A 71,194-nucleotide genomic window follows, 5' to 3' on the forward strand; every position below is an offset into this window, starting at 1 on the left:
AACAATTTCAGCTGTGGTTCTGCTTTTTTTTCCTGTTCTGTTCTGCCCAGTTTCTGACTCCACCTTCTCTGTCTGCCCACCCTCCTCGGTAGACAATGTTTTTCCATTTAATTTTATGAGACAAACGTAAGGCATTCTCATCCCCTCCCCCAGGCCTGGAGAAGAAAAGCCCACATCTGGAGGCCATTCACAGCTGGAAGATCTCTTCTGACATTCCTTGCTTTGAAATCCAACCCATGTAACCTTCTGTCTAAATACTCTGTGCAGGCATGGCAGAAAGGGTCTTTGTGAGGGCAGTCCATGAAGAAGCCTGTGACCCCTACATCCTTCTGCAAGTGCGAGACTTCAAAGTTACTTTCTTCCCCACAAGGCAATTGTTATTTGGGTTTAGGCTTTCCTATTTTTGAGGTGTCCAAATACCCACTTTGAAAGCTATTGAAAAAGGGGACTTTATTCTTCTGAGGTGTTAAACATACCCAGCAACAGTTAAATGAAGCATATGTTCCAACATCCACAACTAATTTTGTCCGAACAGTCCAGCCAGCGGCCTGTGGGCTGCATTTTGTCCGTAGAGCTGTTCACCCAGGCTCTACAGACATTTCTACTACCGAAGAATAAAACTTTAGGCTGCTTGCATCCTCCCTGCCCGCTTAGAGCAAATTGCTGTAATCTGACACCTGCTTACCAGAAAGGTGGATAATTTGCAATTCCATTTTAAGTATCTTGGAACAGAGACTTACTTGTTACCTCTGTGTTTGCTTAGTGTGTATATGCTTTCATCTATGACTGCATTATTCAGTGCTTTACAATCCTAGCAACCACACTCATCACTGTCATAAATGCCCCTGCCATGACAAACAGGGCAAAGATCATGGAGCTGCTGGTCTGGTATTTAAGGCCTGGCACAGAGGAAGTAGGTGTGTCTTTTCCCTAAAAAAAAAATAAAAATGAAGGAGTTGTCTTGTTCGTTTCCCAAAGGGATTCTGTCTGCTTTTATGTTCTGATAACGGCCAGCAGCTCCCTGCACCCCGTAAGATGTCTCTTTGCTGGGGCAGCTCATTGGTCTGGCTATGCAGTAGCCTTGGGTGTTTCACGCTGTACTGAGTCTCTAGGATCCAAATGGGTCCAACTACCTTCACTTCTGGCATCACACCAAGGTGCTTTTGCACTCATACTGCTTGCCTGGAAACATCCACCTCGGTGTTCCTTCTTGTACTGCAAGTCTGAGCAGACTAGAGAGGCTATATTATTCTACATTAGTATAATTTGGGAACCGCTTGTGGTTAGTTGCTGAATTTTTACTCTCAAAGTAAGTGAGCCTTATTCTGAGAAGAATAGGTGCATGTGTATGTACATGCACTCAAGAGGTGGAGGAATATATTACAAAAGAGCTGTATCAATTTTCTGGTTCTCAACCCATGAGAAATTAGGGGCATCCATACCTTTTTTAAAGTTAACCAGTGCAGAACATGATTTATGCTGTCCTATTTCACTTCATACTACTACAGGCACTGTTCAGCTTGTGCATCTTAGCTGTGAGGATAGTAATAAACTGCTGAACAAGAGTGACTTAAACCGTGATACATTTTATAGCGACTTGTCTGACTCAATTTAGCTTTCTAGGCTGCCCTGTATAATGTAATGTAATATAATTGTCTGCACGTACCTGGGCCATATTCAGCCTGCAATGCTACCTCAGTTTGACTCACATTGTGACTGTTTCCCTGAGAAGACTGCTGAGGGAACAAAGGGTTGATAGCTCTGGGAAATAAGTGACTTTTTTTTTCTTTTATCAAGCTAGAATTGTTCTTTGTGCGGTGCACTCACCAAAACTTCTGGAATAAACATGTATTTTGGGGAATATGTCTGCTTGTGCCTAGAGCTAAAGTATCTCTAAGGCTTCATATACGCAAAGGAATATCTTTGTAGCACTGGGATTAAATTTGCATTGGTATGAAAGACAAACACAATGCTTAATACTCTTACTGACACCTTATTCTAACAGTTAAGGAAACAAACCAAATCATATTATTACTAATTATTACTACTGTTATCTGCTCTATGGCAATGCTGAGAAGATAAAGCTCCAATGTGCTAGGTGCCGGTCAGGAATATAATGAGCCACCGCTGTCCTTAGAGGTAAATATGATGTTGAAATGCAATCACTAGTGTGCCCATCACGGAGATCTGAGTCCTTGCTTCAGAGTGCAAGGGTTGGCCTGAAAGGAAGCCATTTTCTATTCATTGCTCTTTACTTTGATACTTTGGGGAATATTTCTAGGCATGTGATGCTGACCTCCCCACCGCGGTTATTCTGTTGCTGATGACCACATGGCTGCCATTAGGAACAGTGAGACTTGCCTCTTGAGGCAACCAACCCTGTCACAACGGGATTGTAGGCTCTTCACCTGCTGTGTGCAGCTGGATGTGGTCACAGCTGGTGCTCCCACAGACTGCTCTGGAATTTGGTTTTTTATCATTTCCGAAAATCTGTCTCTTGCTCCCAGCATTGCAAGTGGTGTGCTTCCTTTTGACAGATGGGTGGAACCAGAGCAGGGCAGGTCTGGGACAGGCAGTTCTTCCGAAAAACTGGGATTGCACACACAGGGATGAAACTTTGCCTTGGAAGGATAGAGGTAAGTGGAATATGCTGCTTAAGGGAGAAGATCCAAAAGAAAATAGCTGGAGTAATGGAAAGAGTTTGATTGAAATGAAATTTTCAGTCGAATATCAGGAAATCTTTGCTAGCAACTGACTTTTGTTGGTGTGTGGAATAGCTTCCCAAGGGAAACCCAGTAATGGAAGCCTAGCCTAACAGTTCTGGTCTCCAAAACTGGACTGGACATAGGAGAACACACTGCAGGACAGGAAATGAACTTACTTGGGCTGGTACAAAGACTATGGGTGTGACCCTGCACCATAAAAAAACCCATGCACGTTGCCAGTGACCTCAGGGAACACAGGCTCCTTCTAAACAGTAATCCAGTGCTGATTTTCCATCTCTCTTCCACACTCGAAGGCGTTTCTTGTCAGTGCAGTGATGGTGGCATAGTCACCAGGATATCCAAAACCATGCCTTTCCATTCAGTTCTGCTGCTTGTTCTCTTCACGCAGCTGTTAAGGAACAGTGCAAGAGTCTCTGAGATGCACAGAGCGTTAAGAGGAGAGAGACAGATCTACTTCTCACCAGCAGGGATGGGAGGGAGCACATTCATACTGTGCATGAAGCTTGTAAAGCTGCATTTATTTGATTAATTGAAACTCACCCTGGCCTTTTATCTAGTGGAGGCAGGGAAAGGGGAAGGAATAACTCCCTTTCTACCTGGCTTAGTCTTACTTCACTTGTGCCAGGGACTGTCTGCTTCCCTGGGACTCCTCTGCCCAGTAGCCCTTACAGCAGAGGCAGGCGACACTTTTTTGTGCTGTCATGCTGATGACTGGTCCCCATGGACATCTGTGTCTCTTGCCAGGTGTATCCGCGAGGAGCCATCCTCCTAGCGCTCTTTACAGTCCTTCTCAGTGTTTCCCAGTTATGCTCAGGTGTGTTAGTGCTGGGATGCACAGGGGAGTGTGAGAAGGGTGGAGGCAAATAACTGTGGTTTTAAAGGTAAATAATTTAAGCAACAATAACTTCTCCACCCAGGTAATCACGGTGAACAAATGTTCTGCATGTCAAAGGTGTTTCTAGAGATAAGGCCTAGCACAGTAAGTCTCCTGCTTTCTTAGCTTTATCTAGTGCTCAGCACTTAATGCCACCTGGTTCTCTGCTGAAGGCAAAGTTTTGTCCCTCTAAGCAGCAGTGCCACAGTAGAGGTTACCAGCCATTTTTCAAGGGGAAGTCTTTGTTCTGACAAGAAGCTCCCAGTGTGGCAGGTATGATGTTTTCCAGCGGGGCTGGATTTAACCCCTAAAACTTTGCCCTTGACTCAGAGAGCACAGTATTTGTCTGGGGGAGGAGAGAAAAGGGACAAACACAGAATAAAACTCGTTCTGATGGCTGGGAAATTCAGCTTCATAGTTGCAAACTGCACTTGCGCTTGCAAAGCAGGCTGAGGTTTTTATTTTACCTTTTTTCTTTTTTAATTACTCATACAAGTACCGCTTGCTGGAGAAAATCTCTTCAGCTATCCAGCCAAGGGGAGCTCTATAAAAGAAGTCCTGGAGATCGCTGCTGAAGATTTGGCCTTGTGACCTTCCTACCATGTATTGACAGGCCATTACCACGTTGTGATGGTTGCCTAGCAAGTTGGTGACAGTTGTGCTGAGGCACAGTGACGGCTGTGTCACATCAGAGGGCTGGTGAGGCTGAAACTCTGTAATATTTGTTTTGCAACAGTGCAGTGCTTGCATCAGTGCATCCCGAAGTCATGAGTACAGGCGTAGCAACAGGGTGACATTGTCTACGTGCTCACCTAACTTCTATCACCAAGAGCCCTGCAGAGGTTCCCTGGTTTGGTGTTACCGACATCCCTGCAAACAGAGACGACTGAGCCTTGCTGTGCTCACCAAGACGAGAAGTAGAGTGGCTGAGTGGCAGTTCTGTAGATCTGTGCATCTGAGGTTAGAACTGTGTTCAAGAGCAATGCTTTGCATACAAACCCATCCTTTCCTTTGTAGTACAGTTATTTTTGCGTTATGACGCAATGATTAAGACAGTAGCAGGTAAAAGTTCATAGGCTGTGATACAGAAACCTTCTTGTGAATGTCAGGGTTAGAGGCAAAGATAACCAACACCACTTCTGTTTTGTGGCTTGAAAGCTTATCAATGGATAGACTTCAGAAAGTACCTGCCAGGGGGATCCTGTTATCAGCAAGTGCTTCTGGTAGGGTTCCTACGGAGGTAGACTTTTAGCCTGATGGTACTGAACTCATTCATCATGAAAATTTAGTTGCTGACATATTTGCATATCACTCAGATAATAACAAGGAGGGTAACAACAGCAAGGTCAGCTCAAATTGCACAGCCAGAGATGGATCTCTTGAGTCCATTTCAACAACAAAATGCCACGGCTACTTTCCTGTAGCAGACTCTGTATGTGGGATGTGCCAGGGAGATTTGAGACAGTATCCTGGAACATAGTGCCATTATAGAGGATATGGGTATCACGGTAAATAATCTGTAGGCTAAAAACTTCAATGGTTTAGGAAAGACATCACTCCTGAATGTATGAGGGGAACAGCAAACAGGACATTTTCATTTTTTCAGTCCCACTAACCTGTATCCAAGCTGAGCAGCAGAAGTGTAACTTGACACTCTTTAAACTCTTGGTCCCCTGAGAGCTCATGTCAGAGGCCAGATTAGTGTTCAGTTGGCCCACACATGTAGGATTCCTGACCCTGGAAATGAGGTATACAGGTGAGGACAGGAGGACTTGTGCCTTGTGCTATGCTCATAAGAGGAAGGGAAGCTGGGAAGGACCTGGAGTACAGGCATGGCTGATGACATCAGACTGGAGTACTATCTTCTGTTTTCCTGTTTGTATTTCTCAAAGGATGCTGAAAACTGGAAAGGATTCAAAATGTAGTTTATATAAGAGAAAGTTAAGAATTGACTTAATCACAGTCTACAAATACTTCACCTGGACGGGAGATTTCTAATAGTAAACAATGCTGGCAGAAAAGGTCTCGTCGAAAACTGAGTTACACCTACACTGGTAAATAAAGCGATCCAGGGCCAGTTTTCTGAACCTGAGGGTGAGTGGCACAGCATCCCTCTGAATAAAATTCCTTCTCCCCCAAAAGAAGGTAGCCTTGCCCAAATAACCTGTTGGGAATGATGCCCTGACCTGTGGTGGCAGACTCAGCCCAGCTGTTGTTAGGAGAGTACTAGCTGCCATAAGCCAAACTTGACACTACGCATGCTAACAGTTTAACAATGCAGAAAATTGCATGTCAGGGTTTGAGTGCATGGCCTGAACTGCATGGCTTACTAATACAGAAGTTGCCTCAATGGCTGGCAGTTGAAGGCCGTCTAGAAACAGGGTGTGCACTCTGAACTGTGAGGCTAGTTAGCCAGTGGGACAGTTTAGGGACAGTAAATTCCTTGTCTTTTGAAGTCTTCCAGTCCAGCTTGGATGTCATCCTAAAAAGATAGAAATGTAAGAGAAACCATGGCTGTAGTGTGTGTATCAGGTTTGTGTGGCAAAGTTTTGGTAGCAGGGCCTCTACAGAGGTGGCTTCTGTCAGAAGCTGCTAGACGTTTCCCCTATGTCCGACAGAGCCAATGTCAGCTGGCTCCAAGATGGACCCACCGCTGGCCAAGGCTGAGCCAGTCAGCAATAGTGGTAGCACCTCTGTGGTAACATATTTAAGGAGGGCAAGAAAACTGCTGCAGAACAGCAGCCGGAAGAGAGGAGTGAGAATATGAGAGAAACAACTCTGCAGACACAAAGGTCTGTGAAAAAGCAGGGGGAGGAGGTGCTCCAGGTGCCAGAGCAGCAATTCCCCTGCAACCTGTGTTGAAGACCATTGTGAGGCAGGCTGTTCTCTTGCAGCCAATGAAGGTTAACAGTGGTGTAGGTGTCTGCCTGCATGCTGTGGAGGACCCCACACCAGAGCAGGTCGATGCCGAAGGAGGCTGTGACTCCATGGGAGGTCCATGCTGGAGCAGGCTCCTGGCAGTTCCTGTGGACCTGTGGGGGACCTACACTGGAGTAGTCTGTTCCTGAAGGACTGCACCCTCTGGAAGGGACCCACACTGGCATGAACAAGTGTAGCCCATGGGAAAGATTCATGCTGGAGAAGTTCGTGGAGGACTGTCTCCTGTGGGAGAGACACCACACTAGAGCAGGGGAAGAGTATGAGGAGTCCTCCCCTTGAGGAGGAAGGAGCAGTAGAAACAATGTACGATGAACTGACCCCAACCCCCATTCCCCATCCTGCTGCGCTGCTCGGGCAGAGGAGGTAGAGAAATCAGGAATAAAGTTAAGCCCAGGAAGAAGGGAGGGGTGTGGGGAAGGTGTTTTTAAGATTTGTTGTTTTTTTTTTTTCTCATTATCTTTCTCTGTTTTGATTGGTAATGAATTAAACTAATTTCCCCAAGTTGAGTCTATTTTGCCCATGATGGTAATCGGTGAACGAGATCCCTGTCCTTATCTCAACCCACAAGCCGTTGTATTTTCTCTCCCCTGTCCAGCTGAGGAAGGGAGTGATGGTGCAGCTTTGGTGGGCACCTGGCATCCAGCCAGGGTCAACCCACCACAGTGTGGGCAGGAGAGAGCCCAAAGGTGAATACTGTGCACAGAGTCGGTGCAGGTATGTGCAGTGTCCAGCAGATGCACCTCTATCCCTGAAGGGTGTGATCACTACAGGGAAAGCCTGTGTGAGAACCTCCTAATGATCTGAAAGAGACTCATTCTCTATCATCACTGCTAGGAGCCCTAAGCTCTGTGGAAAGCGCTTGATTAAATCTCTCTGCCTTTGGGTTAGGAGGTTGAAGCGGCACACCCTGCACTCTCTTCTGGAGGAAGTCTCGGTGCCTACACATAACCTAGTAGTCAAAAGGGGCTGTGGGGGCTCAGAAAAAGAGAGAGAAGATTTTTTGGGGTGGACACAGGCATTCCAAGCCATGGCTGTTTTCACAGCAGAGATGGAATAAGCTGGACGAGATCCTGCAGGCATCAAGTCACTTTCCCTGGATGTACGTTTTGGTTATATGCGTGAGCCAGATGTCTGAGTCAGGGCCCCAGTGAAAGCCTGGAAGTGAGGAGGTGGAGAAGGAATGGTACAGGAATCTTCCCATTAGGGAACACAGTAAAGAAGGACAGATTGGAGGTACGGCTCCTCTGATATCCCTGCCTCCGCTCACCAGGATACATCCTCAAGACAGCAATTGGTGCTGTGTGGGACACCTTGTGCCTTACCAGATTTGATCTGCGACCCACAGTTCTTTTCTTTAGCAACAACAAAAAGATTTCAGTAGCTCTTCTGTCCTAGAGGATCTCAAAGCCTCTTAAGGACCACATTTGAGCTTTTAAAAGAACAGTCTCCAGATGTTCAGTGCAGAGGTTAAGCCATATGTAAAAAATGGCTATGAAGGATTGTAGGAAAGTTAAATCACTCTAGATTTTAACTTTTATTTAATAATAATTAAATGCATTTTAATCTATGAAGAGAGGGGAGAGGCAGATCTGCTCCAGCAAAGTTGTGAAGCACACATTTAAGGTCTGTAACAGACTGTGGGTGGAAAGAAACACCAGTAAATTCCAGAATGGTTTTGTTGAGAATCTTAGCAATATTGCACTTCAAACATCACTGTCATCCCAAACCCGGAGCATGATGATTGCAGAGGGAGGTGTTATCCCGGACTGCTGTGGTAGCCCAAACCAGGAGATGTTCCAAGGCTGGCATAGTAAAACATGTGGTACAGTAGGAGAGACAGACTTTCCTAGGGCTGATGGAGGATTGCTCAATACAGGTTGGACTTCAGGTGCCCATTAGCAGAGCCCTAGGGCATCCTTAGGACTACAGCACAGACAGACTTACCAGGAGTGGTAAAGGGCTGTAGTACAGGCCAGTGACCTGCTTTGAGGCTCATGAAAGGGGAGTGGCTGACCTGTGGCTGCATTCAGTCATGAACTGAAATGCAAGGGATTTTGAAAGTCAGGATTGTTGTGCATTGGTAAAGCTGCATGTGAGGCTTCAGGACTGATGGAAGTAATTATGGATGTTTGTGGTGTCCAGCACTAGATTAACGAAGGAGTGAAAGACCAGATCTGCAATTTCTGTTTTAATCTAACCCTTTGAAAGCCGATTTCAAATCAAAGCAAAATAGAAAACTCTTCCTTTAAAAGGAAGAAGGGTGGGAGAGAAGTCCCTAGGCAAATGTTCTGCTAACTCAAAAATCCTTTGGTGAAAACTAACACAGGAGAGTCATGCACAGAGATAGAGCTGAGCCTTCCCACTACTTGCCCAGTGCTGAAGACTGACCATGAGTGACTACAGTATGCTTAAGTAGGGGCACAGCTCTCAAAGCTGCCTTCTTTACCATTGACCTAACCCCTAATCCTCACCCACAGTGTCCTCAGTGTGGCTCACCTGCACATGCATCAGCCTGGTTGAAGCAGCCCCTCCAAGCTGTGTTCCCTCCAGTTCTCTCCAGCCAGTCTTTCTAGTTTCACAGCCTCTGTGGGGCTGTAGGCTTCTTTTTTTGTGTGTGTGTATCATCCAGGAAGCACATCCACTTCTCCCACCAGTCTCAACTTCTGCCTCGCTCAGAGATTCTGTAACTCATGTGAAGGAATTTCAAGCAATGCTAACTACAGCCAATTAAAAAAAAAAAAAAAAATCACAGGAATTAGAGATGGGAAAATCTTGCTAGGTCATCCAGTCCATCTTCTCATTCTAGCCCATCCCAGTTTCTGCAAGATTCTTGCCTGCAGTATATTTTCCGGTGCTTTATCCAGTGTGGTTGTGTATGATTTAAGCAATGGGCAATCTTTACTTCCCATGAAAGACTGTTCCACAGACAACTACTTTTCACTGTTTGGAAGAGGTTTCTGAAATTTTCTTTCCATTCTGCCTGACCTAATTTCTCTAAGATCTGCCTGTGCTAATACACTAGCCAAATGTTCTCCTTCTTTCATGCTTACCCTATTCAGGTGATGGCAAATAATTCTTGTTCAGTCAAGCTGTTTAGCCACAACACTTAATACTTAGTTGTAAAGCTCAGCAATTATAATCCTTGGCTACCTGGGAAAGACTAATGTTGAGATTAGCATGTTAATGGGTGCATAGAACATAGAAGACATTGCTAGTAGCATTGCTTCATATTGTAATAGTCGCTTGACACATCCCATCACAAGGTTTGGCTTTGGTTGCTTTTGCCTTTGCCAAATTTGGAGCCACCGTCTTCTAGTTCATGTCTGCTTCAGCTGTTTTATGGGGTTCTTTTTGGTTTTGTGTTTACTTTCAGTCAAAACCATTCAGCTGTTTCTGAGAACAAGGCTGGCAGGGGAATATTATGTTTTATCCACATTTTTTAAAAATCTTGATGTATTATTATTTTAAAAAAAACACCCTCTGAGCAATGTCTTTCTTTAAAATATATCACAGTTTTTCTGTCAGGAACATGCCTTTTGGCATCTATGACAAAGTCCCTCCAGATTTGGCTAAATAATGATCCTTGAGTAACAGCAGCATGAGCCTCCTCAGAGAAAAAAATGGAGGCCAGGAAGGACGGTTATTTATTATTAACTGTGGGCCTGATGGAAATAATAGCACATGGTTTAAGGCCCAGGTTACAGTGCACTTGCACGAAGGGCCCTGGCTGTGGCTGCAGGATCACCTCACTCTCGCCTCCCATGTTCCAGGATGGTGTCACTGCTCCTGGACCTTTCCTGCCCACAGCCAGGGACACCCCAGGGAAGTGATGTCCCCACTCCGCGTGCAGGACTGGGCCTGCCCAGGCAAGCGGAAACCTGGCTGTGAGGAAACAGGGAAGTACAGAGAGAGAAAAGGAAAAAAAAACCCACAACGAATATGAAAAACAACAACAAAAAACAGCAGAAGACAGGGAGACGCCCAAGTTTTCTGCCAGCCGTGTCCAAAATATTTCTCGTTTCCGTTTCCACGACCAGGGCCCTCCCTTCCCCCAGGACATGTAGGGAAGCCTGGGCTCACCGCAGCTCCCTGGCCGTGGCACATGTTTGCGACAGCAACACCGCCTGCTCCCGGCACCCGCTGCTCCCTCCAGGCCTCCAAGGTACAGGGCCGGGGGCTCAAACTTGTGTCACCACTGCCCTGTCCTTGACCTGTCCCCTCCCCAGTGCACAGGCAGCCCCACCATGCTGCCCACTGCAGCGTGCAAGGGCACAGGAGGCATGAGCACTGGGAATGGCACTGGACAGCAGAACCATCCGTGAAGCCACAGATCCAAAATGCCATGAAGGAATGGAAAGGGCTCTGAAATCCTCATTAAATCTGGGAAAAAAGGAGATGCCCTCAATCCTGGATAATTACCAGGACATCCAGAAAGATAAAAGGTGCAATTATAATATCTAACACTGCTGTTTTCAAAGCACCCGCTGTAACATAACGCCTCTGCTCAGCACTGTAAAGAAAGCTGGTTTTATGATTCTGTTTAGACCAGTGTGTTAGACCTTGGCTCCTCTCACATGTGCTCGCTACCGTCTCTTCTCCATCAGGGAAGCCAGCTTGAGAAACTCACTTGTGCCTTCTGGCCACCCTGGTTGTTGTACCTCTTGCCATGCTGCCTCTTTATTCAGGAATCCTTCCCCTCCCAATTTTCTCTCCCTCTTTTTATTTTCTTGCCAAAGCAAGGAGTTTTTAATAGCTAAAGAACGAAAACACCTCCCACGCCTCACCTCAAAAAAGCTAACTCTCTGTCTTACTCACTCCTTTTGATTTCCAAACCTCTCCTGCTAGCTTAGTCTTCCTTTGAAGCACTGGTTCCTCAAATACTAGCGCGTGAGTATAACTTTAGTAAACTGTGTAGATCCAATGGCCTCAAGGGGACAATCCACGTGAGTAAATAATTCAAATGTGGGATGGAGACCATGGCATTTAGCAGAGATGGAAAAGTTTTCTGTTGGATATCGTGATTTGGTTGGAATCAAGATATTACAAGGGAATATACTGACTTCAATCCAGGATGGAGTAGTATCTGCCTTGCAGAAAAGTTAACAGTAGGCTTGAAGGTCTTCAGGGTGCCTAGGTTGTATTGATGCAGGTGGATTAACTAAATATTCTTTGGAGGCTTCCTCTAGCTCTGCTTATACCGATTCATCACAGTGAAATGAAGGAAAAGATAAACTGAAGCAAAGAACAATTGCTTTGTCTTACTCATTTCCATACATGAAACCAAAATGCAGTATGGTTCAACTGTACAGTTTCAGATTTTTTTTTTTTTGCTTTAAAACTGGTATTAAACGTTTCTTTGACTCCCAGATCACCTGCATATGTGGTGTACTCTTTGCACAGATTAATTTTAGATCCTCGAGTTTTGTCAGTATCAAAACAGTGTCTCTTTCCCACTGGCTTTGTGCTGATTCCAACATCAACAAGGATCATCTGGGCTGTAGATTTGTGTCTGTGGGAATGCCTGTGAAGACCCATCTTTATAGTGTAGGGAAACAAGAATTACTTTTGAACTATCAGTCCAGCCATGGTAATGTGGAGTTCAACTAGCTTACTCTACTCCATTTCTGGACTGAGGTTTGTACCCTGCATTGTGCTCCATATGGCTGGAGCGAAATTGCTAGCAACACCCAATTAAAACGAGCACTGAATGTTTACTCCCCATCACTGCCACTGCTTTGACTGCAGTGTAAACTCACCACTAATGACTTGGCTGATGGGAGGGGAAAATACGTGTCAGAGCCAAGTACAGAACCAGGAATTTGTGCTGTCAGCCAGCTTGTTAGATCACACTGTGTGCCTCTAATGAAATGCGTTGATTTGTGACTCTTACAATAACATTTTTAGGAAATCATTTCACTGACTATTTATTTGTGTGTTGGAGCAGCCTGATGAGGTTTGAACACTAAAGCAGGCACTGTGCTTATGAATCAAGAGCAAAATTGTAAGAATGAGGTTAATTAACCATTGGAATAACTTTTCTAAAGATGTGATGTGTTTTCCATCATATTCTATTGCATAGTTGATACTAGTTAGTTGTATAAAATATGTGCTAAATCTTCAGCAGGAGCTCTGTCTGAAATTCTTTGGATTCTGTTACACCCGAGATGAGACTATGTTGTTGTAATGGTCCCTCTTGATGATAAAAACCCCATGAGCCTGTGACAGTCATTGAATCTGGGTGTTTGTGATTCTGTGGAGTAACAAACTGAGATCCCATAAGTGGTAGATTTAAAACTGGCAACAATTTTCATAAAGGGGACTACCAAATTACAAAGACACGTTCTGCAGAAGTGGACAACCTGCCAATCCTGCGGAAGATATAATGTACTGTGCTGAATTAGCGAGCTCAGAAAGAATTAATCAATCAATAAAATGACAGACTTGGTACATTTCAAAGCATCTGGTCAGATCTCATGGAATTTCTTGGCTGCTACATGTTCAGTCAGAGAGAAAGAAATAGTGGTGAGAGTCTGTGATCACCTTGTAGCATTTCACTGGATGCCTCAGAAGAGCAGATGGGGATAGTGAGCAGTGGATAAGGTAAGCATTTATCTACTTGGGGGTTTGTACGGACCCTTTCCTGGACTCACTGCTTTTTAATATCCTTATAAATCTATATAAAAGTTGTCTTTTTCTTGTCTGCTTACAGTTTATGATCAGCTAAATTTCATAAATATTTTTTTCTGTGTGCTCAAGTGAATACATCTTAGAGTTGCCAGAGTTTAAGTACTCTGTGAAAAGAAACCCCTTTTTAATACTCTTATGTTGCCTATCTAGAAATAGAGGCATCTAGAATCTCTAGTGAGTCCTCAAAGTCTGTGTTACTGCATTTGATTTTTTTTTCTTTTTGTGTCTACTTTCTATGTGTTTTTTTGAATGGTCGATAACCATAAAGATTAGAAAAAATTCCAGCCAAGTAAGACTTTTGAGAAAAAAAAAAGAAAGAAAGAAAGAAAGAAAAACCTAGGGGAAAAAAAAAAAGTAGTTAGGTCCAAACTGATGGCAAGCTTGTTTGTTCATCTTTAAGATGCATTTACTTATTCCAATTCAATCTTTATTTCTGTTCTGTCACAGACTTGATGTCTAGCAATGTAAGCTGTTCATGTTTAAAAACAGAGTTCACCTTTAAATGTGCTTAGACTAGAAAAAATATGCCTGGTGAGGTCATTTGCAGAGCAAGAGTTAATGCATCATGCAAACAGCTAAATAAAGGTTACAATCTGAGTGGAATTATTCAGAGCTCAGGCAGAAATCTGGCATTTGCAGTCTGTCACTGGGTTTGAGAAGTCTGGCTCTCTCAGTGTCACTGCCACCCGGAGACATCTTGCTTTCTGTGTGGCACTAAGGGAGGGGACTGCAGCGCTGGACAGTCTTCCTGTAAAAGCAGCAAAAACAGGAGCGGTGGGAAGTGTCATGTGCGAGGAATGTGTGGAATGAGGGGTGAGTATGAGCCTGTCTTTGTCCAGGTTTCACAGAGCAATTAGGGGTGTAAATAGCCGCTCTTCCTCCTCTCTTTTCCTCTTCAGGACAGCTGAAGAGCCAATGTCAGGACAGCATATGATCCCTGATATCCCTGGGGAGGATTGCTGAATGGAAGGCTATGAAGAGCAGTGTGCCTCTTGAGACCTGCCAGTTAAGTATTGCAATTTTGGGGCCCTATCTGGTAAAGGCTCTTCACCCTTCTTTTCCACCAACATTCTTGGGAGTTGAGGGTGTCACTTTGGAGCAGGATACACCGAAAGTATGTGTGTAATACAGCCAAGATAAAAATTCATCACTTGTAAACGCCCGGGCTTTTTTAGAGTTGGCAATCTCCATGGAGGTGTTGTGCTAAGATTGTGTTTTGCATTTCGTTTCCTTGTTTTGTTTCTATAAGCCAAGCTCTTGGCTGATTGCACAGGAAATCAACTGCTATGGGCATTCACTTCAGTGGGTGAACTTTAAACGAGTCACTAGGGACTGGCTGCTGCTGAGTTCAAAGAGAAAGAGACATCCAAAACCTCTAGCCAAGCCAAGTTATGGTGGGAAATACCAGATACAAAAAGGAGAAAACTGGAAGGCACAGTAGGGTGAAAGACAGATACAGCTTGATTTTCCTGTCCATAATTGGTCAGATTAAGGCAAGGTCGGAATGGAGATTAAAAAAAAACCAAACAAACAAACAAAAAAAACCACCATAAAATTTTGGTAAGGGAAGTTTGTTGAACATCAGGAAATGTGTTCTCATGTTGATGTTCTACGAGCTCTGTGCAATAATTTGGGGATGAAAACACACTGAGAAAGTTAATATGGTGCTTGACAAAATATTGGAAAATGTATTAGAAAGAATAGTTCGGTGCAGGGGAGAAGGTGGACCAAATGCCTTGCTAAGCTCCTGCATTCATTCCTCTTTCTCTCTTTCCCCAATGCCTTCAGAAGACTCCCCAGGCTCAGATAACTCAAAGAGAAGGACCCACCCCCCAAATTGCAGGCAAGGTAAGGAGGTTGTGTTCATAAAAATGGTAAAAAAGAGGAAGATAGAGTGGGGAAAAAAAATAAAGGGAAGGAATAGAAGTCAAAGCTTGGGTGTTGCTTCCGCCCAGCACACACATGAGCAGCAGAGAATCCCAAAAGACAACTAGAGAAAGATTGCCATCTTCTGGAAGGATAAATATCAGACATTATTCAGAATACTAAGCCTGATATATGCATATTTTTGAAAGCCTAACATATCTCTGATAAATTTATTTTTCAACCTGAATTCTTATCTGTATAAAACTAATTCAGTCTCACTTCATCAATATATATGCTGCGATCCCATCTTTAGAAACTGACGTAGCATCCTGGATTTTAATGAGACTCTTGTCAAGCTTAAAATTAGGAACGTGTTAACATTAAGGATTATCAGTAGGGAGATGGACTTTTTCTATTCTTGAGCCTGAAAACAAGGCTTTTTTTATACTGAGCATTGAGAAGACAAACTTAAGGTATCCAGATGCGGAGAGACTGAACAATGAAAACAAATAATTACCATTCTCCTTTTAAACATCATCAGCTGTTATTCTTCCGACTTCAGTAAATTAGGCACATCTGTGTCAAACAGAACATTTTAATCAATCAAAAAACCTACAGGCAGTCCATGAAGCATGGAAACATTTAGCATTGCTTTCAGTTAGCCCGTCTTAGAAATGATTATCTATATTAGAGGAGTTTATGCAGTGACTAGGATTAGAATAGCTGCAGAGCTACTGACTGTTCTGCTCAGGGCAGGAAGGGTCAGGAGCCTGTGACAGCACAGACGGTGTATGCGACCATGAACCTGTCTGCTCCGTCTGCTGCCTGCACTATACAGGGGCTGTCACAGACTGTGCTGTCACTCAGAGCTATTCCTACACCTGCCTCCGAGCCTCTGGGCTGGTGTTGGAAGTGAGAGACGAGAGCAGGTGGACCACTGGTTTCCCCTGTCCCAGCACAGCAGCAGGGCAGGCATGCAGTGAATCTGCCTTGCTTCATCCCAGGGGTAGTGGGAGCCTCACCTGCTTGGCACTGGGCAAAGCCTTTGTGGGGAATACGGTGTGCGTACCTTTGGCATGCTCCTCTCCCTTGCAGTTTGATTCAGTGTGGCATTCGTCCATGCCCTCTAGTGACATTTTGTTCTTGTGAGAGGTGATGCCATTCTTACTTTTTACTGTTCTGATACCAAGCAAGGTGTACCAACACCCTCAGGTATTGTGGGAGCCTTTGAACTTTCAGGACAAGATCTCAGAGCGGACTTTGGGTGAGTGTGAATCTTGCCATCTCTCCTTACTAGCTTCCCAATTTCATCCAATGTGAAGCTGTTGGGAGCTGGGATTCCTGGTGAACTTTGCTCCTTGGTAAAAGCTGCCACTACGAGGGACACTGACAGTCTTCCCCATGCTCCCATCCTTTGAGTATAGAACTTCTTTGGCTCATCACTGTTTCACATACCTCTGTCATGGGGTGATGCCATGGTGCCAGTCTGCCACTCAGCAGCGCTTCTGCTAAGGAGCTCCTTTTGTCATTAATATCTCCAGTGGTGATGGGGAGAGCTGGATTGGCATGTCTTCAGGGTCTGAAATCTTCAGTCCTCAGAGCAGATGCAGTCATATAAACTTTCCTCTCCCCATTTTTAAATTCTCTTCTGCGACTGGTAGCTCTGGCCAGGAAGGTACTCCAGGGCTGGGGGGCTTGTGGCCTTTGCCATTCTGCTGAGGCAGTGCACAGGGCAAGGGGTGACCTGACCCCAAGGGTGCTGGTAGTTTCTGAGCTAAGGTCACTCATCCCCTGAAGCAATGGCCAGAGAGCCACCAGCTTGCTCCATACAAGCTCCCAAACAGCAACTGCATGGAGATGGCTGGGATCTTCCTGTGTTTTACAGAAACTTTCTACTCAGTCAATACAGGTCACTCTTCTGCACTTAATCCCAGCGTGCAGCACCAATCGCTTCCTATCTAATCTTCCGGAACAGCTGTGCTGTGATTGCATTGTGGATTACAAAATGACCATTTTCCACAAAACAGCTTCTGGCTGGAGGGATAGCATCTAATAATCACTGCGGGGTGGGGGGAGCAGGGGGTGGCAAGGGAGAAGGGGTGGAGACAAAGGAGAAAGGGGTTTTGAAGCAATTTGGTTTCTTGGAGGATCTAGAGATGAGCAAAACAGCCGACGAAGTGTGAGTCCCATTTCTGTATTGCTCCTCCAAATTAACAGGACTTCGGGGACTTGCTGCCAAGGTAAATTCAACTCTCTTTCCTTTTGGGGCTATCTAGATACTACAGTCAGTTATTGTCAGTAAGTGCTTGGCTTTTATGGAGGGAAACTTTTCTGACGATGTTCTCGTGAAGGAGTAGTTCAGATTTGCTTCTCATTCCCTATGGCCTCTCCATCCTTGATCCAGTTCCTTCTGACTCATTTGTTTCTTATAATTTTTTGCCTTCTTCCTTATCAGTTGTTCTGAAATTATATAGCCTTTCAACTACTATCGTAAATCAACTAGAGAGAATATTTTTCCCACTATTGAAAATTTAAATTGGAAAAATTGTTTTTGTCAATACGAGTGGAAAGATTTTTTTAAAAATAAAAGGATAAGCAAACCGAAACCTGTTGACAGAAAACCTTATAATCAAGCTTTGATGAAAAACTGAAAAACTTTGTGTGCTGAAGGTTTCTATTTTCAGATGAAAAATCATGTTTTTGAGGAGAGTAATTTTATCTATAATTTCCTTTTCAGTCATAAGCCAAATCTTCCACTGACAAAACTTTCAGTGAGGAATTTACCACCAACCTTAGCCAGAAACCTTCACATAATTAACTGTGCCTAGTAGGCATGTGCTCTGTGAAACTAATAATACGCAACATGCCTTCAGATCATGGAAGTCATTACTTATGGCATCACTAAGATGTTACCATCTCCAGGATGCAGCTTCTCCATTGCTGAAAGAAATAAATGCTCTGGTGAAGAGACAAAAGAAGCCAGAGCATAAGACAATACAGTAATTTTTCAGGAGTTGGGTATTTTCTTGCATTCAGTGAGGGTGTGCTGGATCAGGCACTGTTTTCTCAGTGTGAAGAGATGCTAATGAAGTCCGGCTTTCCAAGAGGAGTTTCATCACCGTCTTTATTGACCACATTTCTGAGCTTGCTGGTTGACAGAACAAAAGCTTCTAGCTGCACCACTTTTAGCTGTGGTGCAGTCACAAACAATGCAAAGCTCAGTTTCGTATCATTTATTTATAATAGTGTCCACAGGACACTGGGCCTTTCTCATATGTTCAATGTTGGGTGAGTCAACCAAAGTTACGTGAAGAGGGCCGGCAGCAGGCGATGTCTGTACAAACTGAATCTATTCATGGGCAAATAGATTTTGAGAGTCATAAATAGGAAAGGGTGGGAGTATCTGGATGAAGTTGTGCCAAACATAGGGAGTGCCATGTGGGAAGAGGCATGCGTTGATTACATGAAAGTTGATGTGTGGGTAGATGACATCTAATCAATCCATGGAGTGATAAGTTGGGGTTCTCAGAAGTCAGTGCAGGGCTTTGCAGGAACCGTAAAATCTTAAGCTTCTCTCTGAGTGAGAAAGACCACAGGGCCCTGGTACACAAACTGCTTTCTGAATTACTTTTTCTAATGAGATAAAACCAGGAAGAGTGTGGTAATGCTTGCTCTTAAAAAAAAATCCCTTTGGCACTTTGTGTGAGAGCAGAAACAATGTCATCCCACCACCCTACCAAATTTCAGAGGTGCAGAGCAGTGGGATGTGCTGCTCTGGGGCTTGAACTTGAGCTGCCAGATCTGGATAGCTGAGTGTCGCTCCTGAGCAGATCACTGCTTTGATATGTGACCTTCAGTGATCTGGGAACATTTTCCTGTCTTTCCCCACTGTGAAATCAATACACTCCCTACCTCCCTAGGTACAGTAATAAACTGCTTGAAAAAGTGTTCTGGGACACTTGGCAGGAAGAATTCTCATTTAGTTGGACAGAGCATTCATCATGCCCCATCTAAAGGCCACACATGGTATTTGGGAAGTTGATGAACAGTTTTTCCCCACCTTCTCTGAGATGGAGTGAATATGATGTCCCTTTCATTTTGCTCATGTGCTTACACAACCCGATGCACTCAGCTCTGATATGTCTACTGGGTGACCCTCTCTTCCCCAGTACAGATATTCAGTGTAATGGTTGAAATAGTTGAAGCTGACCTATTGTTCCACCACCCAGGCTTTCAAGAAATGGTTCTTGCATGCTGGGTGAGCTGTTGGGATGTTATGAGGAAGGCAGAGTGCTCATATTCCCTGCCCTGCAGGTGTGCAGTGGGAAGAGCTGATATTCATAAGGCTGGGTGGGACAAGTGGCTGATGTGACAGTCCCTCCCATTTGTGTGTTGTAGATGGAGCTGCTAAAGGGATTGCCATGGCGCCGTGCTTTCCTGGCTGTCATCTTGAACCTGCTGGCTCTCAGCCTCTCCACCACTGCCTTGCTCGGCAGCTACTGGTGCACCGGGACCCAGAAAGTGCCCAAGCCTTTGTGTGGGAAGAGCAAAGACACCAAGTGCATCGGTGTCCCCATGCCACCTGATGCAGGTGCTAGCAATGTTTCATCTGAGGATGTGGTGCACTACAGCTGGGAGACCGGGGATGACCGCTTTGCCTTCAGATACTTCCACACAGGGATGTGGCTTTCCTGTGAAGAGAGCATGGAAGGGCCAGGTAGCGTTTTGCCCAGGCAGCCACAACTTCTTCCCTTGTATTTACTCCACAGGAGTTTGGAAATGAAAGGTGGGAGGCTGACAACGTTTGGGAGAAAAGCCTTCTTCATCTTCCTAGATGTCATTGGCCCTGTGCACTGCTGTGGTCATTAATTTCTGTCCTTCATTGGGATGTTTATGGAGGAAGGCAAGGGAGAATTGTTGTCTCTGGTGTGCCCTTTGGTCTGGAATAGGGGATGTGAAGTACAAGTGGTGGTGGCAGTGATGTTGTGATGACATTGTTCATCCTGATGTGAACTGGCGTGAGCCTTCTTTCCCTTCCCCTTTCCCCATATCTCCATTCCTACACACAGCTTACTTCATGCTTTGCAGGGCACATTTGTGTGTCCCCTCAGAAATCTAAGCAGGGTGATTTTATGCAGTATTGTCAATTTATAGTTTTCACGGTGAGGACTGCAAAAGTTGGTGTTCTCCTTAAATCACCAGACTGAGAGGTGAATTAAACAGGGACTGGACTTGTTTAAAAAAAAAAAACAAAAACAAAAACAAACAAACAAAAAAAACAAAAAGAGAAAGAGAAGTACTGCCATGCAGATACAGAAAAAACCTGGGGGATCTGTGAAACCAGAGGAACTAAAGCTAGGAGGCAAATTGACCTGAGGATTAGAGCTGCAGTACTGTAATTTTTTCAGTTGTGTGTGTGATATTGTGACAGGTTTCATTTGTGATTTTTGACCATGTGGGACTGACACTGTAAACCCTGCAGTGCCAGGGACTGGTCGTGTAACCTATACTAGACCCCTTTAGTGCCTTCCTTCACCCTTGACTTGCTCCTGCCCAGACCTGCTGAAGTCCTTGTGCTGAAACCTGTGCCATATCAGCACAAGTGGATGCTCTGCAGTGCACAGATGCTCTTTACGGCCTGGCACACTCATCAGGGATCAGAACTGACCCAGAAGGTGGCCAACAGGGAGATTTGTATCTAAAGATATGGTGATGAAAGTCACTTTCATCAGGCCCATTCCCCTGAGCTCACCGCCCTCCCTTCAGCTCTCCCCAAACACAAACATCTTGCCGCCTTTAACTAAGCCGCCTTTAACTAAGCCAGAATTCTTGTATAGCATTTCTCATTTTCTTATCTATTGCTGTCAGAGTTTGAAAATAAAGAACTGGTGAATAAAAGCAGACAGAAGGGGAGTGGCAGCAGGAGGGAATGTGCTTGAAACTCTCATATGTCCTAATGAGAGGGCTGCTTCGTTATGAGCATTTCCAGACATGCTGTGGAAGGAGATGTGTTTATTTGGGACTGGGTTGGGTTGGGGTGTGTTTCCACGGGACTAGATCCCTTGAAAGCTTTCTCTGAAAGACTTGTCTGGCCACCGGGCAGTCCTGGAATAACCCTGATGCCTGAAGGAATGCAGAGAGCATGTTACATCTAGATTGCAGCAGAGCAGTCAGTGTCCGTCCCCTGCTTCCTGTAAATTGAGTACAACACACCCACTGCTGTGCGGCTTTGAAGCAAGTGCATAGACAACAAAACCAACAACAACGAAAAAGGGGCACTATGAGCAAAAGGAGTTTGAGCTGAGCTGGAGAAAGGATTTCGTTATTCAGGCTAATCTCAGGATCAGTGCAGATGAGCCAGTACCAAAGAACCTCATTAAAGTTCTAGGTGAAGTAGCAAACCACAAGTTAATGAAGACTGCAGATGGCTCTAAACTGGGTAGTGTCCTGAGAGCTGTGGATGACAGAAGTAATACAGGAGATTGGGAGAGATTAGAACTGGGGAGGGAAATTAAGAAAATGAGATTCTTATACAAAAAGCAGCAGGCTGATACTTCTGGGAGAAAATCAGTGTCAAGTAGAGCGGAGGACCCTCAAATGCAGTAATGTAGTATGCAGTAAGAGAGACTTACAGATAATAATGATAGACCCTCAGCTGAGACAATAGTTTGCATCTGGCCAACATAAAAAACCAAAGCAAATATGATCACCATTTGTCCAAATAGCATGCCTATAACGTGAGGATAGAAGATGGTATTTCTGTGCAAGTCTCTGCCACAGAAGAGGGACTCACATCTCTATCATGCAGCATTTCACCTGGGAAAATTTTTTTTTTTTTGCTTTTTGCTTTGGGAAGCAGTACTAGGACTGCTCTGCTGAGACTAGGGTGAGTGGGGATTCATTTCCTCAGCAGAAGTGGTGGGTCTGCAATCTGTTACAAGCTACACCCTTAACAGACCTGACCAACAGTAACATTGTGAATGAGTAGCAACAGATTTTTATATTCACAAGCGGTTTGTAAGATTCATAAATTGTTTTCTTCTGGAAAGGCCACCTCCAATTTTCCGGCAGACATTGCCTTCCCCTACCTTGCCCCAGTGAAGGTCTGGAAAGGCGGTCAGAAAGAGAGCAAAGGTGAGAAGACCTGCTGAGTAGGCTCAGGGATGACTGGAGTTACGCAGTGAAAAGAGAGTGAGAGGAAGAGATTTTCTTTTCCCTTATGTACCTGCATTGTTTTGCAAACTAATACCTTTGGTTCTGTGTTTCAGAAGAGAAATGCCGTAGCTTTATTGAGCTTTCACCACCAGCAGAGAGAGGTAAGAGCAAATCCCCATACCTCACTGCAATTGTACCTCCTTGGGATGGGGGACTTGCAATATTTTGCCCGCGTGAGGACAGCAGGGTGGGTCCCCAAAGAGCCAGGCATGAAATCCTGGCCTCATGGTTGCTAAGAGCAAAGATTTCCTCCCAGATGTTTGCCTAAACCACTGCCATCTGTGAGGTCAGTGCTGGAAGCCTCAGACCCCACCACATATGAAGTGGGATTTGTCTCATCTACTAAGTTGCCCAGTCGGAGCTCATCATGTTGCTGTAGTCAGCGGGAAGAGGATGGATACCACCTGAGGGCAGTCCCTCCTGTGTACGCTACGTCTTGACTCAGTGCTTCAGTTTTGGGGTCTAATGTGGTGAGCCTGGAAGCTGAATCACCTCTTACTTTGTGGTAAGCAATCATAACATCTGAAAGCTACACTTTCAGGGTGAAGTCCTTGCCTCATCAAATAGAAAATTTCATTTGGATTGGAGAGCTCACCCCTTCTGCCATTGTCACATGTTTCAAATTATCCTAGGGATAACTTCAGTATACCTGGTTGTATGTGTACATATGCAATGAAGATTTTACTTACTGAAAGCTTTTCAGTTGGCATGGGCTTGCTAACTATTCCTTGAGATGAAGGCTGGAGGCATGTGAAGGGAAAGGCCTGGGGTGCACAGCCTATGTCAGCATTCAAGCCATGAGAGCAAGGGCTGGAACAAATGCTGGGGAATTGCATCGGCCAGCAGGGAGATGAGTACTTTTGGGGAGCTCATCTTCTTTTTCTGCCTTGTTTCCCCTATTGTAAAAACACTGGCAGAGACTGCTGACCTGCTTTTATAAAGCGATGAGCATTCCCAGGTGAGGGGTCTGGTGTGAGTGGCATGCAGTGGCATCACTGTGCAGATTAGCCTGGGTCACTCTTGACCCAACAGCAGGGTAGAAAAATGTCCCCTGGCTTATTCTTCTGGGAAACAGTATTCACACAGTTCAAATGCTGCTGGTGTTATAAGATCATTTTGGAGTCATGCAGATCTCCACTTTGTCATAAAATTACTTTACTGCATTTACTGAATGACTTGCATTTACTGCAAAACGCTCACTTCACAGGGAGTAGCAATGCATTTTTCTTCTTTCTCACCTTGTGCTTCATTCCCTGCCCAGGCTTCTGGCTCTCTTGCTTCCAGTGTCTTCCTTATAGACTGTCTTCCTAAGAAAGGAGGTTTATGCAGCCAGATTATGCGTCTCTCTGAATCTTTCTGTCTGTCCCCCTTCACAGTCCTCCTACTGCTCCTTGTCTAATTGCAGCCCAACAGTGATAGAAAGGCCATGTTCTGTAAGACATTGAGCTCCTACAAATTAACTGGAAGATCACTGTGAGCTTAAGCATGACACTTATAGTGACACTGTGGTCTTAACAGTGCTCTCACCTACTTTTGCCCCTTCCTGCACATAGCATTATCTTAAGATAACCTTGTCCTCCACTGCAGCTGCCATTACATAGTTGGGCCTGCACTGGAGAAGGTAGTGTGACTGCTGATTGCAGGTTGGGCTGGCTGAGCTGGGTGTGGGCAGAGCGGCTCCACCTTACATAGTCAGCATTACAAGACCAGATTACACAGCATGTGCGGTGAGCCTGGAGTCACAGGGAAAGTGATGCAGAGACCTCTGTGCATGCGCGGTGTCTGCAGCCTCCAGGACACTTTTGGCAGTGTGACCTTTAACAAAATAGTCTCCCTGATGGTGCTGCAGCAAGCAAGCCAGCTCCTTTAAGCAGGGAATGCAGCTCATCAATTCTTGCTAAAGAGCTGGGTGACTCTGTGGCACTAATGACGTTGAGGAGTCAAGTCAGTGCCACATTAATGAGGATTTTCTTCACACTCCTTTTCCTCAGTTGAATGTCTTTGCTACGACCATTAATAGTTGCCAACAGTAGTGTTCACAGTGCTGCTTCGTTTGTCAGATAGATTAATATTTCTTCCTCATTGAATCCTGTGCCTTTCCACAGCCCAGCATTATAGAGTGCCTTTCTCATTCTCCTCCAAGTCCTACTGCACACTGAGCTCAGCTGTGGGCTATGATATCGCTTAAGTCCCTCTTATAATCCCAGCATGAAAGTACCCACACTCTGTTCAAACAGCAGGGTGTGTGGTGAATGTTATTGCACTAGCTGGATATCTACCCCAAGAAAAGTAGTTTCATTTTAATTGGGGTTTCAGTGAGAAATACAGGCTTGTAAGGGGCTTCCTGAATTCCAGAGGCCAGGTCCCAGCCACAGCTGTGGATGCACCGTACAGTTCTTTTCTTATCCAGTTGAGTCCCAGGTTAAATAGCATTTGCTTTCATTGTTGTGATTAGAAACCTACTCTGAAGGTCACTATGCTAATGGTAAGAACCTTCTAACATCCAACTCAGATGGGTTCATGGCCAACCTATGACCACTAGGTTTTGTGCTAATACTCAACAGCATTTCCCCTGTCTTTTTGCCTTTGGTTTCCTCCTTGTTGTTTATGAATAATACTGGCTTGTTTACAGACAAGATTTTAGTTCCTCTCAGCTTTTGCGATGCCAGACTAGCCAAGCCATCTTCTGTGACAGTCTCTGTCCCTTTCAGTATCCTTTGAGCCCTTCTTCACAAGCTGGGGGAAATTGCTTTTGGGTGTTCGTTGTTTTCCTTCTTTCCCTTCTTTCCAAAGAACACCCTTTCAAGATTGGGTTGGGAAGGGGGAGTATCCTCTCTTGAACAAGCCACCCTGTATTGATGTGAGAAGTCTCTGGTTCCCGACAGGAATCCTGTGGCTGTCACTGGGATCAGAGATGCTATACATCAGTTTGCTGCTCATCAGTTTCATCCTCCTGATGGTGGAAATGCTGCATACTGGCAATCCTGTCTGTGGGTTGAAGCTCAATGCCTTTGCTGCCGTCTCCTCAGTGCTGTCAGGTAAGTGTGTTACTGCAGGCTTGGAATTACAGCAGCAGGAGAGCCTCCTCTACCATACAAGGCTGAAGTATGCTGCTCTGGCTCCTGCTGTAACTTCTTTGCTTTCTTGTCTTTTGTGTCTAGGTCTCCTTGGGATGGTGGCACACATGATGTACACTCAAGTCTTCCAAGCCACAGTTAATCTGGGACCAGAGGACTGGAGACCACACTCATGGGACTATGGCTGGGCATTCTAGTATGTGAGCTCTGAAGCTGTATTCACCTCTCCAGCCTTTTGGGCTTCAGCCATGTTACACCCTGCCAAAACCCACCTCCTCCTTTCTTGACCTGCTGTATTTCCAAAGACAGGTGTACCATGATTCTCCTACTGCTAATCTCCTGTCTTTGCCTCATCCCCTGGTTTAACAAATAGTTGCTGAGTTACTTAAACAAGTAGCTACCAAGGACTGGCAAAACAACGGGGTCACACTTAAGTGCCTTCAACCCTGCTGACTCATCAGGTTTGCCCCTATGCGGGTTTGCCCTGTTTGGTCTCAGCAATTCTCTGTGTGCAGAGGCCAGTGTCACACTTGTGATGATGTTCTCAAACCTGCCTTGTTTTTCTGCAGTTTAAGTTACGTGGTGGTTTGGCATCTTCACTTACCAATGTCCTATTCCTGCAGCACCAAGCCTAGACACATGCTTAAAGATGAGGACGCTGTAGGCAGGAAGAGCAGCTGCAAAAAGCGGGTGGCTCAGGGTTCCTTTATCTAAAGGCTAAAGAAGCCAACTACAGCCAATACATCATAACTGACTTGAAAACAGTGGGATGACCCTTGCAAGTACCCATGGAAAGTGCAGGCTCAATTTGCAACACTGTACTATGACCACATTGATTGCAAGGCTGTACTGATGATGCCATGTGCCAGCCATGGACATCAAATGTCAGCACGGCCATGTGGTTATGCTCAAGCAGACATGCCTCATGACCAGGAAGACACCGATCCGCCCTGCAATACAGAACTTGCTTCCAAGTTGTGCTGTCCTGCTCTGACCAGTTACAGACTTTGCCACTGCCCTTTTTATTTCCCACATGTCCCTCCCTTCTCTGTGACAGGGATGACCAGTATGTACCCCACCGATTTAAGAAGGATCTGTATAACCTCTAAGAACTGTAATGTTATGAGCCTTAGCCTTTCTAGTTCATGTACACGCCCAGCAGCTTCTGCCTGGCAAATCAGGGTGCATCATGGTGCATGCAGTTCAATCCCCTACCGTACTTGGCTTCTCACAGCATGTGCTATTCTTGTGTCTCTCCTGTAGCATGGCCTGGGTCTCCTTCACCTGCTGCATGGCCTCTGCTGTCACCACTCTCAACACCTACACCAAGACAGTGCTGGAGTTCAAAAGGAACCACATCAAGGGCTATGACGGGAGCTTCAAGGATCAGCCTCAGCACCATCAGTGCTTCATACAGCAGCAAATAAGCAGCTACTATGAGCCCCGAGACAAGCCCCTCCATTCACTCTCTGAGGCAGTTGACTTCTACTCTGAGCTGCAGCAGAAAGTGCTACAGCGGGAACCAGAGCTGGAGCTGGATGAGGTCTTGGGACAGATAATCGGGGAAGATCGCTGTTAGGGATGAGTGCACAGGGGCAGAGCAGTGGGGTTTGGGAGGCACAAGAGCTCTGAACGAAACACCAGCACCACTGTTACCGAGTTCTTGCAGAGCTCTTCCTTCCTTTACGGGCCAGGACAACAGCAGTGCCAACAGTTGCAGGGTGGGTCACCCTTTGATGGGTGTCCTCAGCTGGGACAGCTGAAACTGGAGGGACATGTTGTCGGTGCCAGCTGTCTCCAAGCACTTTCAGTGTTGAGGCAGATGTCCTAATCCCAGCAGTATCGCACCTGGGAACAGTCAGCACCATCCAGCTGCCAAATTGCAGTGCTGGGCCTCTTTGGGTGGCATCACATTGACCTTCCAGCAACCCCCCTGGTTCAGTACTACAGTGAAGGGCATCAGTGCTCATATTGATTAACCATAATCCTCTTTGAACACCCTATTTATTCTTCATTTCCAGGCCCAACCTCCTCTTCTCCCTGCCTCCAGCTTAAAAGTGCTGGGGCAGTACGAACGGAGGGTTGCTTTCAGACATCTCTCCCCTCCTCTTTCCTATCTGTTATGACTCCCACACGCGCCCCTTTTGCCTTTTCCTCCTAAAATCTGTCATTCTGAGGTACTTTCCTGTCTCTTTCTACTGTGCTTCTCCACAAACTTTAAGAATCCTTGGCTGGGCTTTTGCTTTTTTCTGTTTCTTTTCATCTGTCCCCTTTTCCCCATTGTAAAAATATTTCAAACAATCCCTGAATCAAGCAAACTCATAATCTCTCAAAGGTGAAAACACTGGTTCACATGACACATGATGCTGTACACAGTATTTATTTGCTCCACTGCAGTTCACAGTTCAAATACATTTTCCCAACAATATACAGACAGACTCTTTATTAACAGTGGGGATGTGTGTGTGTGCGGGCAGGGTGAATTCACATTATGGAGGTGCTAACATCACTGCACTTGGATATAAGTTCTCTCAGGAAGAACCTCAAGAGAATAACTACTTCAGGTAACAGCCACTTCACCTTTCCCAGCAAGGTGGTGGCTAGACAGGAGGGAAGGGGCACTCCTGTTTAATCCTCATATATTACTGGTCCTCACACTTTCATTCCCTATTATGCAGCTGTATTAACTGACTATACATTACGAACACTAACCCCTGTCTGGAGGAAAACGCCAGGCCTAGAGCCATTGCTACAATTGTGCTAATATATACAAAGCTATTTACACAAAAATACCATTAAACATATACAAACTGTTCACAGGCTCTGACAATAAGAGAGCAGGGCCCAAGGACCAGCCTTGGGGCTTGCAGCTGATCCTGAAGGGCTATCCTGGAAGCTTTATATGGAGATGCAGTGATGGAGAAGAGAGAGGGTGACATAGTAAGGAGAGGTGTCAAGACCCCAGGAGAGCAAACCCACGGTAGAAGTGCCCATCTGGAGGGAGGGTCAAAGTCCTGCCATCACCTCTCCACTCACAGGGAAGTGTGGGGAGGCTAGAAGTGCATGTACCAGCAGGAGAGGAGTCCTTTGTATCATCTCAGCCTGGCTCTGCCCAATGTCAAAGGTGAAACCTAGAAAGGCATACCGGGAAAACAGTTCCTATGTTGCTGCCCTGCACTGTGGGGAGATGCTGGGGCCCCAAAGTGGTTGTTTTTTATATGGTCATTTTATTACAAGAAAATTCATGTAGATGCTCTGCAACTACAACACAGGAAACTGATGGCACACTCAGAGGCACAGTTCAAAGCACTACACATGCTGTGAGAAAATGTGCCCTGGGGGTAGTCTGTTCCTCCTGCAAGTGGACACAGGGCTGGGCTGGCAAGGGAACGGTAACGTTGAGCCTGGAATAGGGGTAAAATGCAGAGAAGCCTTCCAGTTCTGCCTATGTCTGAGCCTCTAAACCCTGAAGCAGTGGTGTGAGAATCAGCTTTGCTGTGACTGGACCTAGTGTGATCTTTACAGTGCCAGTGGCTGGCAATCTATCCCAAAAAGACTGTGATACATTTGCAAAGGGGGACTCAGCCCATTGAACTGCACTGTGATGTTACAGTTTGGGTTCATAAAAACCTTAGGGATAGACAGAAACAAGATGTGAACCTTTCGCTTCTACACCACCCACATGAACCTGTCCTGAACTTGGGATTGGGGAAAGAAATATATAAGTGCTGGCAAATGCTGTGGGGACCATCTTTCTCTAGATCAGGTAATTCAGCTGAAAGCTAGTTTGCTTGTGAGTTTGGGGACAGAATGGAGAAGAGAGTTAAGAGCACAGGAAAGGTTGTAGGTAAGACTAGCCCTGCAGGAGCCAGACAGAGGCTTCTCTCAAAAAAATAAAGATTAAAGCAGGTCGTGTCCTTTAGCCACACCATTTGTCATCATGGCCCACTCTAGGCCTAGAGCTTGTTTGACTGCCTGGGAATACTGTTTGGACATAAAAAGGAGTGTCCTAAATCTCATTCATAAATTAAACGTACAAAAAATATACATATATTGTATAAACTGATACATATATATATATATATATATATATAAAAACTGGTTTTACATATATATATATATATATATGTATATAAATTCTAAATTCACATTTCTGTGTTACCTGGAAGGAAGCATGCAAGAATGGCATATGGAGGGGGAGACGCTGAACAAGGTTCCTCCAGTTCAGGACAGGTCTGCCTAGGACAAACCTGCCTCCAGCAGCGTTCCCCAGAGAGCTGAAGAAAGAGGAAGTGCTTTTAGCCCCATTCTCACTACACAGCAGTTTTCCTGAAGATCCACAGAGCAGCTTCCTGTATTCCCCATACAGGCCGCAGGTCCAACCAAAATTTGAGGAACCACCAGGCTAGAGCTGGAGAAGGAAAAGCAAACAAAAACTAAAGCCAAAACCTATTATCACTCAGTCTGGTAGAGAAAAGTGGTAATTCAAGGTCAGCAACTGAATCTGGACACCACTATATGAAGGACCCTTGTTTACCCATGTCAAAACAAGTGACCTCTGTCCCACCTCTCTGTTCCCTCTGTGATTCTCTCAGACCCTTACGATCATCATCCCCGGTTCTTTCTAAGATCCCGCTCCTTGTCCAACTGCCAAAGTACAGCTGGGCCTTACAATCTGTCCAGCTTATGCCCAAAGGGGCAGCCAGTCATCTTGCAAACAGTCTCTTTGCATCCCACCAGTCTCTTTGCATCCCAAAGAGCACCTAACTGTGTCTGTAGGGAAGAGATCAGATGTTTTCAAAGGCCTGAAATTCATTAGGGATTCCTGCACAATCTCACCTTCTGAGGAAAGTCAACAAATTTCAGCCGGGCAAGAAATCGCCTCACTTCTCCACGGCTGACTTTGGGAGTGGTGCTGTCCTTTAGCCACACCATTCGACCTTGACTCATCATGGCCCACTTCAGGCCCAGCTTGCTGACCGAGAGAAATCCTGGCTGTTTTTCAGAGGTTGCAGTCGTTGTCACAGCGATGTGAAATGCATCCTTCTGGAGATCATTAATTCCAACTGGTCCATCGGAAAAGGGCAAGAAAATATTGATGAGGAGTAAACAATTACGTTTCTTCCAACAGAAATCTTACAGTGTTTACTCGGTCAAAACATCCACTGGACTGAAGGGATATTCAGTCTGACTTTACAATTGCATGTATCTTAGTTAATCAAGGAAAATTATTCTAAGTTACAAATTTTCCATGGAAATAAACCGAAAATTTGATCAGAAATGGAAGGGTTTGGTTCCAGGTGATGTTTTTGAGCTTGACATAGGAGATGCACATATTTCAGTAATGCAGTTCACTTTCAGAGAGCTCTCCTTCCCACACCTGTAAGCAGCTATTGTCTCACCTCTATAGAAGGGGAAATTGGTAAAACACGGGCAAGTCGGTTCACTCCAGTCACTGCAGAATGATTTGTACAGACCTCAAAAATCACAGTTTCTAATAAACCCCTCTAAAATTGATATTCTACTTGTTCTTGACTGAGCTGTGTTTCTGATACAAATCCAATGAGATGTATCACTATGTAGCAGCTTTTCTGTGCTTCCTGGCCTACTGGACTCAGTGCTGGATGAACCGATCTTTTATCCCACTTTCTGCCATGCTCAACAGGCTGGCTGTTGGTTGAACTGCTTTAGAAAGAGCAAGGAAATCCAACAGGGACTGTACAATCTTGTATAGATGCTAAATCCAGATCTACTTTTCCCTGAAAACACACATTTAAATATTTTGGATACCCCCTTTCAAAAAGAAAGAGCAAGAAGCAGCACAGCTGCTATCCCAGAGAGCAGGAGAAGATGGCCAACAAAGGCAAAGCATATCTGAGGTGAGAGAGAAAAGTTCCATAGTGATTCTTCATGCACTGTCTTAAATCACAAATAGCTCCATGGAAAGCAAGGGAACTTCACTGGTGCGAAACATGCATGAAATTAAACTTGGACCTTTCCTTGCTTAAATATGTGCAAGAAACTTGGTGGGTCTTTTTATTTGCAAAATAGGGGTTGGACAGGACCTTCCTTCAGGAGGAAGATGAATCTCATTTCCCATTGCTGGCTTACGTTTAGTGGACCTCAGGTGCTACCTTTAAATGCACAACTACAGTCCATTGTTTCTCACAGCTACCTCTCCCTCCATATTTCTTTTAGCCTAGGTAGTTTCTCCTCCATTTGTACTCACCTGCTGAAGCAATGACTTTGTCTGTTGCATTGGTGAGGTCCAAAAGGACTGTAGGAAAAACAGGATGGAGGAGATAGAGGTGATGCAGTCCTGGGCGCTCAGGTCTGGGACCAGGTTGCTGTTGGATTGAAGGACAGACAAAAACGTTACAGCTGGCTAGCAAAGAGAAGTCTAGCTTTGACAATGGAATAAAGAAGTTTTGTGACACTGCACTGTCTTTACATGCATCAAAGAATCAAAAACTCTATGATTTTACAGAGACGAAATGCTGCAAAGTCTTTTTTCTAAAATAGAATTTGCTCCACAACTTTTTGGTAAAGTTAGTTCTGGCTCTGTCAAAGCCAACTTGTTGGGTGAAGCTAAAGTCTGGAAGTTTGAGCCTCCATGCCGACTTGTGTGCCCGTGTGCAGAGAAGCAGCACTCTGGGGCTGGGAATAAATCTGCAGCAAAAATATCTCAGTGTTGCAGAAAAATCCCAAAAAATTCATGCAGAAAGTTTTGTTCTTGTGGACGCAAACTTTCTGTCAATAAAACTTTCTGGTGAAGAATTTGCACGCAAAAACTCCTATGTTCAGGCTCAGAGAAGTCAAGAGTGTCAAAGCAAGAGGAAAAGATGTCCCTGACAGCCGCCTTACATGGCAAGTTTAAAGTTCAATTACATCAGGGATAAAAGACAGAGGCTGCACATGCCACACAGAGAAACCTAAAAGTGAAGAAAGGATGCTTGCTCACCAAACTTTGTAACACAGGCTGTGCTTCATCAGCCCAGAAGAGAAAAACAGACTTCTTGTCCAAAGTCATGACTGACAGCGCATCAAGTTGTTGCTTCTGCCACGGGAGTTCCTGGTTCCAAACAGGGAGGCCAGATTTGCCGTCTATCACCACCACCTCAAGGCAGGGGAGAGAGCTAGCATTAACAGGTGTCCAGGTGTGGGCACACAGAGAGCCCCCTTGCAGTGTCAGGGCCCGTGCTGTTCCATTTCATGCCTGTGGCCATACAGTGATGGATGTCAGCCACAGAAATGGGAAGGGGAAGGATCAGAGAATGATTATTCCTTTCTACCCAACCTCCCTCGCTCCTATGCTGCCACTGCTCTCCTTGCCTTCACTTGTTTTACCTTTTTGTTCCCATCTCCAGTCTGTGCTTGCAGCATGAAGTCCAGAGTTTGATCCGCATTGAAGTAACCTGGTACAGGCTGGCTGAAAATTTGGAAAAAGAAACACTCAGCCCCATGGCAGAAAAACAGGGATTTCAGATGGAGGCAGCACAGTTGCTCTCATTCTCCATTCTGCCTCTTAAAAAGGCAGGATTTGCCATGCTAAATAAGATCTTTCATCAACTCAGAACTGTTCTGACTGTCAGGAACCATTTGCTGGTGGATCAGAAGAGTGAAAAATGATCAAGCAGCTGATGGTGCTTGTTAGCCATTCTTCAGAATCATCTGTGTGTGGGGCATCCCTTGCTGGGCTGTGTAGACATCTGTTTATCATCCTGTGACATGACTCTCTATTATTCTTCCCTTAGCATGAGAACCTGTACAGTTTTGCTATGGACATAAAAAATTACCCAGCCCTTTCAAAATGCATCAGCAGACTTGAACTCCTGCTGAAAGGCTGCCTTAGCTGTGAGAAATGGCTCTTAATATACCCACCATTAATGTCAGCCCATGATTCTTTGTTTTCTTACTGCTGGCAGTTTTACAAGCCTTTTCATAACCTTCAGCAGTTAAATGAAGTCCCCTCTCATCCTCTCCCTTCTGTGTGACATAAGACTATTACTTGAATATCTCTCTTTATAACTGTTTTCTAACCATCTTGCTTGCCTTTGGCTTTCTGAGTCTTATCTCTGTCTTCCTTAAATTCACCACAGCTAGACATAAGGTTTTAAATAAGCACAAACTATTCCTCAAAATTCACAGAATCAGAGATTTTACGGCAAGACAGGATCATCAGAATATGTCCTCCCTTCTCTTGTTTATGATAGATTGTTGCATTTCACACAATTAACCAAGTATCAGTAGGCTGACTTTGACTAGATCTACCAACCATGAGGCTTGCTACAGAAACACAAATACGAGATGATTTCATCACTTCTCATGACAATCAGTTCTAATGATCAATCACACCCAATGAAACATGCCTGCATTTTCATTTTCTTGAACAGGAATGGCTTTTCCTCCAAGGCATTTGTTCTTGCTATGGCAAGATTAAAATGCCTGTTAGCTCTTATTACTTACACATGCTTATGAACTCACCTCTCGGGCTTCTCTTTGATCATATAAACCCACTGACTTAAATCTTCCATGCTAAAGCATTTTTTCGAGCCATTTTCTCTAATTTTTTCTAGCTTCCCCTTCAAAATGTGCATACCAGAATGGCTCCTGAACAGCAATGCTACAGTTCAGCAGTGGCTTGACTATTTATACTTACTACATCAAACAATGTCATTTGCTTTACAGATACCTTTGCCAACCAGAACCAATGCTTTCAAGGCAGCATCATGGGACACTCCTATAGCTTGAAAGCTCTCCAGTAGCAAAAGGAAGTAGTAGGTAGTTCAGTCCTGTGGGCACAAACTTAAAACCTCTCCTAAGGCGCCTCTTCGTCTGTCCCTTATGGGTTACAGTCTGTGGCAGATCCCAAAAACTGAATGCAGACAGACATACATATTTTAGATGCTACCAATCAACTGAAAAATCCCCTGGACACTTTCTCAAATGGTCTAGAAGGCTAGTAATTACTCCTGCCCAGGAGTAATCCCCACAGCAACCTGCTATTAATCCTCTCTCATCTGAAACATTTATTTACAACACAAATTTCAACTGCTTACCCAATTTCACGGTCTCGGAACTTCGCCCTTGCTTTATGACTACTGATTCTCCTTCATGGTTTTCCAGGGATCTTGTCAAAAGCCAGCTGGAAATGCAGCACATCTGCAGCAGCCAGGTTGTTTTTCTCAGAGACTGTTCCCAAAGGGCAGGACTCAGTCTGCCTGGCTAGCGTGGTGCGCTTGGGCAGGTTCACCCAGGAAAAGGGGAGCTCTCAGCTGGTTCAGTAAGCTTTGTCTGATGAGGAACTGGGTTTTGGTCTGTTTGACTCTGTGGTGACACCCCTGACCTGACTATCTCCCCCAGCCTGTGCTGCCTAAGCAGAACTTCTTTAAGTCCTAAAAAAACCCCTCTTAAATGCTTATCCACAACATATTCAGTCAAACAGATTTCATCTCTCTTAAATCCAAGAAAATAAGCAGTCCCAGACATTAGCACAGTGGCTTTGAACAAGAAATGCTTTCATTACTTTTCAATGCCTATCTGGCAGCTCCTGTATACGTATTGTACCCTGTCCCTTGGGAAGTCACGGAATTGGGAAAAACAGGGCTGGAGTGCAGCCGGGAATGCTAGTTGCCCCTAGAAAGGTTGTGGAGTCTCCATCCTTGGAGATACTTAAAACCTGACAGCACACATCCCTGAGCAACTTCCTCTAGCTGAGCCTGCTTGAGCAGGTAGGCTGGACTAGGCAATTTCCCGAGGTGCCTTCCAATATCAACCATACTGTGATTCTGGTATGGAACAGGTAAAACAGTTTTCATCCCTACTTGATTTGAACCTATAGAAATCTTCCAATTCATTAGTGGCTCCATTCAGAAATTTCTTGCGTACAACTGATTTTACAGCATCTATGAACTGGCTTTGCTTAGTCAGTACACACCCTTTAAACTAGGCCCCAGACACATCCAGATGTCTGCAGACTCTGGGCCCAAAACACTTTTAGTCCATCTCCTTTCCTCATACCACAATCACCTAGCTATAAGCCATTCCTAAAGCCATTGCTTATGTTGCCCATCAGCCCTCGAGCATGTGGATATCATATGAATATCAAACCTGGTTGAACACCAATTATTTTTGCCCAATGAAGTTCCAATGCCTTCTTCCTATAGAGGCTCTTGACAGTGAGGTAACACTGAGCTGAGAGCTGCTTTCTTTCCTCTAGATAGCAGAGCAAGCCATTTGTTTTCCACATAATTTCCCTCAACTGTGCCAAACTGCCCTTTGCAAATACTTAATACCAGGCAAGATGAAAATGCTGGTTATTATCAACCCACAAGATCTGGAAAATTACTTAATTTCCATGTCTGAAATTAGAGGATGAGCAGTATTATTTTACGGTTTACACTTAGTATAGATGGTATGCTGACTGCCATCAGAGTGCTCATTTTCAGCTTTCAGAACATTAAGATCGGTGGGCCATACTCAGACACCTTCTCTAAATACTTAACATCCCTAATGCAGCTGCTCCTCTCCACTGAGCTGGCAAGTGACACCCCTGGACAGCAGATAGGCTGAATCACACACCTGTAATTCCCTGAATTCCAATTCCATGACATTCCCATGACATCAATGTTGGGTACTTGAAACAAGCTCCTTATTTGTGATCATCACAAGCACACAGCTCAGGCTTCCAGCCTTCTGTCCCTTGCTCCCCCTGTCCTCCTCGCTTGCTCAGCTATGTATCTGCATACCTCCAGTTCTTACATTTCTCTGTGGACTTGGGAGAATCCTTCTCAATTGCTTTCTAAGGAGACATGTGCTTACAGGCAAAAGGCAGGAAATGGTACAGGAAAAAATAGGACAGAAAAATGTTCCCAGTGTGTAACCTGCTGATGTTCTGCAGTTCCAGGGTCCAGCGGGGCTCCAGGTCCTGTCCCCGCAGTAGAATCAAGCCCTCTTTGGTTGTGATGAGCAGGTTGCTGCAGTTTGTGTCAGGTGTCTTCATCATCTGCAGGAAGTCAACACCCCCACTGGGACAAATGGAAAGCAGAAAGGAGATTCCAAGGCTTGTATCTGCACATCTCAGCACTAGCTGCCTGTCCACATGGCAATTAACCCTACCTAAGATTTGAACTAGTCTTGGAAAAGCCCATCTTTTCCCCAATGATGGAGCTTAGCTTCCTTTGGAGGTTCCTCAGCTAAGTGGGATAAATTCAGGTGTGGGGTCTTCTGAACACCTTGAGTTACTATAAAAAGAATGGGGTTTGCAGGTTCACATTTGTTCCCTCCCTTTATTTCTGTCCACGCTGACCTTAACCGCAGTTTGCCAGTAAAGAAGAAGGAGCTGAGAAATCCAGGCCCACAATGCCGTACACAGCTTCCCAAATGGAATCCCATTAAAAAAGCTGGGAACACCTTTTTTTTCCCCTACAGGTACACATAGTGGGTGGAAGAAAGGAACAAGGAGCAGGAGAAGCAAAGGATTCCCTTTTATCATACTCTGCACTTCTTGTGCTACGACACCCACAGGACAGGGAGGAAACAATGGGCTCCCCAGAGTACTGTTATCGACTGGACAATGAAAAGAAGGACAGTATTGAAGCAGAAGGGACAACCTCTAGGAGGACTAAGAGGTGCCTACTCTCCCTTTCCTCTCCCAGTAGAACCAAGATGACAAGTCCATCTTCTACCTGTAAATGTCAATGAGCTCCGACAGGTTGACAGATCTGCGCTTTTCCCACTCCGGCTCCTCCTGTTCCAGCACTGCAGGAAAGCGGTCCCGGTTTCTGGCTTGGGTAAAGATATCCCTCAGGGCAACTGCTTGAACATTACCTGCCATGAAGATTAAAGATGAAGAGTCCTGCCTGCAAAAGTTAACTCCCTAGTAGCATGGAGGGTCCTTGGGACCACTGCGGTTGTGGTAGAAGACAAAGAAATGCCCAGAGCTGGAACTTCCCTGGCATGATGTGCCTTTAGGAAACTCCAAAGTATTCCAGGCTAGCAGGTATTGGTGCTACTGCACTTTTCCACACCATGGCAGTGAGGCTTGTTCCCATGCCCCCTATCTACTCCTAGCTTTTACAGCAGAAGGAATGGTAGAAATATACCAGAGACGCTCTGGACCATTTCAAGTAAAATGTTTTCTTAGTAAGGTGAAGTGCTGGAGAGGCAAGGTGCATCTTACCAAAACCAAACAGGATGTAGATGGCTCCCCGGCTGGTGATGTGGACTTGGGGGCCAATCACTCTCCCTTCTCCATTTGTGCTGTACTTCACAGGCCCACCCAAAGCAGTCCCAGTCTTTCCTGACACCAAGATGAAAAACACATCAGGCTGCAAAGAGAGAGATGTAGAGATTTTTAACAGTGCTTTCATGCACTTGTGCTCTCAGAATCTTCCCCAGTCCCCACAGCACGAAGTTCCATTGCTCTTTCACCCCACAGCAAGGTCTACCTAGTGGTCTCTTTCTCTTTGCTCAGTCTGGCTCTCTTGGCATCTTACATTCATGTTTTTCTCTTGACTGCAAATGCACCAAAGATGGAAGGGAGTTAAAAAACTTTAACTCCTCTAACAATATTAATGCTAGAATTGTGGGGAGGGATGAGTACAGAGGAAATATGCATTTGAACTTACCACGCAAATATTTCTTTCTTTTGAATAAGCTGAACGCTCCTTTCTCCAGAGATCTATCTCAACATGGCTCCCTACATTGCTGTTAAACATTTACTTCAAACTAAGCCTTCACTGAATAGAAATAGAAAATTCTCAAGTCTCAGCCAGGGGTAAATAGTGACCCTTCTGTTCATTCCCAGCTGACAAAAAATGCAGGTAGTGTCATTATTGCTTGATCTCACTGCTCTGACCTATTGAAAGAAAAAGGGTGCTTTTCAGGGAAATCTAAGGGAATGAAAATTAGGGGCTCTTTGCAGCTCCTGTTACAGCCTTTCCACATCAGGCTCCCTGTTCTTCCTCTAGAGGGTCAAGATCCTTCCAAACCTTGAGCAGAGATATGCTGTACCTGTGTTTCTTTGAGAGCCAGAACAACAATATCCCTAATCCCATCTCCATCTACATCCGGAAGAGTTGCAGCTGGCGCAGCCAAGATCCCACTTGAAAGGTGGATCGAGTTCAGCGTCCAGATGGTCTTGCCTGTGGGAAGAACAGGATAAAAGATACTTGCAGCACTTGGGGAACCAGCTGGCATACCCAGAGGGTTCCACAAAACCTTCTTGAAGGAGGGAGCAAGAGAGGTTGTTTCCCCCATTCTCTGAGAAGAGGAAAGACAAGCCTACAAACTGGGGCAAGCTGCAGTGGGAAGCAAAGTTCTTCGCCCAGCATTTCTTCAGACTGTCTTTGAGTCATGCCTCAAGTCCTGCTCTGCTTCCTTCTTAGTATCTCTCTAGGAAGACCTAAGCCCAAAACAATTCCTGAAATAACACAGAATATTTGAGGTTCACTCTTGGAAGGAGAACCTAAATGAGAGTGTTGCTCTGCAGGACAGCAGTTGTTTTCCTCAGCCAGCAGTAAAGCCTGTAGGTAGAGGCCAGGAAAGGGAACAGATGGGCAGTTCTCATATTCAAAGTGAAAATCTGTGTCACAGTTAAGATTCCCAGCAACAAATAGCCACTCCAGCGTGGCATGCTCACTCCACCTCAGGGTGAAAGCATGTTAGCAGACGTGATGTCAAATGGTTCAGCAGTCCAGCATGGACCCAGTTGGAAACTCAGTAAAACCTGATTTGCAAATTGGCAAACACCCAAAAAAAGGCAAAATGAAATTCAGTGCTTTTACTTTTGCCCAATTCTTTTGCCAACACTTCTGCTATTTCAAGCAGAATTTAAAAATGCTTTTCTGCCACTGCTGCTGTGTAGGGCAGGGTTTTCCCCTGCATGACAAAGGAAGCCAAAGGCCAGACCTGCAAACACCTGCACACTACTACTGCTGGTAAAGGAGACAGCCTATAGTCCTGACCATGCAAACATAGTGCAAGTAATCTGGTCCCCAAAAGCATTTGGAAGGTAAGGGCCACTGTTCATTGACTGGATCTGTCACATAAACCCAAGGTTTCTTGTATGTCTCAATTTTCTGTTCTGATTCCAAAAACACCCCTGTACCTACTCATGAATATATCTGCCAGTGAATCAATGCAGTAGAACAAACAGCAATCAGAGAATGGAGATGCACATGATCAAGTGATTAAAAACGCAATATTCATTCACATCTAATCAATTCCTCTATGGACCTAATTTCTCTGGAAGGTTTCCTAGCTGTAGCACATGTCCTTACATAAGTTCTCCAAGAACGGTGTTCAGCTCTTCAGTGCTGTTCGGTAGGTGCTGAGTTTTACTAACAGCTCAATGTTGATGAGAACAGACCTTACGTACCCTCTATGCCACGAGGATGCTACAGGATAAGACTTAACACTTTGAAATGTTCTGAGATGGTAGGATGAAGATGCTGCCACAGAGCAGCAATGGTTTGGATTCTCTTATCCTGTGTAACTAGAAACTCATTAGTGTTTTGACTCCTTCCTGTGTATCACTAGATAACAGCTACCATGAAGTGCCAGCACTGAATAATTCATGCTTATTAGTCCTTTAAAGAAATCGAAAAAAGCAGTAGCGTATTTCTAATATGCTGATAATTGACTCTACCTGTGGAGGCACTGAGAAGGCTGAGGAATTTTGATGTTCCTGTAACAAGGCAGACAGGCTCTGCAGGTGTCCCCAGTGACAGCCCTTTGCACTGCACACTCCGAGTCTCCTCTGGAAGCTGGATGGACCACAAGGTGCTGCCATTCATACCAGAAAGGGCCACCACAGTTACAGAGGGCCTAGAGACACCTGGAAGAGGCAGGAAAAAAGAGAGTGAAACCCTATGGCATCAGAAGCTATGTCCATGCTGCCTTTGGTCTTTGCGCTTGAGTTCCAGCTTTAGCTCTTAGAGCTGAGTAGCTCAGGGCAGCCATATCCACACTGCCTGAAAGCAAAGGTCAAATCCCACCCCATGGCTGAGTCTCTCTGCCTGCAGAGCCTAGCAGTGATGTCCAGACAAGTTGGGGTACCAGCCAACAGTGCAGACAATCATGGTGGTTGGATCTGAGCTCACAGCAAGAAATGTGGTCAGCTGGGCAGGAACCAAGAGGAACAAGATCCTGGGGACAACCTGCTCAGTGTGGTGACTTCCTGGTGTGAAATGTACTGCTGTCAAACCAGGCTTATCCTTCTGATGCCCTCTCCCTCAAGACAATGGCTAGCACCAAGGGGAAACATTAAGTGACCCCTAAGGCAGATGCCACCTCACGTCAAAGTCCTGGGTGGTTGTAATTCTGGAGTAGCAAAAGGTGATTGGTAATCCGAGAGCTTTCTCCTTTGTTTTCCAAATGAGTTTTATTATTGTGAAAAACAGACTGAATGCAACCAACTGGTGTAACTCTGGCGTCTTTTCCTAATTCACCGGTTATCACAAAATAACTGTAAAAAAAAAAGTGCTCTATGCCATTTCAATTGACTGTTGGCTCTGATTCCAAATGTGTGCACCTTTTAGCTCAGGCTGCCCTCAGCCATAATTGCTATTACTGTAATCTCCACCTGGTATGCTCATATCACAATTGAAGATGAACTCACAAACATTTCAAAACAACAGTCCCAGTTAACTCCTGTCTTACTAGCAAAACAACACGTGACCTGACTACACAAAGGCCATATCTGGGCCACTGGCTAAAAGCAAGTCTGAGCCCACTCTCTAAATCAAACTCACTCTATTCTCAAACTGAAAATCATCTGGCTTATGCTAAGGGGTTGCCCCAGTCCAAGTTCTCTTCATTGGGTTGGCAGCAACCAAGAACAACTCCTGTATGCAGCTCACAGCTCTTGTGTACTCCAGTACAAGCTGGAAAAACAGCTAACAATGCCATAGCTTACTCCATCAGGTACGTATCCCAAGCTTACCTCTACCTGGCACTGTGTGAATGCTCTTAGCACAAGCTACAGGAGTGCTGATGTCCAGCTATGTGGGTTTAGGATTGTGATATGCTTGCACCTGCTTTAGTGTCTGCTTTTTGTCTTCCAGCATAGCTATAGCCCAGGCTACAGCTAGGTATGACTAGTTCCATCCAGAGCATGCTGAGAACTGTACATATGTCTGTGATGAAAGATAAATACAATTCAACAGCAAAATACAGAACAAAACGACAACTTCTACAAGCTGAATATAGTTTTTATACCAACAGTATCTCCCTCTCTCACTTTCTTTTTCAGCTTACTGTACAGTTTTCTTTCTGCTCATAGATTTCTTTGTATAGGATTTGCTGAGAAATACCAAGGTCCTTGCTTGGGCCATGAAGAAGTAGCATTTTCCCTATCCTCTAACCATGTTTTTATTACCCTACTCTTTGAAAAGCCAAGGCATTTTGCTCCCACAAGAGTTCTATTCAGGCTGCGCAATGTATGTTTGCTCCCTGAATATGTCTCTGAGACTGAACAGGCTCACATAACCTCACGCTGGGCAGACGTAGTACAGCAGGCAGCTGGAAACTTCCAGGACTTTCAGAAGCCCAGTGCAATAGGATGCCACCAGACTTCGCAGTCCCTCTGTAACAGTGGCCAGTATCAGCAGGTTGCTGCTATGTTACCTGAGGGGTGTGAGGGTTAACAGAAAAAACAAAAGCAGACAGGTGGAGGAAGCAGGGTGATACCTGTTAAATGGCCAAGCACAGTAGCTTCCCTACCATCAGCCACTCTATTATCTGTGAATTAACAATGATTTGGAACCTGGTAAGTATATGGAGTGACCTGGAGAAAAAGGCAGCAAGGTGAGGGTCTTTCCTGCAACACTGACATACAGCTGCTCTAAAAAAATTCGTAACGTTCCCTGTTGGCAAGCAGCTGGCTAGTTCAGAAGAACCAGGGTGCTCCAAGAGTCAGCTCTGCCATCACTGTTCTTGTTGCCAACTACCCTTGGTAATGACCAGGACACTGGACCACAGATCAGAAAGAGTTGAGACTCTACCACTGAATCTCATTTGTGACCTTTGTCAAGCTGCTTCCCTTCTCTGTGCTTCCGCCTCTATGCCTGTAAAATGGACGTAGTTAGACTGAGCTCTTTAGTGAAGGGCTCTGAGAGATAACAAGGGGGGGAAAAAACACACCCTATTTCCAATTGCTATTTGTAGAGCAGTGCTTTCTGATCACTTCATCTCTGCCCCCAAACCAAGTCTGCACAAATACAGGGCAAAGAGATGGACTTGCCCCAAGATGAGACAGGGGGAAACAGATGACGTTGGCCCAAAAGGTTTGGGAGCATAGGCTTGCAATGAAAATTATGAGCAGCATGACAAAGCACAGGCACAGTACACTAGCCATTTTAAGGAACTCTGAAAAGAGCAATGCAGAGGATTTGCAGTGGCAGGAACTCTTCCTGTGCACAGGACAAACATATGAAGGTCTGTACTGACATGTACAGAAAGAGTAACGGAAAGGAACTGTGGTGCTTACCCATGACGCTAGCATTCATCAAGGCAGTGAAGACAATAAGGATGTCAGGGAGCCCATCGCCGTTCACATCACACAGCTCCAGAGGGGATAACACACCACCTGCAACAGTCACAGAGAACCACCGCACTGTTGTCAAAAAGGCCACCCAGCCCTTTTTCCACACTGGAACAGGAGGGCTGGCCCAGAAAAGAGACTCACGGACAGCCAAGCCTCACAGAGTCTGCTACGGAACCACCAATGCCAAGCAGCTCACACCACGGCAAGATCTCTCATTGCATGGAAAGGCAGAAATGTAGCATATGGGTCACAGAAAGGAACGGGAAAAACGTAGAAGCTAGCAGAAAAAGATTTCTGCTTCCCACTTCACTTTCTGAGGTGATGTGGGAGCCACGTATCTTATGAAAGGCTTAGATTTCGAAGCCAGGGGCAGAAAGCAAGGAGGGAGAGACATATCTAGACTTGGCAGAAATTATTTCACAAACCGTTATTACTTTACTGCAGAAGTCAGAATGGGAGATACTTTAGAAATGTTACCAGTGGCCCGCATAGGGTGACAAAAGATCCCAAATGTTGATTTACAGATTCAAGCAGGACAAGACGACAAAAGAAGTAAGGTTAGTTAAGCCAGTCAGAGGACACAAAGACCTCTATCCCTCGCCTCCCAAACACACCCACACACACTTCAGCGTGGAGGTGCTGGTGAAACGCAGGAGGCGCTATATTTTAAAGTGGGCTGGGCTATCTCCGTCTGGAACAGAGAGCACCATCCAGACAAAAAGGCAGGATGGGAGAAGAGTCACAATGGTTTTTGGTCTTGGCAGAAACAAGATTTTGTGGCACTGTTATCTACTGATGGCAGATTTCACAGGCCTCAGCTTAAAGAGGGAGCGGGACACAGCTGCCTGTCTATTACCTAGGAGCATCTGCAGTGGTGAGGAATGGCCTCTGCTCCAACCTGGCTCTCCCAGATAGGTCTCTCCCGCCGATGCCCAGCCTGGGAGCTGCCACCTCCCCCACGCCAGATGCTGTTCCTGGGGCTTTCTCACCTGCTCCCTGACCTAGGTTGCGGTTCCAGGTGTTATGCAAGTCTCTAGGGGGACAGGGAATTAGAAATGCGCACACCAACACAAGAATCATCGAGATCACCACAGTGAGCAAAAAGATCGCTGTGCGCAGGTATGGCATGAGGGAGGGAGCAGCCTTCTGCTCCAAACTCCCAGCCGTCTCTGCAGAATAACCCTCAGGCGTGCTCTCTGACGTGTGCTGCTTTGTCATCCCAACCTCCACATCAGAGTCAGGGTCCTGCACCTCCTCAGGGGGGCTCTTCCCATTCTTGACCCCCCCATTCTTCTGGATGTTGAGTACCAGGTCATCTTCACTTTCATCACTGTCAGCCTGAGTGAGGGGATCATATTCCCCAAGGTCTGGGCTCTTCTTTCCTGAGGAAAGAGATGGAGAGAGACAATAAAGCATGAGGTCCTCACTTTTGCAGGATCTCAGTGGAGAAAAGGCTGCAGTGGAGAGCGATGCAGAACAGATGATAGCACAGTCTGCATTTTGCATGGATCCAAGTGAGAGGTGTGAGAGAAAAGCCAGGGTCGGTCCATGTTTCAGAGTAGCAGCTGCAGGAGAAAAGATGCTGACAGTTTATTTCCCCAAGACAAAAGTCTCTCTCTATAGTATCTATATACATATATACACACACACACGTATGTATGTGTCTATACACATGGAATACACGGCTGAATTATTCTAATACTTTCCTCCTTGGTAATGAGACACACTGACATGAAGTCATGCTTAATGCTATGAGTACCTAAACCGCAGCACTCTCCTGACTTCAGACTCTGAACTCCTTTAGCATTTGCCAGACTTTAATCCCAACATAGCCCCTCTTCACTTCCAGTCTGTGTTCTCTGAGGGGGGCCTCCTTTTGCAACTCATTTTTCCCCTCCTCCTCCTGGCTGGTCCAAGCAGCACTGCTGTCTTCTAGTGTGCCATATCTGCCGTCCTGCTTCATGAGGAATAGAAGAGATAGAGTGCTGCGCATGGTTTCTCTGCAGTTCTGGTAAAAATGGGTACTGAAGATGAGGGCAAAATGGTTTTGCCCTTTTGGGCCAGCAACATGCTGGTGTCAGAAGGGATCAGGGCTGCTCCTCTAAGATGTCACCTTCTCTGCGTGGCTCAGCACTGCAAGAGGGAGTGCTCCAACCCCTGCAGTAGGAAACCGCAGTGCTCCTGCTCTGTTCCTGCTCCCACTGGAGCCGACAGCTTGTGCTTGGCCTTGCCAAGACAGATAACTTAGTACTGATGCCTTCAGGTAGTGGTACAAGTAGCTTAGCTTTAGGTGTTTCCCCCACAGATGCCTGGCACATGGGCAACTTCTCCCCAAGCCCTAGACAGCCACAGGGAGTGTGATGAGGGCAGGTGCAGAGCCTGGTCGTACACATTGGCGTAAGGCCAGGGCCATCTGTTTATGGAGGCAGGCAAGATCACACAGACTCACCGCCCTGAGCTACGAGTGGAGGATCACGTCTCAGTGAGCTGCCCTGTGCCACCAGGCTGGGCATGGAGCCATGGCCACTGCTCTGATGACTGTAAGGTCTCAGTCTCTCTCTCTCTCTCTCTCTCTCTCCTATTCCAAACTAGGACTTTGCTATCCCAGATATCTGCCTCATTTCCCTTTGCCTAAAGCTGACCTGAGACAGAAGCTAACTTGTGCCCGAAGATGCTTGAAGTGATACATGCAAGGCATAAATAATAAGCAAAAATACACAAGCTGTAACCACTCTCAGACACTAAAATGATGGGAAGGTTTTACAGAGCGGAAATCTAAGGGCTTCCATGATTATTCTTCCTCCGTAAGACAATATGCCTCACTTCTGGTTTTCCCGTTAAAGGCAGACTCACAGTTACAGATGTACTGTAGCATCTAGTTAGAGCAACACACCTATTTTGCATCATCTAGAATCTATTTTGCAGCATGTACATCTCATTTCTTTTTCATTTCTTGCCCCCCGAAAGGATCTTCACTTCCCCTTCCTGTATCACTTATAAACAGTATTCAGTGTCAATTTTACAATTTAAGAAAAACTGTCAATCCCGCTAAAGGCCAATTGCCCCACACTAAGTGGGGCACACTCATGAACAGCCAGGACAACCCACTCACACAGAACAGAGGGAAATAGATAGCCAATGAGATCATGTACCTAATCAGGCCTTTCCTTTTTGAGCTAGGGGCTTCTACAAAAGACTTACAACAAAACAATCTGGTGCACATGCACACTCCAAAAAGTTGTTCCTTGTGGAGGCAGGGCACCCAGATAAAAGATACTACATTCCTATGGGACAGTCCGGTGTACCCTTGTGAGACGCTGCATTGTTTCACATAGATCTGTCCTAAACATGCGTTCAAAGTGTGGACTTTTGAGGAAGACTTGATAACCTTGGCTCCATCCTGTAAGCAGTACAGAAGGCCACCGACCTCAGTGGCACACAGCTCTCTGCTCAAAGACTGGAGTGACAGAGCAATGTGAATTTCCCAGATGTCTATACAGTAGGTTGTGTTGACAAGTTGCTGAAAGAGTACTCAGCGAAAACAAGAAATTCCAGAGAGGACTCGCTTGCAGGGTATTTGCAGCTTCCCACTACAGATCCAGATGTGCCAGTTCAAGCCAGGTCAGAGCAGTATGAAAAGCAAATGCTGCCAGCCCAAGAGTAAATAGTATTTAGCCTGGGAAGTCAAAGTCAGACAGTTACGTTAACCAGACTGCTCCTGGTTTTGGAAACCGGTGTGCTTTGAGTAAAACAACTCAATAGCATACTTACACTTCGGATACACTGTGATTTGTTTAATTATTTTGATTCCAGGCAGTCAACCCAGAAGACTGAAACCTGCTGTTGATCCTTGGGGCAACCAAAAGCATTGATAGGAATGAGTTTTATATGGAACAGTTTTATTCTGGATTTCTAGAAGACAGAAAGGACCTCGAAACTATGGCTTACCCGCTCCTTGAACTGTCACAGATTGAGACGTTGAAAATGTCAACAGTGGTGTCAACCACAGATAATCTGTAACAGGAACACCTTTCCTGCTGAGAACCACTGATCAGAGGCTAGAAAACAGCTGCTACACAGTAATGACTTACTAAAGGAAAGGATCTATTGAGTTATATAAGAGCTATAAAGCAGAGCACTGCTCAGTCTTATTTCATGTCTAAGCCTGACCAGGAACCAGAAACTGCCATTCCTTCTCCCTATCTTTCCTCTCACAAGGCACAGCTACTCAGTAAGGTCAGGACACTGCCCTTCAACAATGGCTGTTGGAGCACTCACCTAGCACATGGGAAACCCAATGGTATATCTAATCTTGGAGGATTCGAACGCTCATCTCCCACTGTTCTGAGAGAGCCCTAACAACCAATCCATAGGTGTTTTGGGAATGCATCTGGAAGGCTGGCAAGGACGTGCTCAGCCCAGCATCCTGAGGTTGTTTTGCGGTGCAGAAAATATGATTCACCTGGCTGGAGAGAGAGCAGAAGGAACACGACTCCTCATCTAAGTTTCACGTCACTTGCTGTGGGAAGGAAAGATGCCACACCTAGCTTCCACTAATCACTCCCAAATGATTTTTCAATCAGAAAAGCATAAACAGAGAGACATAAACAACAGTAAAGAATGTGTGAAAACAAGGGCAGTCTCAAACCATTCAGAGAATTATGATTTATTGAGAAGTTCTCCAGAAGTCAAATTCTTTCCTTTCTGGTCAATAACAAGGCTCAGGCTGGGGGAAGACAGTTTGTTCATCAAGAGAAACTCAAAACTGCCTCTGTTGCAAGTGACAAGCTGTCAGAAATTCCAATACTCCCACAAAGTTTTCAGCTTTCCATCATGGCAGCAGAAATGCTAAGACCTGAGTTGGCCTCTTGGTCAAACTCTCATCTTATCTCCTGAAACGATAATCACTGTGTAACTGTCATGAAAAATTAGTCCCTGCACTAAAGAAAACAGACTTCAGACCTACCTCGAGCGGTTCTGTGGCCTTGTGTACGTGACAGATCTGTATAACTCACATCTTGTTATCTGTCTTTTGCATAGCGTCTCCAAGCGTATAGAAATCTTGCATCCACTTTACAGGGCAGAGTTCATATCAGCAAAGTCAGTTTCCCTGCTGCTCAGTGTTCTCTCCTACAGGTATAGTAAATAAACTCCTTCTGTTCTGACCTGCTCTAAATTTTATCCTGTTTTTTTTCTATGGCACCAGTGATAAAAAAGTTCCCAGTCAGCGGCCTGTGGTTACAATCAATCTGAGGAACTGTTGCTCATGGTCTGTGGCTAAGTTACTGGTCATGTCACCCCGGATTTTCTTTTGCAGCCACTGGAAAAAAAAAGCAAATACCAAAGAGGGATATTTTCAAAGGCAGGGTAGAGAGAAAATGCCCCAGACTTATCAACTTTCAAGAGCAGTTGGACTTTAAACTGTGCTTTATGACTTTGAAAATCCTCTATGCATTTGCCTAACAGTAATTTTCGCACAGGCAGCTCTTGCAACTATTGCAGTAGAAGAATGTGATCTCTCAAAGAAGAAAAGCTGAATCATGTGATCATGATTTGGGAAGGAGGCATCTGTGAGGTGATCCATGTTGGAATCAGGTCCCACTCATAACTAAATATTTCTGTGCTGATGACTTAAAAGATATGAATTGTAATATTTTTTCTGTTTTTGACTTACTGGAAAAGCTTTTCTTTGCACTCACTTTAGTGTGAAAAGAGCAGATCCTGGACTTTAGTACAATTTTCAGTGTGTTATACCAGTGATAACATACTGCTTCCAGTATCCTTTGTACTCGCTTCATGTTCTGTTTATTTTTCTTTTTTTTTTTTTTTCCCAGCTGGCAGTTGGCAGGCATCAGTCATTGGGTACTGCAGACACATCTCTAAGCCCATGGGGAGCTAAGTTGCCACACATTGATGTAATTAACTTAATGAGATGCAGCAGGAAGAAACAGCTATAGCAACAGGCTTTCTGCTTTCTCATTGCTGTTGAAAGCCGCATTTTTCAAGAGTTAACCACACAAACAAGGTATGATATATGCAATTTAACCTAAGAACTGATGCAAGAACTGTTTTCTTAACTGCAGTTGCAATGTCTGTGTTGTTTTCCAAACCAGTGCCTCCCAACAGCAGATATCAAATAGATCACACTGGTTCCAGAAGTCCCGGAAGAGATACATACTTGTTATTGTACAGTTTCCCAATGGTCACATCCCAACACACTTATACCTACCAGTTTGCACTTTCACTACATAAACTTCATGTAACATGTATTCCTTGCCATTTAGACAAACATATACATATATAACTAGGAAGAAACTGACTTGCCAACAAAACTGATCTGAATGAGATCTAACAGGCTAAACTAAAAAATAATGACTCCTGGTATGGGTTACTAAAAGCTGGTGGGAAGGGCCCTGAAGACATTACTGTGACCTTCATGGACCGACGGAGGAGGAAAGTACGACCTGCCCACTGAGTGCAGCTTCACAGACTGAGGCACTGCAGGACCATAGTGGTGCATGAGGGAGATGCCCTCCCTTAGCAACGCACAGCTGGGCCCTGTTTCTGTCCCATGGCTGTCCCAAAGGCAAGACATGGTCAGGAGGGGCAACAAGGCACTCTCCCATTGGGTTAATGCAGCCAGGTGCATTGGCACTGTCTCCAGTCCACCCAACAGCAACTAGCACACTCAAGACCTGGTTCTGCAATGTATTTTCACTCCCTTTTAATCTCCTTGCTGAAGAGAATGGTTGTTGGACGGCTGCTCCCTGTCTTATCTTTGAAAGATCTGGTTCCCTGACACAATAGTCCCTTATGCTTGAATATCCTTTCATCTCACTGAAAATCTCTGGCTGGAAGGTAAGCAAAGATGGTATGCAAACTTTAAACATTTACTTGGGTAACTGCAGTGGCACTTACCGAACTCCTGGCCTGGCTTTTGAGGGGTAAAACCCGGCAGGAGTGGATCAGAGAGAGACTAACGCTTTCTCGTGGTGGTGGCGGCTGTCTTGAGCCCTGTGCCCGCTTCTGTCCGGCCTGCGGGACCTGGCGTCTCCCCCCGCACAGTCCCGGTGTGGTTCCTCATAGGGACCGCGGCCAGGCCCAACGCCCCCCACCGCCACACACGACGCCCCCAGAGCCCCGAGGCGCTGCCTCGTCCCCCCCCTGCAGCCCTCCCTCCGCCACGGGGCCCGAGCAGAGGCCGCTGACACCCGCGCCTTTCGCCCCAGCGCCGGGCCTCGCCCCACATCGCCATGGCAACCCACCCCACCGCCCCCAGGCAGCGGCAACCGCGCCTCCCCGCCGCCGGGTGTAGACCCCGACGTGGCTGCCCCGACCCGGCCCGGCCCGGCCCGGCCCGGCCTGGCGCGGCCCAGCGCGGCCCGGCACTCCCCCAGACCCGCGGGTGCGAACCCCTTACCCGGCAGCTTCAGCGCCCGGGACAGCACCGTAGCCATGCTGGAGCGGCGGAATGCGCGCGCGCGCCACACCTCCCGCTCCGCGCCTTCCCGCGGCCTGCTGGGAATTGAAGTTCTGCGGTCTGGGGGACCCCCACTCCCCTCAACCCGGCGGGGGCCGGGGGCCGCGTCGCTCTGCTCCCGCGCGGTCTCAATCCCCTGGGGCAGACGAGGGGCGGCCCTGGGGGTCCGTGTCGCCGGGAGCTGCGGGCGAGGGCCGCACGGTGGGCAGCCGGGAGCACGGAGGGGCACCGGGCCCTGAGGGCCTCTCCCCGTGGGGCTGCCCCTGCCAGGAGCTGGCGGGCCTCCGGGTGCGCTGGCGCCGGGGCCTTCGCCTGGAAGGTGCCGCGCTTCCGACAGGACGGCTGTCTGCCTGGCGTCAACTTGGGATTCCCACCGAAACCGAAGCTCTTCGCTGGCTCCCTCGCCCTTCGTTTTCCTCCGCGTTGTTTTACAGGGGCAGAGACCCGCAGGGTGGTGGGGGCTGGTGGCAGCGAGCCGTGACCGAGGACGGCCCAAATTTCTACAGCCCTGCATGACCGTGCTGGGCGCAGACACATGCAAAAACATGCTGCTTGTCCTAAGTGGTTTACACAGAAAGTGCCGGTCTTTTAAGTTGTTCTCAGTATATAATATATGCCTTCATTCTTGGGAAGTTTTGGTTGGAAGAAATCTTATTTGTTGATTTTGTTTTATTTTGCAATGATTTTTTTGCTTAATTACCAAAGACTGCCAGGGCATTTTCCAAAGCTATCCTCAATCTTCACCACAGCCTTCCGAGGTAAGCGAACAAGCGAACTCTCCCTTTCCCACGATGGGGAAGTTGAGCAAGGAAGGTTTTGCGGCTTCCCCAAAGCCACAAGGCTCCAGCTTCATGATTCTCAGGCCCGTGCACGGGCCATCTGACACCACCACTTCTTGAGTCATGATTTGTGTGAGAACTCTCAAGGCTGACTCCTTTGTCACAGAAGAAAAAGTATTGGCTAAATACATTAAAAGAGAGTTCAATTGGCTAAAGAACACGTCATGTTTCCTCAGCATCTGCTGCTGCTTTCCCCTGTTTCAGATGCTGTTCCTGCGCATAATGTACTTAGCCTTTCCTGTCCAGATCTGTCCTGAAACTCAAATAATAACAATAAAGAAGGAGCAGAAGAGAGACACCAAGTGGTCTAGCTGGTGACAAGTGGGTTTTTTCCAGCTATGAACAGGGAAGAGGGTAGTTCTGATCCAAAACTCCTTAGTACCAGAGAGATTTTTCCATTTATGTCATCAGGCTTCAGATCAGGACCTTCCTGAGAATACAGCACTTGCCGGGGCAGTCCCAGGTGGCAAACTCTGGAGAAGCCATCAGAGTTGGTTTTTTTCTTTCCCTTCCAGGTCCTTCTGCATACAGAGTCCTCCTGTTCTGTATGTCATTTGCCCTCCTCCACTTTTTGATTTAAGAGCAGTGACAGTCCTGTATCTATGTAAATATTTACAGGAGAAATCCTGGATCCTTTTCAAGTCTCAGCAAAGCCTGTGATACGCAGGGACAAGAGCTGTCCAGCAGAGCGGCTCTTTCTAAGAAAATGCTTCTGGCACTGATTAGAGCTGGAAGCAAAGGTATGGCAGAAAACAGCCAGAAGCAGGAACTGGAAAATCTGCTGTCCTCATTTGTGATCTTCTAACATCTGGCACACACACATACACTGCACGAGCATAGTTTACAATGCTTGTACATTTGCGGTGCAGCATAGCCCACTCTTAATTTCATGCATCCCCACAAAAATGGCTCGTTCCCCAAGTCCTGAGGCTAATGGATAGCAAGGACAAGTGATTGTGGTGAAAACTGATGCTTTTGAGGAACATATGACTAAGAAAAGTGTTCAGAGGGTGTAATGATTTGCAAAGCATGAGAAATGAAGTTTTCCTTCTTTACATTGTAAATGTAAGCTGATTTCCATATAAATTGGACCGGTCGGGTGTACTAGTATCCATCAAAAAGATATGAAATTAAAACTGAAGTTGCAAATAAATCATTCATTTATGTGAATGTGGTTGTTCATTTTATCTGTTTTTTTTCCAAAGCAGTTTGAAAATGCCAGATGCTGAAAAATGAGATACTTGGGGATAAGCTTGGAAGTCTGAGAGTTTGGGTTGGCAGTGTGGTCGCTTAGAAAAATGTTACAAGCCAAAAAGCATGAAAGTATGCAGCCACCAGCCCCTCATCAGTGTTGTGCCTGTGCAAGCCCTCTCTGCCCACACTGGCACCTGCTGTCCTGTGTAGAGTGAAACTCTGCCTGAGATAAATTTGATGGATGCCTGATTTCTGACCTGACCCATGCGGTTTGAAGTGCTGGTGTGTTGGAGTCACTGTACGGGCACACAATATCCATCTGACCTACACAAATTGTAGTGGTATCCAGGGTCCACCTAATAGGGCCAGTGCAGAAGACACTGCACTTGGCTCAAAAATGGTGGGACACACCATAAAGAAACTTTCTGTGTCACCTTTTTCAGTAACTTCTCGCTGTCACTCCACATGAAAGGAAAAGGGTGATGTCCTTGAACAGAAGCAGGAACAAAATATGTGGGGACAGCTGCCTTGTCCAGAAATCCCAGATACCGCCCTCTAGCCCTGCAGCCAGGTTGCAGCTATCTTCTCTTTTTCCTCTCTTTTATTTCTTTCTGGGACAGGCCATGCATAACGTCCCTCCTTCCTTGCAATCAGTTTGCTCAGTTTTCTCCTGCTTTAGCCACTGGACCAGCCTGCACTGGGTGTCCCACAAGTGAAAAGCGCTGCCCTTTTTGTACAGAGATTCCCCCTGTACAGGTGCCAATCTCTTAGTAAAGGATGGGGCCAATGCAAACAAATGGTGAAAGAGGTTAGGGTTGGGCTGCAGCGGGACAGGGTTAACTGGTGAGGCCCCATGTTCCATTGCCTTGCTTCTTGCCACCTTTCTGACAGAAACTACAGCCTTCTCCAGCCTGCCCACAAAAGAACCTCTGGTACAGAAAGGATCCACATTAAACACTGCTATTGAAGGTCCTCAAGCAGGTGTATTGGGTTTGCATGGCAAGGTTTTGGTAGCAGCAGGGGGCCTACAGGGTTGGCTTCTGAGAGAAGGTGCTAAAAGCTTCCCCTATGTCCAATACAGCCAATGCCAGCTGTCTCCAAAATGGACCCGCTGCTGGTCAAGGCCGAGCCCATCAGTGACAGTGGTGGCACCTCTGTGATAACATATTATGAAGAGGAAAAAAACCTGCACAACAGCAACTTCAGCCAGAGAGAGGAGTGAGAGTATGTGAGAGAAACAACTCTGCAGACACCAAGGTCAGTGAAGAAGGAGGGGGAGGAGGTGTTCCAGGCGCTGGAGCAGAGATTCCCCTGCAGCCCTTGGTGAAGACCATGGTGAGGCAGGCTGTCCCCCTGCAGCCCATGGAGGTCCATGGTGGAGTAGATATCCACCTGCAGCCCATGGAGGACCGCACACCAGAGCAGGTGGATGCACCCAAAGGAGGTTGTGACCCTGTGGAGAGTTTGTGCTGGAGCAGGCTTCTGCCATGACCTATGGACCCATGGAGTGAAAGGAGCCCACGCTGGAGCAGGTTTGCTGGCAGGACTTGTGACCCTCCAAGGGACCTACACTTGAGCAATCTGTTCCTGAAAGGACCTGCACTGGAGTAGTTTGTGAAGAACTGCAGCCTGTGGGAAGGACTCAAGTTGGAGAAGTTCATGGAGAACTGGCTTCCACAGGAGGGACCCCATGCTGGAGCAAGGGAAGAGTGTGAGGAGTCCTCCCCCTGAGGAGGAAGGAGCGGCAGAAACAACATGCGATGAACTGACCGCAATCCCCACTCCCCACCCCCCTGTGCTGCTGGGGGGTGAAGAGGTAGAGAAATTGGGAATAAAGTTGAGCCTGGAAAGAAGGGAGGGGTGGGGGGAAGGTGTTTTTAAGATTTGGTTTTATTTCTCATTACTCTTCTCTGGTTTTGATTGGTAATAAATTAAACTAATTTCCCTAAGTCGAGTCTGCTTTGCCCATGACGATAATTGGTGAATGATCTTCCTGTCTTTATCCTGAACCACAAGCCTTTTGTTATATTTTCTGTCCCCTGTCCAGCTGAGGAGGGGGAGTGACAGAGTGGCTTTAGTGGGCACCTGGCATCCAGCCAGAGTCAAGGCACCACAGCAAGTCACTGGCAGAGCTGCACGATGGATTGATCGCACATGGAGCTCTGCTGTAATATCTGAGGGGTAATTGCCTTCTGATGGGCTGCTGGGACAGGAACTATTCTCAGCTGTTCCTTCCTCCAGGCATCTGGAGGGAAGAAATAACCTGCATCTTTGCACTACTATTAGTGTTATGCTAATACTTTTACCTGTTGTTCTTGTCCTGCTCTTCTCCTTTGCATGACTATATGGACAGGGCCAGGAGCACCATCCTCTTTCCTCCCATGCCTGGCTGAGTGTTCTGGTTTTGGCTGGGATAGAGTTAATTTTCTTCACAGTAGCTAGTATAGGGCTATGTTTTGGATTTGTGCTGAAAACAGCATAGATATAACAGGGATGTTTCAATTACTGCTGAGCAGTGCTTACACAGAGTCAAGGGCTTTTCTGCTCCTCACTCCATCCTGCCAGCAAGTAGACTGGGGGTGCACAAGAAATTGGGAGGTGACACAGCTGGGACAGCTGACCCCAACTGACCAAAGAGATGTTCCATACCATATGATGCCGTGTTCAGCATATAAAGCTGGGGAAGAAGAAGGAAGGGGGGGATGTTTGGCGGCATTTGTCTTTCCAAGTAACGGTTATGCATAATGGAGCCCTGCTTTGCTGGAGACGGCTGAATGCCTGCCTGCCGATGGGAAGTGGTGAATGAATTCCTTATTCTGCTTTGCTTGCGCGTGCGGCTTTTGCTTTACTTATTAAACTGTCTTTATCTCAACCCACGGGTTTTCTCACTTTTACTCTTCTGATTCTCTCCTCCATCCCTCTAAAGGGAATTGAGCAAGTGGCTGTGTGGTGCTTGGTTGCTGGCTGGGGTTAAACCATGACACTAAGTCCCTCCATGACAGAGGACTCACACGGGAGCAGATATTGCAATAAATAGGAAATGCTTGTTCAAGCAGTGAAGGCTAACAGGAAGAAACAACAAAAGCAAGTAAAACCAGGAAAAGTGACAATAATATTTCTAGTGGGTGCAAAATCCTCCGAGTATTCTGGTACCTACAGCAATCACATTTCAGGCAATTTTAAATAGTGCAGTTGATTGTAGAGTTTCTAATGAGCCCAGGCAGTAAAACCAATGCCAGCCCTTTGTACACCGCAGCACGAGCAAAAGGCCAAAAGATGGTTGGAGCTCTGCAAAGGTTTCAGCTGTGCAGTCTCAAGGCTGTGTGGTGTGCCCACGTGCTGTCACGGGGCAGACACGGTGTGTGTTAGTTGAGGTAGTTACCGTGGGGGGGCTGCCCCAGCCAAACCCTAGATGGGTCCATCTCTAGAGACTTCCAGTCCAAGTGGTGTTCTGCCAATACTGAAGGTCCTGTGGCTTTGAGCCTGGACAGAAGTGCCTAGTGGTGTGTGAACTGGAGAAGCAAAAAATGAAGATAAGGAGAGGGTAGATACTGAGGGGATACGTTATGCACAAGGGGAGGCAGTGTCTGCTGCAAAATCCTGCAAACTACCCAGCACCAAGCATATATCTTGATGCACCCTTGGGAGTTACCCTCTTCCCTCTAATCAGTTGGGTCTGACAACACCTCCTCAATGTGTGCTGTGAAGTGCTGTGTAGGCTCTCAATGCCAGGTCTGTGTCCCCTGTTGTTCTTTGTAGCTTCCTCTGATAGCCTTGCCTCCCTGTGTGAGCTTGTGATGATGCCATGGGCGGTCTGAGTCCTCCCGCAGGTGCCTGTGCCTGGAGCAGTGACATGCAGACAGCCCTTGCTTCCATCCTAGCTGGTCAAGGGAGGAAGACTTGCAGCAGAGACATTTCACTCGCTGATTTGCAGCAGTCCAAAGCAGGCATGAAGTGGTACTGGGGGAGAGAGCAACATTTCATAGGTGCTTAGTATTTGCCTTGATCTGATGTGAGAGGGAAGTGGGCGAGACCTCAAAGCAGTGGTAGTTTCTCCAGTGGTAGGCGGGAAAATGGGCACAGTGGTGGTGGGGGTGAATGGCCTAACAAGCCAGGCTGGGGAGAGAGGAGTTGTTCCAGGCAGGCTGCTTTCTGGCTTGTGGACAGGGCGGAGGCAAGTCAGAGTCCAGCAGCGGCTGGCCATCTCTGGGGCAGCTCCAAAGACTGATAATCCTAATAATTGCACAGGAGTATCTGTGGCACTTCAGAGCTTTATTGAAATCCCTGGTGGCTCATGTGTGGACTTTTAAAAGGTCTCCAGCCCTACATCTATTAACATCCCAGAGCCAGCCTGCCCTCTGATCCCTGGGAGGTGTCAGGAATTCCTCTGCAACTCCTTCTCACTTACGGTACCCAGGTTTTGTGCTCTTGGGGTATTTTGGCTCAGTGTGTGCATGGCAGCCAGGGCTGGACACAAGCTGCAGCGTTGGGGAGACCCTCACAGCTGCTGCTCTCCCACATGGCCCAGGGCACAAACACCCTGCAAGCCACAAGGGGTTACAGGGAGGGTTTGAGCCCCTTTTGCCCTCAGCTAAATCTGTACCTGCCCAAAGGCTGCAGGCTGAACCAGGGTCTGGGGAAAGGAGCACAAATGTTTCTGCAGATGTTGCTCTTGCCAGGGGAATTTTGCTGTCTCAGAGCTCTTGTGTGTCCTGAGAGACCTATAGACACACATGTGCTATACAGCCTATTCGCATACCACAAGCAAGCTTCATGCTGAGGCTACTCAAGTTTAGAAAACTGACTGCAAGCAGCAGTCCTCACACAGCAGAGCAGACTGAACACCCTGCAGTTGCTTACAACACAGTCACAGAAATGTGGCAATTAAAAAAAAAGGAGTTTCTTGTCAGTTGATTGTATTAAAGTTCCCAGTCTTTGCTTAACGTGGTAAAGTGACGGCACGTGGGTGCTAGGTATCCCTATCTGAATGCAGCCATGGTGGTGATCACAGAATCACAGAACCTTAGGGGTTGAAAGGGACCTCGAAAGATCATCTAGTCCAACCTGTCTGCCAGAGCAGGACCACCTAGAGTAGAATGCGTCCAGGTGGGTTTTGAATGACTCTAGAGAAGGAGATTCCACAACCTCTCTGGGCATCCTGTTCCAGTGCTCTGCCACCCTCACAGTGAAAAAGTTTTTCCTTATGTTAATATGGAACCTCCTGTGCTCCAGCTTGCACCCGCTGCCCCTTGTCCTGTCATTGGACATCACTAAGAGCCCATTCCCTTCCTCCTGACGCTCACCCTTTACATATTCACAAACATTAATGAGGTCACCCCTCAGTCTCCTCCAAGCTAAAGAGACCCAGATCCCTCAGACTTTCAACATAAGGGAGATGTTCCACTCCCTTAATCACCTTTGTGGCTCTGCACTGGACTCTTTCAAGCAGTTCCCTGTCCTTCTTGAACTGAGGGGCCCAGAACTGGACACACTATACCAGACGGGGTCTCACCAGGGCAGAGTAAAGAGGGAGGAGAACCTCTCTCAACCTACTGATCACACCCGTTCTAATACACCCCAGGATGCCATTGGCCTTCTTGGCCATGAGGGCACATGCTGGCTCATGGTCACCCTGCCGTCCACCAGGACCCCCAGGTCCCTTTCCACTACACTGCTTTCTAACAGCTCGGTCCCTAACTTATACTGGTGCATGCGGTTGTTCTTTCCCAGATGCAAGACTCTACACTTGGCCTTGTTGTATTTCATTAAATTTCTCCTCGCCCAACTCTCCAGTCTGTCCAGGTCCCTCTGAATGGCAGCACAGCCTTCTGATGTGTCAGCCACTCCTCCCAGTTTTGTGTCATCAGCAAACTTGCTGACAGTGCACTCTGTTCCCTCATCCAGGTCATTGATGAATATATTGAATAGTACCGGTCCCAGTACCAACCCTCAAGGGACTCCATTAGATACAGGCCTCCAACTAGACTCTGTCCCATTGACAACAAGTCTCTGACTTCTTTCCTTCAGCCCGTTCACAATCCACCTCAGTACCAAATCATCCAGACCACATTTCCTCAGTTTAGCTGTGAGAATGCTGTGGGAGATGGTGTCAAATGCTTTACTGAAATCAAGATAAACCACATCCACTGCACTACCGTCATGTATCCACCTGGTTATGTCTTCATAAAAGGCTGTCATGTTGGTCAAACATGGCTTCCCCTTGGTGAAGCCATGTTGACTGCTCCTAATGACCCTCTTATCCTTGATATGCCTAGAGACAGCACCAAGGATAAGTTGTTCCGTCGCTTTTCCAGGGACAGAGGTGAGGCTGACCGGTCTGTAGTTACTTCAGTCCTTCTTCTTACCCTTTTTGAAGACTGGAGTGACATTTGCTTTCTTCCAGTCCTCGGGCACCTCACCTGTTCCCCACGACTTACCAAAGATGAAGGAGAGTGGTCTAGCAATGACTTCCGCCAGCTCCCTCAGCACCCGTGGGTGCATCCCATTAGGGCCCATGGATTTATTTATGTACAACTTGCTTAATTGATCCCTAACCCAGTCCTCATCAACCAAGTCAAACTCCTCCTTTATCCTGATTTCCTCTGGGGCCTCAGGGGTCTGAGCTGGGCAGTGCTCTTTTCACATCACTGGGAGTATGGATGGTAGCAGGCAGGAGACAGGGAAGGGAAGTGCTACAGCTCCCTCCTCTCCTGCCTTCCCCACTAATCCCCAAGGTGGCATAGGGAATGTGGAATTTCTGTGATACACACAGCTGCCTGCTGAGAGTCATGCTGAAGCAGCACGCCACCAGTACGAGACCAGGACATTGGGTACACACTGCAACCCTTCCCCAGCACAGATTGGATTTGTAACAGGTTTTGGGGAGTGTGTTGCCATGCCTGTGTGGGTTTCCTCATCAGGTTCACTCAGCTGGTGTCTCCGTGACATGCCGTGGAGAGGTTCTTCCTTGAAGCGTTTCTTCATCCAGCGTCCTCACCCCACACTGACTATCAGCAGTTCGTTTCCTCTTCGCAGGGAGTTGCAACAGCAGCGTAACAGGACTGTGTTTGCCGCACGCTGAATGGGAACAGCTGGAGACAGATGATTGTTTGGGTTATTTGCCTGTTGCCTGGACATTTTGTTTGCTTGTTTGAGCCCTGAAAAAATAGGTTTCCTGTTCCTCCGGAGGCTGCTCTGTGTTAAGCTTGTACTTTGTGGGCTGCTTTTGAAAACTGGTGTTTTATAACTTTGCAAATGAGTGTCCTGCTGTTTCAGTGGCAAGACTCCATAAACAATGCAGTCTTCTCAGAAATTTCCCTGCCACAGAGCCAGCGGGACTGGGGGAGCAGGAGCAGCCAAAACCACATGCTTCTGGTGTCAGAGAAGCAGACACCCCTGAGCGTGGTCCTGGTTGGAACCTCTCTTGAGTGGACTTAAGTGGCTGACTAAATGATAGTAGTGGCTGATGTTTATGGACTGTGATTAGAAGGCATTCAGCTTTCCTCCCAATTGGCTCCTCACCTGGAGTAAACCAGCATCACTCTGTTGCAATCATAATACTGCATTTATAACTGCTTTGTCTGTAACACTTGCACATATTCTCTGCCTTCTTATTTCTGGGTGTTTGCTTGTATTCTGAGCAGCTGGAGTGTCCATCACCCTGTGAGAAAAGCATCTTTTTTCTCGCTGTTGAGTGCAGACATTTTGGCTGTGGAAAATGGAGTTAAATAAGAATGAGCTGGTCAGGAAAGAGACAGGGTGTTGTTGCCAGCTGATATTGGAGAAGTAATATCAAGAAGAATGCAGATTTGGCCAAGGCACTCACAAGCAGTGCCACGGGTCTAGTCATGAGCCTGGGTGTGCAGCAATTGTGCAGCTTCAGGCTGTGGTGGCTGCACATCCTCTCAAATCACAGCAAAATGTCAGTCTGACACAGACATGGGACCAGAGTTGGGGGTCCACCTCCTACTTCACAAAAATCATCACTTTAGCACCTCATGTTTCTTCAGAAATCCCTTTATCAAGTACTGACCAGACCTGAGCCTGTTGATTTGGCAGGCTTGGACCTGGGGGAGGGGGGCAGGGGAAAAAAAAAACAACAACACAGACGATTCATCCCTCCTTGTTTATTCCACCAGAAATAGATTTGGCAGAGTGCATCAGGAATGAACTAATCAGCAGGGAATTAATTGGCATGTTTGTTAAAAGGCAGGAACAACGCGGTGAACGCATTCATGGCTGGATGGCCGGAGGGTTCAAGCAGCCAGAGAGAAGCGCTGCATAGTGGAAACTGTGACTAGTAAGAGAAGTTGTACAGCTGTGTTGGAGAGCCAGCGGTTGAGACCTGCCCAAAAGAACCAGGGGCAAAGCTATACGGGTGTCCTTGCAGATGGAGCTGCTTTTGAGAGGGGCTCCATTGCCCAGGCTTTGCATCCCATAAGGCTCCCATGTGTGGGGGGAGATGGCTAGCTTGCAGGAGTGGGAGGGAGGGGTAGGAGAGGTACAGCTGGAGGAGGCTCCACGGAAAGACTGTGGAAATGCGGAAAGCGGGGAAATGAAGAGGGACACGTCACTCATTGCAAGCTGAAATGCAGAGGGGGCGGTGAGGAGAAGAGGAGCAGGGAGGCAGAGATTTGGAACACAGAAGGACTGGCCTCAAGAGCACAGGTAACACTCGTATGCAATGCTCTGCCTTCTTTCCCAGGAATGTTTTGTTTCTTCCTCTGGAGGAGACACATCCATGCACCTTTGAAAGAGCTTGTTGGGTTGTGGGACTCTAAAGGCACCTGTGGGAAGAGCCAGGAGAGGAGGGAACATGTGCAGACTGGTGTGGACTTAGAGGCTGGAGGATTGCTACATACATTTCCAGAGAACAGGGGTGTGCAGAGTGAAAGGAGGAGGGAGAAATGAAGAGTGAACAAATCCTTAGAGACAGCCAGACAGGCATACATGGAGAGTACAGGGTCTGTGAGTGCCTATCCAGCGAGAGGAACTTCTTAAGAGGAAGCACCAAGCTCTAAATGAGAGAGTTAAGACATATCCTGAAAAAGCAGGTACATCTGGAGAAGAGGCAAAAGGTGTATATTACCTCCTCAAAACCAACGGTACTTTACTAATGTTTTGATTTGCTGTAGATGTGTGCTTTGCACCTGGATGGCTTTTTTTTTTTTTTTTTTTAGTTCTTTATCATCAGTATGCCTGCCTGCTAGCAAGAGCATCACCCTAGCTGTCTGTCATTGGGGCTGTCAGTCAGATCCCTTTGTTTAACAGGATGGTCAGGCTATTTGAGGGATTCAGGTGCTATTTGCTTTCACACAACATCCAGGTAGAAAATGAGAAGTGTAACTTAATTATATGCAAAACCACTATTTAACTCAAATATGTTGCCATATTTGAAAAAGTCAAGATACTGTTATTCCTACAAAACGCAAAGCTGGGTGTGCGTGTGTACCAACATATAGCATTATACTCCCACACATATACATGGAAGAATAATACGTTTCAATAGATTTTTAACAAGGACTTTTGAAACAACAGGTGATATTCTAGCTGTACCACTGTGACTGGGTTAATATTGTAGGATCCAATTTTTGAAACTGCTTTTGGCATTTTTCTTGATCTTTCCACCATTACATAATACTACAAGCATATGCTAATGTTTATATTACCCTGATTTTTTTTTTTTGCTTGGAGAGCTAACAAATGCCATCCGCTTTGCAAGCAGAGCTTGCGAATTCTTTGATTGTTCTGGACTTACAGCTTTGACAGCTTTCTCCTCTAAAAGCTCTGAGTCTTTTCAGTATCCCAGCCTGGGAGCTCTTGCAGAACTGGCATTAACTGAGAAATTGTGTGCAGCTACTCTATGATTTTTTAATGTGAAACTGTTTGGTTTATAGCACCTAAACCTCCTTTGACTTTATACATAAACCAGAACATTTTAGTTGGGTGTGTGTAAGTAATATAACCTTAAAATATTCTTAAAATATTGCATATGGAAATAGAGATAGAGACATTCCAAGAGTCTGCAAAAATACCTTTATTATCTATTGAGATACTTTACAAAATTGAGAATCTTAAACTTACTTTGATGTTTAAATATCCATTACCATTGGAGTGAGAGCTACATTTTCTGTATTTATGATTTACCTGAGTTCATGCTCCTTGATTAATTTAAAAGTATATTTTATTTCTCTGCAAATATCCCAAACTCCAGTATCACTCTTCAGCTTTAGTTTCAAAGTAGCTCAAAAGGAACTTGGGAGAATTATGAGAGGAGAATGGGTCTCAAATAAAAACCTCAAAGCTAATTCACTTGCAGTCCAATATTGCATAAAAAAAATCCCTCATTTTAGGTATCACTACAGCGATTGCTAACTCTAATCAGCAAAATCCTCCTCTCAAAGCAAGCATGGGTTTGAGCTAATACACCGGGATGCTTATGAATGACATCAGGGGAGTGTCTGAGTTGAAAGCAGTCAGAAGTGCAGGGAAAGTTTCCAAGCCCTCTTGATATACAGGGGCAGGCAAGCTCTGAATCGTAATGCAACTCACATGTCTGCAATAGGAACAGTGTGTTCTCTAGGGGAGAGAGGGCTTTCTGAAATGAAGCTGTGTTTGGCAGCGGGAGAGGATAACCTAGGTAATTCCCCCATACCGTAGCAAGCAGCACAACCCATGAGCAGTAGTGAACTTCAGGTATCACACTTGACCTCAGTGTGTCAGTCTGGGGCAGGTACCAGTGAAATCTCAGTGCTGTGTTGTCATTTCCCGCTGCACCTAAAGAGGCATGAACACTGGAAATGGAATATACTGGAGCAGCAGGAAATAGAAAGGGTGAATGGGAGAGGGACAGAGATGGGAATTCAAATTCTGGCAGCGCTCCTTTACTCTGGGGAAGGGATTCAGGCTTGGATGGCATAACTGCCGACCCCAGCTCGGGATATTGAGCTAGCAGAGCATTTTTATCATGTCAGAGCGAGGAATTGAGAGGTTAAAAGAAGAAAAAAAAAATATTGTGTAATAATGAGACAAATATGTCAGTCTTCATTGCTTGCAGATGAAGGAACTGTCTGGTGAATCACTAAGCCTACCCTGCTCCAAGGGCAGAATATGATGTCATTTTCTGACAGAGAGCATGCCATGTTATTGTAATTAATAGTAACAATAACAAAGCTACTATGTCATTATTCTCTGGATTTAGGACAGAGCTTTCATCCAAGGATGTGAGAGAGTTTTCCCTGCTTGTCAATCTGTGTTCTACCCCGACAGTATTTTCCAGTGCAACATTACAACGGATCTGAAGACGTATTTCCACAGGCTTGGGATCTGGTTCCTATTACAGATGACCCTGAAGACTTTTTCTGCTAGAAACCTTGTTAGGGAATATCCGTTTGCCTTCTACAATTCCATCTAAGAGAGGGAAGATTGCTCAATTTCTGTGTAAGTGTCTGAGATATGGGAATCTATTTCAAAGATGATTATAACCTGATGTTTACTATGTTAATAAATTACAGTAGGCCCTCAGGAATGCAGGGAGCAAAGCTACAAAGAAACTGGTCTGGAAGGGCCCTGCAAATACAGTGTGTGGGTCTTGTGATTCATTTGGACGATAATGTTTTAAAAAGTTTGAGATCAAGTAAGGTCGATTTTCAGTATCAAATGTAGGTGGAATTTATCATCATCCTTCTTTTAACAAATGCAGAAAGATCAAAGTATCCCAGCCCTGGGTTATTGAAACAGGTGGGAGGTGAAAAGGGTAAGGAATGGACAATTGCTTCGGGAAGTTTTAAAATGAGCTGGGAAGCCATGCTGCCCCCTTGATGTTGGCAGCATTTTCAGATCATTTGCAATTAGAGATGTTGGCGTCTGGTAAGTCCTTTCCCATCAGGGAAGATTAAAAAGGCATATGCAGTGCATAGTCATTAAAAGGAGAAAAAAAAAAAAGGTCTAAAGGCTGGAGTATTTCTCTGGAAAAGCAAAGAGGCAGAGAAGATGTGGTGTCAATGCAAACAGTTTCAAGAAGGTCCATGAAGACCTTTTCATGATGTGCCTTGGTGATATCATCAAACGCTCTTAGAGATCTTCATTTTGGCAGCTCTGAGTTGTGGGGGGAGAAGAGGTGTATGTATGTGTGAGATAGGAAGAAGGTAATTTATTTTTTCCTTTAAATTAATACTGCAATTAGAATAAGAATACTGAGTACAAAATACATCCTGACAGGTGGAAAGTAATATTTTTAAAGTAGCATGACATTTTCCATCAGTATGACTATATTCATCCTGCTACTTTAAATAGATGGAAAAATAAATACAGTTGCAATTAAAATACACTAGTGATTGGATGTAAGAAAGGCACAAAGTAAAAGGATTTATTTATGTACTGCTTTATCTGCTACAGCTCCTAGTAGGTTTTGAGGTGGCTGAATTCTTCCCAGAGGGTTAGGAGATGAGGGCTTTATGATATTCAAAAAGCAATTTACTGTCCTCATATTTTGCAGACTTTTGATGCGTGTACCTGAACGGGGGAATAATTTGGATTTTCTGAATGTGACTGAAATCATCACTAAAACCCATGAACTTGGCAATGCATTTTTTCTGTTTGCTATATGCAATATGTGCATAATTGATATTTCCAGATAGTTTCTACCAGAACAGCTGTTCATGACATTTTTAAAAAAATAAAATATCAGATCCAACACTGAGGGACTACTTAACTAAGGCACAATAACAAATTGGCATGAGTAAGCTGTGGAGAGACTGATCTATCCTCTTACATCTAGAGATTGTACTTGTCCAGGAGGACCTGTAAGTTAGGGTTGACTTCCATTGGCTTGGGAATGATGGCAACTTGAAAGAAGACAAGGAGCTTAGGTAAATGCTCATATCAGTTCATATACCTGTCCTGCAGATTTGCTCAGGAGGAACTGACCCCCTGTCACCAGGGCAAGGTGGAGACAGTACATGGTGGGTGGGGTTGCTTTTGAGGCTGCATCACTGGGCAGCATCTCAGTTATTGCCACTGGTTAGTGGACCAGACCAAAAAGACCGATTTTTTATTCTGGCATCTATTAAATCCTTGATAAGTTGCTTCGCTGGTTTGTACCTTGCTTCACCTAATAGCAAAGTGGGGATGCAGCCACTTCCATACATCATAGTACCTCCTCCTGACACTGACAGATCATGTATAGCTATAAGGTGCTATCCCAATATGGCTACATATGAAGTAAAACTACTTTCCTAGCTGCTGCCAGTTGATGAACCATCTCTGTAACACTCAATGGCTTAAAAAAATGTCAGGAGGAGGTTTGTACTTCTGAAAAAGAAAAGTCCCTGTGCTTCTGTCAAAGCTAGGCTGAGCAACTTGAACAACATTTTAAAGAAATACATCATCAGAGAGAAATTTGGTGTTGGAGTGACAGGTAGGAGGTGGAGAAAGAGAGGAGAGAGAGAAATAAAGCAGTTAGCAAGACTTTTTTTCTCCACAGAGCAGGAGGAAGTCAAGAACCTACAAACAGCCATCATGGTGACTCTTCATCTTTTCCTCTTCTTCATCCTCTTGCCCTGCAGTAAATCCCAGAAGGACTTTCTGGACCAGCATCAGAAATGGAACTACAGAGAAGGTGGTAAGAGATGGTGGTGGTGGGTCAGCCTGGGAGGCGTTGAGTAACTCAGAGCTGAAGATTTGCCCATTTTGCCGTAGGAGTGAGACTCACAGACTCATTCATGAGTGCTCTTTCTTGATTCCTGGGTAGCTGCTGAGATTTCTGGAGAGAAAAATTGTTTTAGAAATAATCAGCTGAGGTAACAGTAACAGCAGAAAACTTGGGCACCCGGAGGCAGAGAATTACACTGTGAGGGAGAGTTATCTGCTTTTTAATTTAGATCCTTCATATGTTTAATATTTGGCATGTCATTATGACTCAGTTCAAGTGATGGGGAGTGGAATCAAACTCAGACCACTAGCTCATGTTTTCTTGTTCTGTCATGTTTATTTTCCTCTCTTGCATGGATGTCCTGCTAACCTAGCTGACAAGGTCAACATAGAAGGCATTAACAGCATTACTCAAACCCTTGAGAAGTGGGGAAATGGCATCTTCTGGCAAATGAAGCACACCCTGATGAACAACCCAAATGCTTTACTGCCTGAGCTCTCCAGGTAATTCCCTTCATCTGGAGGTGAGATTCAGTCCTCTGCTGGGTGTCCTTCCTTGAGCGGGATTCATCTTCTTTAAGATGAACTTTCAGATTGCTCAGTTGTGGGGAGATGAATCCCACTGTCTTGGTATCTCTTGTGCTAGCAGCTCTGATTACTCTAGTAAACTGAATATTCTGTTGACTATTTATTGTGAAACATTCTCAATTGCCATGACTGTATTACAAGAATTATCTTAAAGAAAATGTAGGTTTTCCTTGGCACCTCACTCCTGTGAGATGAGGCTGGAAAAATGAATTGTGCTATGAATCCACATATGGTCTTGGCCACAGGGTGATGATGCTGATTTGGCCTGTGATGTTTTTTATTTCAGTCTCTGACACTCAGATCTGAGAAAGCTATTCACTAGTCCATGTCATCATGTTTTCCCCTTTGCATTGCAGGAAACATTAATCATCAAGCACACTCACAAAATTTACTTCAATTTCATATTTCCAGAAACAGAGTGGGAAAGTCAATGAAAGAGAGAGAGGAGAAGGGAATACTGGGAATTAATAGAAACCTAGTATCACTTAAATCAGAATTGTTTGTAAAGCAAGTGGTCCTCTTCCATAACTCAAATTTCTCTTTAAGAAAAAGAAAAAAAAAAAATCTGTCTGCAACTGCGACACACTGAACCAGTTGAAAAGAAAGGCTAGAAGAATAAAATTGCACTAGTCAGAAGGTCACACAATATCTGTACAAATTAGGGTTCAGGAGGATATAGCTGATAGATTATATGTTGGCCTTTGGCACCAAGTGGATTTCTCCCTGGCTGCATGGTGGCTGTCGTTATTAGCAGAGAATTCACCACAGCTCTTACACTGCCAGTGCGGAAATTCATTGGTGCCTAAGATTATCAGGGCTGATATTGTCATGTATTGGCAAATCTCTAACTGTAGTCCAGGGAGGTGTAATGAGACTATTCAGCCATATTTGAATTAAGAGTTTGCTGGCAAGCACACAGGCTGGTCCATTAGAAATGTTGAGGACTGACAGTAATCCATGAGAATCTCTGGCCCAGCCTCCATGTCTGCTCCTGGTTAACAGACAGGCTAATTAATACTAATTCATATCAGGTGAGATTAGAATGAGCATCAGAGCTTCCTAACACCCAAAGGGAGACTGGGAGAAAGCTCTCCAAGGGAAGTGACAGGATTACCCCCAAGCACGCTGGTTTATCAGTGCAGCCCTCGCCTTTCCAAATCCTGATGTAAAACCTGGCTCTCTCCCTCCCTCCCTCAGCTCTAGCAGAGGCACAGCCTGGAGTGACCCAGGGGGTCGTGCAATCACAGCTGCACCATGGCACTCAGCAGCCTGCCCTTCATTGGGAAGTCCTTATAGGTGATCCCATGCATTGCTGCTCTCTTCTCTACCTCTGCTGGTTGTAGACCAGCGGGATGGTTTTCAGCTCCTCTATTAAAGCAGGAGTGCTGTGAAGTGCTTCTGGGAGCTCATAAACCAGATGTCATTCGGCACCAAGCCAGGTGTTCTTTGGTGGTGATGGAAAGACCATGTTGCCCATGCTGGTCCTGAAGCTTGTGGTTTCCTGGGTTCAGATGGGGGCATCTCAGATGAATTCCCACCACCCAAGGGACAGGGTGTCTTTGGAAGCATCTTTTAATGGTTGCTTGCAACTCCTTCATCATTAAGGGCCCTTATCTACCAAGAAACACAAGGGCATGGTAAATTATTTTGCATGCTCAGGAACATTCCTCACACTCAGTTATTTTCCTATATTACTCTCTCTGTAGTCTCCGCCCTGTTTCCGCTGCTGTGGACAATCTCGTGAGGGAAGTCCAGTCGATAAGGAAAAGGCTAGAAGAACTGAATGAACGCCTCGGTGTCATCAGCAAAACCATCCTTCCCATGCGACTGAACGCTCTGCAGAGCCAGAGGCGTGGAAACACTCAGCTGCGGAGACTTCCAATGCATAGGAGAAGGTTGTATGCTCGCAGGAGACTTCAGAGGAGTTAATTCTCTACCAGAAAAAAAAGTGAAAGCTTTATTTTTTTCATCTGCTTAAGCCTTTCTCAACGGGATGCTGCTGGAGAGAATAAAGTAAAGCACATACAAGTCAGCTTTACTAAGGAGACCAGAATGTCTGCATTTTGTTGCTGCCTTTCGAACCTAGGTCAGTAGGTGAAATCTGACCCTGTTCTTCACTGATGGCTGTTTTGTGTCCCAAGCAAAATGTGTTGACAAGCTCAGTCTACTTGAGTGTGAATACCTTTAGGCTATACAGTCATTCTTTCTGCTTACCAGAGGAAGCTCTTTCTATAAAGATCAGGTGAATTTCTCTCTGTCCTATTTTTACAGCACTCTATCTGAAACAGCTGGGGACCTTGATCTTCAAAAGTGCTGAATGCCTGATGAATGCAGAAAGATGGATTAGTGCTTGGCACTTCTAGCTGGGCAGGGCAGGGGAGAAGAAGCTATGCTTTAAAATACAGCCTCAATTAATTTTCCATTGGTGCAAAGAATGCCCCATTCACATGTTCAGACGGTGGGTAGGATAACCTTGGTCTGTGCACCGTGTTTCAAGACTGAAGATGTGTCAGATTCTAGGGGCCAAATTTGAACATCCACTTTCTGCAAAGAGCTTTTTTTTTAGCTACCTGAAACTGGTCACTCAGAACCTTGTTATTTAGTAGATATATTCAGAATTTCCAGCACTCTCAAGGACATCGCATTGACTTCTGCCAAGACCCTTGGAAACCAGGGGATGTTTTTTCAAAACTATTTAGATACTTAAAGGCATAGATAGGTGTCTAGAAGGATTTTCCAAAATGGTTTAAGAGACAGTTCAGTCCTCAAAATCACAGATAATAATTCAATTGGTGTCTAATTCACAGAGTACCTTCTTCACAAGCAAGAACTGACCTCCAGACATTTCCCAACATCCTTTGGCACAATTAAGATCTGTAGAAAAAGAACAACTACGCATCCCAAGGACTTTGGTGCCTCAGGGAGTACCCAGAATACTCTGCCTTCAGCTTGTCTTTGCCTGTGGCTTCCTGACAATAAAACTGGTGATAAAAAACAGTGCAGAAATCAAATTATGCAATGAACAGAGGATATAGTGGGCTTGCCCTTCAGGTCTCTAAAGGTAAATCTAATACAGAGATTCCCATCCAGCATTGCAGCCAACTGCATACCTGAAATCTGCTGAAACATACACAGGAGAGTCAGAGAGGAAAATAAAATATTTTTTTTAAAGGTCTGGATGAAGCAATTTATGAGAACAAAAATAAAGAACGGAGTATGTCTAAATGGTTGTGGGGGAGTCTGGCATGACAGTTGTTTTGCAAACACTCTCCAGTCATAAACGGTGAGCATGCAGACTAGCTATTTAAGGATTCCCAAGGCCTGAGTTTATGGAAAGAAGTTCAGTAACACTACAGTAACCTCCAGAGGGAAAGGGGAAAAACTAGTTTCATATGAAATCTTTCAGAATGAACCAGAAGAAGTAACACAGTCAGCATTCTGTCTGCGACCTGGGAATTGAGTGGGGGAGGTATGAGGAGTGTATGTGACAATCTGATAAATATTTCCTGGATATAAATTCTCTGAGTTCAGGTTTTCAGAAGATAGCAAAACTCTAACTTGTAAGGTCTCTCCTTGGCTTTTGCTTGGGAATTTGAAACACTGCTTAGCTAGACAAGGGAAAAATCAGGCCTGTGAAAAGGCTGAGAAAAAGATACATTTGTGCCTTTGGTGAAGTTGTCATCATAATTTCTCAGGAAATGTAGAGTATTTTGATCCCAGAATATATTTACTTAAATTACAAGGAATAATAGGAGAGAAAGGTCCCCTCCTCCTTGTTATTCTGCATTCAGAGCTACTACTCTGTGCTGTAGCATCAGCTGCATACTTGCACAGACTGCTGGTCGCTTTGGGGGATGCTTTACACAGTTTGCTTGGGGCCGTAGGGACTGATGATCACTTTGGCCTATCTGGAGGAAGAATACAACATAAACGTCAGCTTTCATGTTTGTATTTTAGACATAAGCATTTTAACAGGCAACCTGAAGTTGAATAAAATCAGTTGAGGACTACTCGAAACAGAAAGATGAGACTTCCCTCAGGCACTCAGTCACAGGTGGCTGTAGGTGGGAGGACAGACCAGATCACTTCATGCTTTTACTCTTTACCGGGACGTCCACCACCAGCTTCTGCCAGAGACAGATGGACTGGGCAAGATGGACCTCGGGTCTGACCCAGTCCATGTATTCCTACGCTGATACGTGCAAGTTGGTATTTTTGGCAAAACTCAGCTCAGTGGAGACACTCACTATTTGTTTTAAAAGAGAACAAACAAGCTGCAGCATGCAATCTATATTACAATTTTTTGATTTCTTGCGTAATGGTGAATAAATCAAATAATATAAATTGTTAATAAATTACTAGGTCTGTGGCCTTGTCACCACTGATAGCAGCCCCTGTCATTTCACTCTGTCAAAGTCCATGTCAGGCTCTAGGCCTGCTCCCTGACCTGAGCATGACCTGTTTGCTCAGATGATCGTGGCCAGCTGCTTTAACTTCTTTGTCTTTGCAT

General features: G+C 45.6%; 2 protein-coding genes across 3 annotated transcripts; one reads left to right on the forward strand and one right to left on the reverse strand.

Annotated features, from left to right (window-relative positions):
* Positions 1-19,491: 19,491 nt before the first annotated feature.
* GSG1 (germ cell associated 1) lies at positions 19,492-26,964 on the forward strand. 2 transcript variants are annotated; one of them, XM_086469942.1, is made up of 5 exons: positions 19,492-19,810; positions 22,362-22,409; positions 25,173-25,346; positions 25,470-25,581; positions 26,649-26,964. In XM_086469942.1, the coding sequence occupies exons 1-5, from the start codon at positions 19,492-19,494 to the stop codon at positions 26,962-26,964; spliced, it is 969 nt and encodes a 322-aa protein (XP_086326068.1). The 2 variants fall into 2 exon arrangements, with proteins under 2 accessions (XP_086326068.1, XP_009951438.2); XM_009953136.2 differs by having other exon boundaries at positions 25,194-25,346.
* Positions 26,965-29,568: 2,604 nt separating this feature from the next.
* Positions 29,569-50,390, reverse strand: FAM234B (family with sequence similarity 234 member B). Its single transcript, XM_086469958.1, has 13 exons — positions 50,354-50,390; positions 43,923-44,315; positions 42,877-42,975; positions 40,036-40,224; positions 38,400-38,530; positions 37,567-37,714; positions 37,073-37,214; positions 36,269-36,412; positions 32,733-32,814; positions 32,347-32,502; positions 31,615-31,732; positions 30,225-30,451; positions 29,569-29,796 (listed from the first exon to the last, which is right to left on the reverse strand). The coding sequence occupies exons 1-13, from the start codon at positions 50,388-50,390 to the stop codon at positions 29,791-29,793; spliced, it is 1,872 nt and encodes a 623-aa protein (XP_086326084.1). The 3' UTR covers positions 29,569-29,790.
* Between the last annotated feature and the right edge of the window lie 20,804 nt (positions 50,391-71,194).

The sequence above is a fragment of the Leptosomus discolor genome, chromosome 1 (genome assembly GCF_034619465.1).
Source record: "Leptosomus discolor isolate bLepDis1 chromosome 1, bLepDis1.hap2, whole genome shotgun sequence".
NCBI classification, from domain to species: Eukaryota; Metazoa; Chordata; class Aves; order Leptosomiformes; family Leptosomidae; genus Leptosomus; species Leptosomus discolor.

Coding starts and splice junctions, on each gene's coding strand:
- GSG1 (XM_086469942.1), top strand. CDS start 19,492: ATGGAGCTGCTAAAGGGATTGCCATGGCGCCGTGCTTTCCTGGCTGTC. Junction 22,410..25,172: donor TTCACCACCAGCAGAGAGAG/GTAAGAGCAAAT, acceptor GTATTGATGTGA/GAAGTCTCTGGTTCCCGACA. Junction 25,347..25,469: donor CGTCTCCTCAGTGCTGTCAG/GTAAGTGTGTTA, acceptor TTTTGTGTCTAG/GTCTCCTTGGGATGGTGGCA.
- FAM234B (XM_086469958.1), bottom strand. CDS start 50,390: ATGGCTACGGTGCTGTCCCGGGCGCTGAAGCTGCCGG. Junction 44,316..50,353: donor CCGGGCGCTGAAGCTGCCGG/GTAAGGGGTTCG, acceptor CTCTTTCCTCAG/GAAAGAAGAGCCCAGACCTT. Junction 31,733..32,346: donor AGCCTGTGTTACAAAGTTTG/GTGAGCAAGCAT, acceptor TCAATCCAACAG/CAACCTGGTCCCAGACCTGA.